This window comes from Panthera uncia (assembly GCF_023721935.1).
Source record: "Panthera uncia isolate 11264 chromosome A3 unlocalized genomic scaffold, Puncia_PCG_1.0 HiC_scaffold_11, whole genome shotgun sequence".
Classification (NCBI taxonomy): Eukaryota; Metazoa; Chordata; class Mammalia; order Carnivora; family Felidae; genus Panthera; species Panthera uncia.
In genome coordinates, this window is record NW_026057578.1 from 33,028,812 (window position 1) to 33,100,900 (window position 72,089).

The 72,089-nt window shown below is 38.7% G+C and overlaps 1 protein-coding gene across 1 annotated transcript; it reads right to left on the bottom strand.

Moving 5' to 3' along the window:
- Positions 1-5,751: 5,751 nt before the first annotated feature.
- Positions 5,752-55,396, bottom strand: HAO1 (hydroxyacid oxidase 1). Its single transcript, XM_049651125.1, has 8 exons — positions 55,178-55,396; positions 47,367-47,518; positions 30,218-30,473; positions 22,871-23,046; positions 16,799-16,890; positions 10,614-10,772; positions 10,433-10,502; positions 5,752-8,574 (listed from the first exon to the last, which is right to left on the bottom strand). The coding sequence occupies exons 1-8, from the start codon at positions 55,312-55,314 to the stop codon at positions 8,504-8,506; spliced, it is 1,113 nt and encodes a 370-aa protein (XP_049507082.1). The 5' UTR covers positions 55,315-55,396; the 3' UTR covers positions 5,752-8,503.
- Between the last annotated feature and the right edge of the window lie 16,693 nt (positions 55,397-72,089).

Consider the following 72,089-nt stretch of genomic DNA (forward strand, 5'->3'; position numbering starts at 1 on the left):
TATACACTGCCTTGCCATAATCACGGATATTTAATAATCACATAAATTAAAACTTTTCTTCTCTTTTGCAGATTAACAGTTTACTAATGCCTGAATCTTCTAATATTTTCTTGGTTTATAAGATTGTTGCCTTTGTGTGTGTGTGTGTGTGTGTGTGTGTGTGTACGTGTGTGTGTGTGGTTGGAGTGCTGGAAATAGTGAATGTTAACCTTACTCAGTTAGACTATTGAAGAATATCTTAAAAGAGTTTCTTCCTGACTGCTTTTTTAGTGCATTTAAAAAAATTACTCTTTAGGGCACCTGGGTGGCTCAGTTGGTTCAGCATCTGACTTCAGCTCAGGTCATGATCTAACAGTCCATGGGTTTGAGCCCTGAATCGGGCTCTGCGCCGACAGCTCAGCCTGGAGGCTGTTTCGGATTCTGTGTCTCCCTCTCTCTGTGCCTCCGTCGCTTGTGCTGTCTCTCTCAAAATAAATAAACATTAAAAAAATAATAAATAAAAAATAGAAAAATAAAAAAATCACTACTTAAAACAGGAATGTTCACATTATAACACATATTAAATTATTGTTATTTAGAAATTCTCAAAAATTTAAGTCATTGCTTATTAATATTTAAAGTAAGAAGCATTGCTATAATGTTAATTAATATTGAAACCAAAACCATATTCTTGAATATGTTAAACCTATCGTCTACTATTATTCAGAAATTTTCCAAAAATCTGAGAGGTTTGCTCATTAATATTAAAACCAGATAATCTGGTATCAACAACAATAAAGGAAAATCAGAACCAAAGTGTGTTCTTGACTTTGGCAATGCTACTTGTTCATATGGCAAAGAAATTTGTGCTCCTGGATCAAGAAGATGCCAAATTTGCTTAGAGAAAGACTCCTTATTAATGCCAGTTGGCTATTTAGGATACTGGATTTTGTCTACTCTACAGGACACACTTCACTATGTCTAACAAACTTTGTTCATTCCTTTCAGATTTCCAAGACATCAGTCATTACACTACAAGGCATATATTCTTATTACTGTTATTTTTATAATAGCTTACACATATATATATCATTCCTTACAGTTTAAAAGGGAGTCACTATTCATTACTACATCTTATTGACTAGTAATATTACTATTCCACCTACAGTATGAAAATTAACATTCAAGATTATTTTCTCAAGATATGCTCACTAGTGGCTGGGTTGAGCCATAAATTCAAGACTTTAAAGCAAAATTCTTAGGATCTTCCCAGAAACCACAACTGAAAGATTAATAAGAAAAACAAAACACAAAGCTGCTTCAGATCAAAAGAGTATTTTCCTTTAAAATAATTTAAAAACAATATTACATTTATTATTACAATTGATGCCCCTGCCATATAGGTAAGAGCTACTTTAACAGTTTATTATTTAATTGGGAAAGCTGCATTGAAAAGTCCTTATATCACTTGCCCAGGGTAACAAGGTAGCAAGTTTGGTCCTGAGTCTATTAGATAAAGTTTCTTTGATGCTTCAGGTTGTTCTGAATGTCTAGATGTATTCAATCCAGTATGGAACCAATAGGCCACATGTGAATACTTAAATTTAAATTAATCAAAATTAAAGAAAGTTGAAGCATTTAATATTGGGTATATTTCAAGTGCCCAATAGCCAGCCATATGTAGCTAATGGCTATTATGTTAGACAACACATATATAAAACTTTTTCATCCTCATTGAACATTCATGGAGTAGCCCTGGACTGGATAATAAGAATCTTTAAATAACTTTGTTTTAATGGAACAAATATCCAAAAATTTATAATAACCACTGATATTACTATTGTTATACCATTATTGGTCAAGCTAACATAAAAATAGAGGGCTGTGCTGTAAAAATATGTTAATAGTTGATATTGGTTGAGTTGGCTTTTTCACATTTAAATTAAAAATAAAACAGCATTCTAGGCATAGTTCTATTTTATTTTGTTTTGTTTTAAAGACAGAGAGAGAGAGAGAGAGAGAGAGAGAGAGAGAGAGAATGGGAGAGGAGCAAAGGGAGAGGAAGAGAGAGAATCCTAAACTGGCTCCACACTAAGCAGTGTGGAGCCTGATGCAAGGCTTGATTCCACAACCCTGAGATCATCACCTGAGCCAAAATGAAGAGTCAGATGCTCAACTGACTGAGGCACTCAGGTGTCCTGGCATAGTTCTCTTTTTAAACTGAGTCATGTGATATTTCACATTACCTCACCTGAAACTATTAAAATTCATAGATAAGGAAATAGTTTTTCAGACACCAGGCTCTGTTCTGTTCTGTTTTGTTTTGTTTTGGGAGGAGGACACAGTAAACAGCAAGGGGAAGAAAGCCAGCCCATGTCCATTTCTCCACATCAGATTCAATGCCAGGTGGCAATCCAAAATGTCTACAAAAAGCAAGTGTGATCCCAAAATATATTCATCTGTCATTCAAATGTAAAAGCATGCAGCAGAGTTTTAAGCACACACAAACTCAAGGTATATAGCTATTTTTGAAAATACAATTTCCAAAAAAAATGCAGGAAACCAAGAACACATGAATCAAAGTCAAGAACCAGGGAATGTGGAAGCTCTGAATATTGTAGTAAGTATTAAACCCATTTCAATGAAAATTGATACATTCAAAGAAAGTTAAAGGATGTTTTCCAGGCTCCTGAATACCCTCTCCACAGGGTTCATGCCAAAGGAGTTTCATTCACCCTGCAGCATGAGTCTGGCTGCCATTCATTCAATGCCTTTTCTTCCTGGGCACTACCAGCTGTGAAACTGGTAACCTATTGATAAATATGTTATTTTTTTTCCAGCTGCACCTGTACTCAATTCAACAATTTTGGAAATTATTATTACATAGGAAGATGTTTTCTATTTTGATGGTATAAGACTAATAATATATTAAGAAAATTGAGAGGCAAGGGAGAGAAAAAGAGGATAGTAGGTATAAGAGGATAATTTCTTCATTTTTTATAGCAACAAGTTGACTGATACTGTCTACAAATGAAACATGTGTGTGCCAGAACAAAAAATTACTCCAACCTGTTAAGTTTTTCATAATTTAAAAAATATGATGAACAGGCACTTTTATGCTGCATTTATTTTTTGAAAGAAGCATTTACCTTAATTTTAAGAATTCCTTTCAATTTCACTTTCTCTTCTACTAAATTCAGGTACAACTAGATTGAATATTTTACTTAAATGTAAAATGTATTGTGTTGTCCCATTCTATAGAAGCTGTTTCTATCTATCCAACTGCTATTCATTATATGGGTACAGCAATATCTGAAATAGTACTCACCTAACATAAGTAACAATTACCTCTACATGGTAAAATATATGATTCTTACTTCTACTCTGTTGAATTGTTTGAAATCCTTAAAGATTTTTCACCAAAAAAATGTTAATTTTCCAAAATAAATAATATAAAAACAAAATACATATCAGAATTTGTTACCTTATGTCTTCTGTTAATAATTATTATTAATAAGACTTGCAATGCCAATAATCCATGATCTGTTCTCACATAGTTCACCATGCTATGTCTTCATTTCACAGCTTTCATTCTGCTAGGTCACTCAGATCTTCAGGATCCTAATCCAGTGCTTTTGGGCAGGTTGGCCCTGACCATTTCGTGAGGTTAGTAATGAGTCTCTAGCATATAACCAGAAGCATATTACCATAAACAACTCGATCAATGAGAAGATCCCACTCTTAGAAACAGACTGAGGAGTTTGACTGTAATGGAAAACAAATCAGCTTTCAAGATGGATGATCTAACCAGAGAATAACAGCTGAGAAACCAAGTCAGAATCTCTGCCCCAGTGATGCTGAATCAAATGAACAAACAAAATCAAATTCACTGTTTGCTTGAATTCAGCCCTTGTTTTGACATTATTCAGGGAAACACAATTCTTGATTTGTAGAAGATCCTGGAAAATCTTCAGCTGAACCTATGCTCATTATCTAAAATGATATTCAGAAAAAAAATCAGTAGAGAAACAAAGATAAACTGGATAAAAATAAACATTTCTTATTCCCCCCAACCAACTATGGGCAACCACATTAGGGAAAAAAGAAGACAGCTATTGCTCAAGTTAGATTTGGATAAAGACAGGAAATTGCATCTTTTAAAATAGATAAGATTTCCCATCACATAAACATATAATAATAGCCTTCCATCATTTGGGTTAACATTTATATTACCTAAAATAAACTCTCATCATGATGTTGTTCTATTATTGGCATGTGACAGAGTGCGTGTTGAAGCAAATGTAAGTTCAGAAAGCATCCTCTATCTTTATGTTACAAGAAACCTTCAGATTTTCCTAAACAGACAAACTTTGTTTTGTTGCTATGCAACTGACATGTAATACAGTCCATCAGACAGTAAATAGATTATGAATTTTACAATGAAAAGTCTTTTCTCCCTGTTCGAGAACAAGCCACAACTTCCTTTCATGCTGTACTAATCCACCACAACCCTCTAAAGCTGTTTCACAAATGCTAATGTTTTGGCAAGATAAATAAATGAATGAATAACACAGCAATGACACAGAATGCACTTTGCAAACTGCACGCTAAGAAGCATCAATACCATTCAATTCATTCCTATAGGACCGTGAACCTGGGCTCCCCAAGCCTGGTGGAGCGAAGGAAGTTTATTTCACACCCACAATCTTCCAGGGAGCAGAATCTATGTAAGCTTAAACAAAAGAGATTCTGAGAAATTCTGCTGGCAGGCACCCATCAGCGTTACATGTCTCAGGCATGACTCTGTACAGGGGCATAAGAGGCATTTTAGCCATGAGGGAAACGTTTGTGAGGACAAGATGTTACAGGCGTTGAGAACCTGTGACTCGTGGGCCAGACATGGGCCGCAACCATGTTTAACATGACCTGCTCAATGTTCAAAATGTTAAATATTCACCAACATTTAAAATGTTTATGTAACAACATCGATGTCTAGCTCCTTTCTTGAAAAACCAGAAAATAATACTGTGCTTATATTCAGCTGGAATCGGCTTTCAGCAGAAAAACTGCAAATAACCCAACCAAGTAGCTCTAGGAGAATGGAGAGACAAATTGTGGTAGTTTCTACACTGGATGTACTACAGGGCAATAAATAGAACTAACAGCTGATATACTCAACAACACGAATGGATTCCACATACATGGTGCAAAAGAAACCAAAACAAAAAGCATACACTGTAAGGTTTCACTTATGCAAAGTTTAAGAACAGCCCACACTAATTTGTGGTGTTGGAAGTTAGCATAAGTCTACTTCTAGCAGAGCAGGTACTTTTGGGGATGATGGAAACATTCAGTATCTTGATCTGGGTGGTGGTGGTGGTAAGGGTGTATATGTAAAATACATTCACCTATGCACTTAGGTTTCAACCCTCTACACACCTCACTGGAAGTACTTTCTACCTCAATAAGGAATAAGATTCAACAAAAATAATCAATTGGCTAAGGAGAAGTTGCCCTTTATAGGTGGGGCGTGGTCCACAACCAACAACTGGCTCATTACATGATGTGCCTGGCAAATCTGATTTGATGCTTCCTTCTCAACTAGATGGGCGGTTCTCAAGGTGTGCTGCCCAGAAGAGCCGTATCAGCCTCACCTGGAAGCATGTTAGAAATGCAGATTTCCAGCCCCTCCCCACACCTGCTGCATCAGAATATATAGGCATGAGGCCTAGCACTCTGGTTTTTTTTTTTTAACGTTTATTTATTTTTGAGACAGAGAGAGACAGAGCATGAACAGGGGAGGAGCAGAGAGAGAGGGAGACACAGAATCTGAAACAGGTTCCAGGCTCTGAGCTGCCAGCACAGAGCCTGATGCGGGGCTCAAACTCACGGACCATGAGATCATGACCTGAGCCGAAGTCGGACGCTTAACCGACCAAGCCACCCAGGCACCCCCCCTAGCACTCTGTTTTAATCAGTCCTCTGGGTGACTGTGATACACTCTACAGTTTGAGAAATACTACTCTAGAGCACTATACACATTAAATTAGTGACATTCAAGGAAAGCAGGGTTGGTCTATATTCAACTATCCATTCCCTTTGACCCCTTCCCAACATATTTCAGAAAACTCAGAACAGAAATGTCATGTGGCTTCTTCAGAGAACTTCTATCAAGTTCATGAAACAAATTCTCAGCAGGAGACATGCAACCAACATGCTCCATTTCTGTCTCAGCCATCAGATAGCTTTAGTGTTAGTATTATTACACCTGGACTGGAGACACTCTCAAAGGAAAGTAAAAATGACTTTGTATCTTTCTGGTAATGGAAATAATATATACCATAAAGGCTTCAGTGATATTATACCTCTGTAGGAAAATTGAAAGTCTACATTCAAGTAGGTAGCATGGCTGAGGAGGTCATAAAAGTGTCCAGAAATTCAAAAATTAAGACCACGAATCCCCAGTCTCACATAAGTTGCATAAAATTTTCTTAGAATGCCATGTGTGGATCTCCATTTGCTGGGAAAGTTATCAACTTTTTATTTTCACCTCTCGGCCACATACTATGATGTAGTCAAAGTAGACATTCTTTGCCGACAGCAGAGGCATTTCAAAATCAGTTGTGGGAATCAAAGAGGTGCTTCTTATATGCCTATTAAGTAACATTAATCGTACAGGCATTAAACAGTTACATGATATGACAATGATATTCCTTCTCTGCATTTGGAGAAAATATTGAGGGGTAACTATTCCTTTCTATCAGATTAAACGATTTTTTATCAGACTAAGTCAATAATTTTAGAAAGAAAGAGCTATGACATTCCATCTTTCCAACTATGACATTCCATAGTATTTGGGAATGGCCCAGCATTTAAAGGGAGAAAAGAGGGAGGGAGAGAGAGAGAGATTCGAGAATAATAAAACAAAGTGATAAAACGTAACATAAAAATCGTATTTTTAGTTAGTGATTCTATCCATTGTTTCATTTACTATTTCACAGGGGTTGAACAACCAGGGAGATGGCAAAAAATTAAATTTCAAAGTTACTTTGGCTACCAAGTTTACCACTAATCTGCCAATGCCAGGTTTCAGGAACAAATTTAAAAGTCACATGACCAGGGCTTCTAGAGCGCAAGGCCAGTACAGCTACACAGTACCTCCACACTCAGAAGGGGGCCTCACACTGGGGTTTAATGCTCTGTGGTTGTTGGATTCAAATTCTTAATAATTTTACCTTTGAGTTTGTGTCTTATAAGTAAAAGTCATTGGGACAATGAAACGTGTTAAGGGCTTGGAGCCTAGAATCACACAATGTCCCATCTCCTGCCATCTGCCCACCTCCCCTAAATGAGTCCTTGGCAGCTGGCTCACACACCTGTCAGTGACAGTGCCACTGTCCACCTCTGGCTGAGTCCTGGGAACAGGCATCGGAGAGTCAGAACATATCACAGAGCAGTGTTCAGGCACCTGTGAGGGTCTACACTTGCTCTGTAAGTAACCTCGTACCCAAGGAAACAGGACATTAAATAGCAAATAAAGGATACCACGACAGGTTAAGAGAAAAACTGTGGAAGGAAAGAAAGGACATTTTCCTGCTTTTTGAGCAAGGGCATCACATTTTCATCTGGCATAATCCTCATAAATTATGCAACTGGCCCTGCTTACAACTCTAAGTGGAAAAGAAGCAAAAGAATAAAGAAGAGCTAGAAGGTATAAGAGAATTAGTGGGGGAACAGGGCAGTTACTAGGGTTCAGAGATTAAATGGTTGAATTTCATCTTGTTATGAATAGACCAGATACACTCTTTTCAAAAATGCTTTATTTTTTTCTGATTAAGAAGATATATAGATATAGATATAGATATAGATATAGATATAGATATAGATATATATGTCATAAAATATTCAGATACCTGCAGGCACTAAAGATGTGAACAGAAATCTACGTTCAAAGAAGTAGCATAAGTCAGGGTGTTAAAAAGTATCCAGAAAGTCACATATTCCCACCAGCTCGACCCAATTCTATCAAGGGCTACCTCCTCCGTGTTGGGAATCTAAATCTCCTGTTTCTCCTGGCATGGTCCAACCTTTTGAACCTGAGCTTACAACTTAAGAACCTGGCTTAAGGATATCTAAACACAATGCAAATTAATAAACAGTGAGATCATTATCTTTTTACCTCAGTGGTAGCTACCTCCAATTTTACCAAAGGATATCTTTTGTTTTTCAGCACTTTAGCCTGCCAGGGGATGACGTTGTCTAAGCACATTTTCAATGTTTTCTTTTTAACAGTTAATATATTTCCAGGATGCAAGTCCATTTCTTTCTAAAAGGTTCCTAGGACACCCATTGAAAAGTCAAAAGCAATGAGCTCAAAGGGATTGCTATTTTGTTGGAGAAGAACGACACCCTTTGTATTGAAGTGGGGATTGCAGACTGTGGTCACCCTCTGCACAGTGTCTCTTTGTCAAGTAATACATGCCGGAAAAAAAAAATAATACAGATGGGAAAATATTGTGCACTGTCAGATCTTGGAAACGGCCAAAGGATTTTTCCTCACCAATGTCTTGTCGATGACTTTCACGTTCTGGCACCCTGAGAAAATAATGCATACATTTAATATGACATGAATGCAATAATAATCAGGCAGGTAATCGTTTTCCCAAGGAATGTAAAACTTGACAAATGTAAGGTTTATGATTCAAGGTAGGCTTGCCAAATCTTATGTGGCACGAGACCATTTTTATTACCTAAACAGTCCTTAACACAAAATGACTGGCACATATTTTTATTAACACAAAGAGTATATTCTTTCTGCCACATTTAATAGAGAGTCAGTGGCTGAAAGCTCTCTTTTAGGATATGTCTGCAGCAAATTAAAATGCAGAGTGAGGATTCACAGAATGGCATGCTGCTCACTGAGGCTGTGTCCACACAGGCTCAGCACAGTAGGAGTAGACCATTGATCTCAGGAATTCTATCCATGAGGACAATCTGGGTGACATGGATCACAGAAAAGGAAACTCTCATTACCTTTGGAAGTTGATCATTGGACTCAATGTCATTCTTTGCATTTCAAGGTCCATTCTGAGTCAGATTCAAAACAGCCACTAGTAATAAGGTGATTTTTTTTTAATTTTTTTTACTTATTTCTTCAGCAAATATTATTTAAGTGCCAGGAGCTGCTCTAAACACTGGGGATGCTGAATTGAATACAACAAAGATCCCTGTCTCATTCTTCTTGTATTCTACAGAGCTAAAGATAATACATGATGCAAATAATTTAAAAAGTAAATGAAACGATAGATGGTTTATAGAAGGTGATAGGTGCTGTGGGAGAAGAATGAAATAGTAACAGGGAAAGAAAACTGGAAGCTGAGCAGGTGGGTGGAGGATGGACTGCCATTTTACATAGGGTGGTCAGGATGTTGAGAAAAGGTGATCTAAGTTATGACTTGAAGGACGTGAGGCAGTTAGCCATGTAGACAACCGGGAACAGCATCTGGAAAGATGGAATGGTCACTGCAAAGGCCTTAAGGCTGAAACATGTCTGACATAGGGAACAGCGGGAGGTAAATGTGGCCTGGGCAGAATAAGCAAAGGTGACAGCAGGAGATGAGGTCAGAGGGGTGACAGAGGTCAAGCTACATAAAGGTCTTGTAGACCATTGTAAGGACTTTGGCATTTACACTGAGTAAATAAACCAAGAGCCATTGGAGGGTCCTTAGCAGAACAGTGGCATGATCTGAATTAACGTGTAAAGAGATCATTCTGACTGCTGTGATCAGGGTGGGAGGGTGAGGTAGGCAAGGACAGACAGACAGACAGACCTGCAATATCAAGGGGACAGAGGGACTGATTAGAAAGAAACACAGAGAAACTCTTGTAATAGCAAGTGAGGTTAGGTTCTGACAACATTTTGCACATAGAGGTCCTGTGGATGTGAGGGTGTGAGGGAAATGAGGAGTCAAAAATAACTCAAGGTTTTTGAAACAATGGTATTAACATAAACTGAGATCGGAGAGTCTGCAGGTTGAGTAGTTTCAATAGGAAAAGTTTGTAGTTTCATTTGGGATGGGTAGAGTTTGAGATGCCACTTAGACATCCCAGTGAAGGTGTTGACTAGCCAGTTAGATTTTTTGTTCACGTGTTATGAGATAAGGAAGAGTATAGTGTAGGCTTCACCCTTCAGGTACTCACACTCGCCAACATATCCCTGGTGAGACTGTCAAAGGTAGAGGCTTAGCGACTGTTGCTGGCTGTGTACACTGAGCACTTCCTCTGTTCAGAGGATTCTGCACTAGAGATGTAAACATGGAACCAACTTCAAATTTAATTACAGCCCAAATGAGTCCATCTTCTTCCCCCTCAAGTTTACTTCTCTCCACCAAGGAGCCTGGCCTAAAGCCCATAAGAAGAAAAGAAAGTTGAAAAGGAGAATGGCCAGTCTTACCACTCAGAGCCATTGCCAATCGGAATTCTTCCTTTAGGATCTCAAGGATGTCTTGAACACCTTTCTCTCCCTAAGCAAGTAAAAAGATACAGATCTTTCAGGTAAGTCAGTCTGACTTAATTCATGCATTTATGTCACTGTAGTTCTGTTTTATATATTTATTTCTTCATCCTCCAATTACCTGGGACGCCAAGCCCCAAATGATTGGCCTCCCCACAAACACAGCCTTGGCTCCCAGGGCTAGAGCTTTCAGGACATCGGTGCCTTTCCGAACACCCCCATCCAGGAAGACTTCCACCTTCCCTTCCACAGCCTCCACGATTTCTGGCAAGGCATCAATCTGTAGGGAGAAGTGGTCAATAATGTGACGGTATGCATGTTAAATTGTTACCCAACTCAATCTCCACAGCCATTGACCATCTGACAGGATTTAGCGTTAAGGAAGCTAAGCAGGTTTGGAATCAACACTAAAATTTTTCCCTCCTGAAAGAGTAGGGTGCAAATGTTAGTAAGTAAAAACCAACTAAATTTTCAGTTGAGTGGCTTATTTTTATTTCAAAATTGAACTTTTTTCAAATTTTTTTCAAATTTAAAGACCATGATTTAATAAAATATAAGCATAATTTTAATACATGTAATGACCTTTTATAGCTATGCTTTATAAAATGTATAAAAACAAATGAAATACTAGCTCATGTAAATTATTCTGTATATTATTTACCTGTTGAAAAGCAATTGTTAAAATTAATACTTAATTGTCCATGGAAGCAGTGGTACATAAAAATGCAAGCAGGGCTACTAATGAAAAACCTAGTCTCTGATTTCCTCATCCAATATATTTTGCATCTACCCATCTATTAGGGAACTCTCCATGAAAATATTTTTCTTGCTTTATTTTTTGTTTGTTTGTTTGTTTATTAATTTATTTTATTATTATTTTTTAATGCTAATTTACTTTTGAGAGAGAAAGAGAGATAGAATGCAAGTGGGGGAGGGGCACAGAGAGAGGGAGACAGAATCCCAAGCAGGCTCCAGGCTCCGAGCTGTCAGCACAGAGCCCAACACGGGGCTCGAACTCATGAACCGTGAGATCATGACCTGAGCCGAAGTCGGACACTTAACCAACTGAGCCACCCAGTGCCCTTCTTTGCTTTAAAAGGACCAAGACCACATGCACCTTGAAGGTCCTCATCTGGATTGGCAATTGATGACGGACTTATATCAGCACCAAAGAACACAAGAGACTCATAGAGGTTGATCTGGTAGATGGCAATATTGTTCCTGATCCTTCACATCACTCTGAAACCACTCCATTTCCAAGGTAACTTTGCAGTGTTTCCTTCTAAAGGAAACAGAGTGCACTTGCCTGCTCCTTGACATTGGCCTTGGCCTTGCAACTTACTTTGGCCAATAACATGTGAGCAGAGGTGGCAGAGTGCCATTCCTGGACATAGACCTTAAACGACCTCATACATTTCAACTTTCTCTGGCACATGTGCCACTTGCCATGAGAGGAGAACCTCCTGGGCAATGCTTTCCCTTTCCTGGGGCCCCAGAATAGATATTCAGGAAATCAGGAAGCAAAGCTAGCCCAGCTAAGCCCAGCTGGACATGAAATTTGGAGCACAGCCACCTAACCAGTACCAAGTCCAGATCAACAGCCTGCCCCCGCCCCCTTCCAGTTGACACAAAGTTTCATGGGAATAAATGACTGCAGATTTAAGTCGCTGAGTCTGGAATCTGTTGTCTCATAGTATTATGTGGTAATAGCTAATGCAGTTGGCTAATAGCCAATACAGTTAGTAGCTAATAGCTGATACAGTTGTCTATTTTTATGTAAATCTTTGCACTTGAGAATGCAAACAATTCACAAGGTGACCTGTAGGCCAAAATCTGTAGAAATAACCCACATTCATTCCAAAATATTTAAGTATAAAATTAAGTCCAATCCACATCTAAAATGTATGCTGAAGAAGCTACCATATGTTCGAGTGCAGTTTTCCTAGACATAATTGTACTGAAATCACTCAAAGGCTTTCCCACTTTTCCCCTGAAATTTTAGAGGCTAAACTTAAATAGAGTTTTATGTAAAGGGCTGAAGACCAAACCCGGCTACACATTTGGAGGAAGTGAAGGCAACTTTTGGCATGCGGCCCCTACGTGTTTGGCAGGTAATGTGATTTTCCCCTTTTCCTTTTGGCTTTTCTGCCTTGCCAAACATGCTTTGGATCCATTTACATGTGCCCCTTTACCTATACATAGTCCTCCTTTTACAGTCAGGCAAGTTACATCAACATATAAATGCTACAATTTCCAAGAGATGATGCAAGCTATAATTAAGCGTATTTCCCCATTTGAAACCAAAACCAAAGAAAAATATTAGCTAGCTTGGGTTCAATACACATTTTCAAAGTCACGCAAATCAAGTCTGTTTATGTTATTTCCAATGCCCAACCTGGCCTAAAAGGAAACTAATAAGGATACTTAAAATGTGAATTCTGGGCTGTATAACAGAACCCAGATTGGTGTTTTGTGTGTCTGTGGACAAGGATGTTCTATCCACTGCTGAGTTTTTCTGTCTTCCCCCTTTTTTCTTTCAGTAGCTACAGTTCTGCTGGGTATATATTTCAGAGAATAATTCTGATCAGAGGAGATTAAATAAATAAATACAGTAGACAAATCCACTATTTTATGACTGTTATGTTTCCTTTTTTCAGCTTATTACACATCTCAGAGACCATTCATTTTGGCTTTTCTTTCCTTAGTGGTTCTTTAGACAACTAATTGTGGGCTCACCTCTGGTGGGGTTAATCTAAGGGAAAATGTGGTAAAATCCCAATATACTTGCTAACTCATCCATCCATTCACTGGCTTACTAAACACTTTATTGAGGACCTGCTTTATTCAAACCAGTATGCAGACGGTCTAAGGGAGCCAAAAAGAATCCCACAGGGTTGTGACTCGCAATGAAACTTTTTCCCATTCTTGCCGACGTCACACTTTTCCAGGATGTTCCCTGTCCCACAAAACTTCTACTCACAGGGAGCTCTCACCTTTCTATCTTCCCACAGCATCCATCAATATACTTCTGATGGCTGACGTTTGGGGCATGGAACCCTTTAAAGGTCTCAAACCAAAGCAATTGAACACAGACAAAGCATATAAAATCAGAGCTGATTTAGTTAAAAGCAAAAGAGCCAGAGTTCACATTACTGTCTGGAAATATTCCTCTGACCCTTTACCCACTCCACTCATCATACATCATACCAGGATGCCCTGGGTGGGGTTTCTACTAAGCGTGTTTAGGAAATCACTGGTTCCTATAGGCTTAACTATTTACTATCGCAAGAATGCCTGCAATTATTTTCCTCCCTAACTTCATTTCCTTGCAATGTGACATTTCTACTCCTCCCATCATGAGGAGGGGGGCAGTGGGCATGGGGATAGGAGAGTCTATTTTCCCATCCCTTGCGTCTGAACTACCCTTGTGACCTACTTTTATCGATGGAATGTAGAGAGAATAGAATGGAGAGAAGCTACAATGTGCCTATTCTAAGCTTCAGTCTGAAGAGGCCTTACATGTCTGCAATTACCCTCTAGGAAACCTGCCATCTTGTGAGAACCAACCTACCTAATGTGAGACAATGCAGAGCTGTCCCTACTGAGGCCACCCCACCCCAGCCTGTCCTAGTCAACCCAGCAGCTGACCACGTGCATATGAGTGAGCCCAGCCGAGACCAGAAAAACCTCCTAGCCAATCTCAGCCCAAATTTCCAACTCACAAAATTGTGACATGAAGGAACAGCTATTGAATTTTGGCCAGTAACTTTCCAAGTGGTTTGTTACACGGCAAAGGCTAACTGATACATCAGCGTATCTCAAAGGTAGAATTACATGGATCCCTTTTTAAAAAAAAATATATATCTTGGATCTCATAGAACGTGCTCAAGGACTCAATTTTGGAAACACTTGACTTAACAACCCAAATATTATTTTATGAAAATTTTTTGTAGACGAACATTTTCACAAAAAAAGAGTGTCATATATATATATATATATATATATATATATATATATATATATGTATGTATGCGGAGCCCAACTCAGGGATTGATCTCCCAGCTGTGAGATCAAGACCTGAGCTGAAATCAAGTGTTGGAGCAATCTTTTTTTTTCTTTCTTTTCTTTTTTCTTTTTTTTTTTTTTTTTTGAGTGAGCTCTACAGCCAATGTATGGCTTGAATTAATGACCGCAAGATCAAGAGTCACATTGTCTATCAACTGAGCCAGCCAGGTGCCCCTCTTCAAGAGTGATATTGGCCACATTATTACCTTGAGTGTAAGGACATTGGCCTAAACTTAATTTGTAACTATTTGCTCTTCATCTCAAAACCTACACACTGAGGGAAAAACATCTTCAGTGTAAGCTGAATCTAATCTCACATTTCTCTCACCACGATGGGCCTTAAATTTGCTCTAAAGTATGAGGCAAAAGTCAAGCAAGCATCTCCTCTCTTGCACACAGCATGTGAAGGGGAGTGTCATTGTTTTTTTTAAAAGTCTCAGAGACCACAGCTCAAAAAGCCCTTTTAGATAAGTTTCCATATCCCCTCAGCCAGAGGGAAATAAACCACACCATTTAGATATTTTCCCCTTAAAATCTAGTTAGATTTGATTTCAGTAGATTTAGATTTTATTTTTAGAAAACAAACTTAATTTGGCCTGCACACTAAGTCTATGTCTTCATACACAAGAGAGGCATAAATCTGCAAAAGAGCCTTGAGCTGTGACCAGGTTCTCCTCCCTGCCCAGAGGGGGTCTTCATTCTCCACCTCCCTTTCCCTGCAGGCAACATTTAAGAAGACTGGTCTCTATAAGTAAAGCTGAATTAGAAAGGACTGAAAACTTCCAGTTTTGTGATTTGATTCTTGACTCTGTGATCCTACAGTGTGCAAAGATGAGTTCATTCCTACCATTGATGCTTTAGGAAAAATGGAGTACAAACATGGACGACATCCAGTATTCCCCTGTCATCATTTAGTCTGTCCCAAGACCCACACAACTAGTCTATGGACTTATCTAAATCTCCCTGATAGTTCAGTGAAGAGTAATCCATTACTACTTAACTAAATTATTTCTCCTACTGTACTTCCAGTTGTTTGAGTAAATTCACTGGTCATCCTAATTAAAGCCATCCATATAATAACCATGACTGAGTGATTCTGATAACAGGGGTCAAATGCTTTTGGCCCTCTTGGGACTAACTGCTCTCCTTCACAGTTTTAACTCAGTCCCACAGCTTTCAAGCCAATTTGGTTTACTTTATTTATTTATTTATTTATTTATTTATTTATTTATTTGAGAAAGAGGGCACAAGTGAGTAAGGGGCAGAGAAAGAGGGAGAGAGAATCCCATGAGGGACAGAGAGAGATAGAGGGAGAGAGAGAAGTGGGGCTCACCCAAAGCGGGGCTCGTGTTCACCCAAACAGGGTTCGTGTTCATCTGAAGTGGGGTTCAAACTCAGGAATCCGTGAGATCATGACCTGAGCCGAAGTCAGATGCTTAACAACTGAACCACCCCAGGGTCCCTGGTTTACTTTATGTCTACATTCTGGATTCTGATTTGCCTGGCACAGTTTGTACAGTGTATTAAAAAAATCATAGATGCATACTGGAATCTCGTGGGTAGCTTTAAAAAATACTGGTGCCTATGCCCCCTGTCCCCAGATATTCTGATAAATTGATGTATTATGCAGCTTGTGCATCAGGAGTCTTTGAAGTTCCCCAGGTGATTCTAATATGCAGCCAAGGTCATGCACAGCTCAAGCAAAGTAGCCCATTTGCAGCTGACCTCTCACCTGGGCTGTAGAATTTCTATTCCTTTCCCCACCCACCCAACCTCTCTCTGTAGCTGTTCAACTCCCACAGTCACAGGAAATTTCAGTCTTTCCTTCCTCCTGACCTCTTATACCAATGATGTCAAACTCCACCCAAGTCTTTTATAATTACAATGAGTCTGTTAGCTCCTCTTAACTCTCAGGACATAACCATTTCTCTTATACTCTAATTTACGTTATACCTCTCAGTGTACCTATGAATACAAGGATAATCCCTGCCCACAAATGACTTATTTTTTAATGATGACTTTTAAAAGTTTACAAATAACTGTACTGGACTAATTAATGATCAAATTTAGGTAGTTATATGCCACTACATTTAAAATCAAAGATCTCATATATTCACACATATTTTACCTTGAGTATTCACACACACACAATACACAGGGTAGAGGTAAATACAGAGATACCCCAAACTGTGATAGAAATGAAACCTCCAAAGGGAAATCTCAGCATTTGCTGAAACTCACGGTGGCTGGTACCCCATCAAGTTGTCGAGCCCCATGATTCGACACCAAGATCCCATCCAAACCATGTTTAACTGCCTCCCTGGCATCATCACCTAGAAAGAGAAAGACAGCCATTGTATATGAAAAGGCAATTTAACAGAAGACATGGGTTTAGAAATTGAAAGGTCCCAGTCAAAGGGAGGCTGACCTCATACCTTGCTCAGAATCTTTAGCATAGGAATACACCAAGGGTTAGGTCTAGAATAGTAGTGATAGTTTCCTTGACCAAAGTGTTAGCATTGACAACAATTTAATGATGGCATAAAATTTTCAGTAGATATCAAATTGATATGCAGTTAAAATTTATTTAGTCTCACAAGGAAGTACTCCTACTAGCATTTTTATTATTATTAATGAGATAATACCATTTAGTGTTTAGCAGAATTACCCCTTTGCAATTTGCATAGCATAAAAGAATACATCAGTGGAAAGCACCTTAAGTGTAACAGAAAAGGGACAAATCTATTCCAAAAACATTGTTTAATACAAAGTTATGTCTTCAATAATTATCTTAAGTTGTATTGTTCTATAATTAAATGTATTTCACCCATTGAAGTATATGAAAATGTACAAAAATTAAAATTATATGCTGTCTCTAATCATGCTTCAAAATATATCAACTTCTGAAAATACAGTTTTAAAATAGATTAACATTCTCTCAAATTAATTCCCAGCACACTTTTTATATTTTATATTTCAAACTATTGTTTTCAGCATGCTCCCAATAAAAACACATTTGCTAACAGAATCAGGCAAATGACACTAATACTCAAATTTAACACTCAGAAATAGTTGGCCTAAGATTGTAGTGAAAAGCATATTTAGGAAATGTAACCAAATGGATACTAAACATTGTATACATTCATAAATCCAGCAATGGAGATCAAGGGCAGACCTGACCAAGAATAATGAAAAAAGATTCATAAGAGAATCTGTAATTCTGACCTTTTTTAAACTGTATGCTAAACCATCATTTTCGAACCTGTGTTTTATTGAGTGCTAGGTTTTAAGTATATCCATTTAAATAAATGATGCTAGTATTATCTCTCTTCTAAAACTATATGTACATGAAAATGTTAAACTCATGGTTCATGGACTGAATGTTTGAATCCCTCCAAAGTCTGTATGTTGAAACCTTAACCTCCAATGTGATAGTATCTAGAGATGGTGCTTTTGGAAAGTGATTAAAGTTAGATGAGTTCATGAGAGTGGGGCTTTCATGAGGGTATTGGTGCCCTTATAAGAAAAGATCAGAGAACTTACTTGCCCACCCAATCTCCACTCATAACAATGAACACGTCATGTGAGCACACAGTGGAACTTTACTGTTAACTAGGGGCTACTGGACTGTGAGCTCCTTAAGTGTCAGAGCCGAGAACAGCATCATGTCATATTGTCAATGTTTTCCACCCATAGGTTGTCCCAGCCGTTCATTCATTTCTTTAGAAAGGATGGAGCTACCATGTGAAGTGGCCCATTGTTGCACAAGCGATGAGGGAGGACAGGATGGCTGGCTTCTGTAAGAGCTTCACAAGCAGAACTCTCATGAATCTCCTGGCTTTCTTCTCCACTTCTCATCTTCCATCTCTGTCACACTTGCAGACTAGACCCTGGGTGCCTCTCAGACAATCATTACAGAATCTCCTGTCTCCTCCAGGGCTTCCTCTGGGCCTATCATGAGGGGGAGTTTTCTTTGCATTTCCTCCTATAAACACGTTCCCTTACATTTTGTGTCTCTCATAAATCTCTTGAAGTTTCTCTGTTGTGTGTGTCCCTTATCTTTCATTCCTCTGTTGTCATAAGACTTATGCAGTTTTGTATGTCTCTACTTTATTTTCAGTGGCTTAATGGGTTTGATGAGAGGGTACATATCTACTCAGTCCATTATTTGGAATCAGAAACCCAATATATTATCATTTAAACTCTGTTTGGGTAAATGGTTCTTTAAAAATATGGCCTTAATACAATGTAAAGTGTATGTGGGATTGGGGAGGTTTGCTTTGGTTATCTAATTGTGTGCATGATACCAAACATCAAAAGTAAAAAAAAAAAAAAAAATCAAAATACATGTAGTTACAACCTATGTTCTCAGAAACTGAATATTATCAGTAAACCGATCCTATACAATATGAAAAAAAAATGATTAACTGCTTAGGGTTAGTAGTTAGACCATCTGAATTTGAATTTGGATCTGCTACTTGCCTGCTACATAAGTGGCAAGCTTCTTAACCTCTCTGTGCATCAGGGTTCCTAAGTCATAAAATAGGGATAGTAATTCACATAAGATTGGCTTGTGAATTAAAGTAGTTGAATGAGTGTTTAGAAAGTGCCTGACACATGTTGAGGACTCAAATATTAACTGTTACTATTAATTTCATCTGATGGTGCAGGAAGTATAAACTCAGATGAGTAAGTGGAGGAAAATTCGTTTGCTGGATGCCTTTGGCAAGTCTGAGTTTTGTTTATAACAATAAATTTTCATCCTGGTCAGGATTATGATTATAAAGAGCCTTTCATTTGAAGTAAGCACTGCTTAAGTAACAGTTTGTTATCTCTTATCATTTCAAGTGGTTTTCCAGGTTCTTCTAGGCAGTGCTGGGAATGTAGGGGGAAATGATAGAATGGTTTACTCAGAAGATAAGATCCTGAGTATCTGGAGAAGCAAAGTAAGAATAATTTATGACCAGATATGAACCCCTTTCATTAACTGCTTATGAAGCCTTGTCCAAAGTTTCACATTTTATTTTAATCCAGAGAGAAAAACAATGTTGCCTTAATAGGAGGGTGAAAATGTTCTGGCTTTGCAAAAAGTTCATGAATTTTTGGTATTTTCATTAATCCTTAACGTTTACTGCTATGGCATTCCACATATGTTAATTTGCCAGTTAATACATTAATTGATTGACAAATGCAATAGTCAATGGGGAATAGCACTGTTTGCTATCTTCTTGATATATTATTTTTATATTTAATTAAGTACTCAAGATTTACCCTCAAGCCCATGGAGTTTTTGACTCAGGACTCTGCTATCTCATAGGAATTTAGTAACTAAATCCTAGTTGCATGGCAGCAGTTTTGAGCACAATCTAGAAACTCTGAATAGCTTTGAGAGTGTTGCAAAAAAAAATGTGTATAGGAAAAGAGCTAGTTACAGTTTTGAGAAACAAAAAAGCCACTATGGAAATATCACAGAAAAGTTTAATTTTTTTTTTATTTTAAAACAACTCTGAAAAGCATTATGCCTTTGCTCATAAAGCCATTTGTTTATTAGCATGAGTTTTGGTGAAGACCAAATCCTGTCTCAAATACATGTTTAGAGTTTGTATTGAAGTTTTCCAAGGGCAGAGTTTAACCACAGCAAGAGATTACATCTTGCACTTCAATTTGCGTTCATTAAGATGCAATTCTTAAAATGGTGGTAAGGGGGGAATTTTCACTGAGATCTTTCCACCATATGTGAATTCATGCTCCCGCAAACATCATCGATACCTTTTTCATCAAAAGAAAACGAAAGAGGATGGGTGATGCTCAGTCTATCCATGTGACTTCTGGAAGAAGATCCGTGAAACAGAATTGGATTTCCCAGAACTGCCCCCCTCACCCGCCCCCATCAAGATTGAGCTTTTGCACTACTTGATGCAGTTGTTGTCATGGAGACAATTCTTGTTTGTTAAATAAATGAAACAAATAGTCACAGAGAAACTAGACAATGTAAACTGTACATTTGTAAATAAGCTATTTCCTTTCAAATGCCAAATGCTCCATCTCTCTCTTGCTTTTTGAGGTCTCTCTAATTATATAGACTCATAGTTTTCACTGAGGATTTTAGTCAATAAACATTTGGGCTATCTACTATGTGTAAAACATTATGAAATATGTGGAAACAAATTATATGATTCACATGGATGAGAATAAAAGAGAAGTGACGGTGAGGGTAGTGGTCCTAGGTAAGATGACCACAGAAGGAAGTTCTAGAAGCCAGAGTATTTTTCAACATAACACATGATAGTAAAGTCTAATTAAATAGACATACATCATATCCTAGAGGACAGAGTTGGAGAAAATGATATATATTGGGAATCCTAAATTGAAAAGCTTGTTTAAAATGTAAATAACCTCATTCTTATATATGTTCTCTATTAGACAAATATGGGACTATACTAAGACTTCATTCTTCTTTGTGTTTTAAGCCCTTTGCCCTGAGCCACACTTGTGATGAGAATGAATTAAATACTTGGAACTACATTAATTTTCTAATTCAATTCCACCTTCTCAGTTTCCTGAGGTCAGCCACAATCATCTCTTGCCCAGGCAACAAGTTTCTTAAGTGTCTCCCTCACCACAATTTTGCCACCTCCATCCATCAGGTCCATGATACAATGCTGGATTTTTCTAAGATACTAATCTGATGAGGTTGCTTCCCTGATTAAGAATCTCAGTGGTTCTCAAATATGTTTTATAAATTGTTACTCAGAACTGCTTTATTTTGCTATTCTTTCAGTCTGAGTCTTTTGATATTGTGGCAAAACTCAAACATTATCTGTCATTCTAAAATGAAACTCCCTAACCTGCTTTTATAAGTGTCCATGCCCTATTTGAAACCCCACCCTAATACCGCATAGATTTCTATCTCAGCACTTGTAACATCTTATTGCCCCCAAATTCTTGTTTTTATGTCTGTCTCCTACAAGAATGGGCTCTCCTCTTGGCCAAAGACCTCAAATTACTATCATTTTTAACTTCAGCACACAATAATCATGATGCATATTTACAAAATGAATGCCTTCGTGAGTAACTGAATAGATGCATGAATGAATGGGGCAGAACCTTTGGGTTAATATTCTATAGTATCTACAGTTGAATGTAGGTATAGGAAGTAGTGCTAACAACTATCATGGATGACAACATGTATGCCAGTTAAGTAAGTGAAACTGTTGTTTAAAGATGTCTATAACACTAGGAACTATTCTTTGAAGTGGAATCCACAGAAATTTTGAACTAGTACAATGATCAACAGGAAAGAATGTAACAATATTTTTGAAAAGCACAAATGAAGATAGGTCTGGATTCAAATGTATTTCCACTATTTTAAAGCTTTGCTGGACCCATTCTTTTACTTTTATTAACTTTATTTCTGCACACTTAAGATTATATAGATAAAGCCAAGGGCAAGTCTACAGCTTTATAAATAGGGGCCATGTGACTCACATATTCAAGTAAATATGATGAAAATGTTTTGATTAGAAGTTGTTGAAAAAAAAAAAAAAGAAGTTGTTGTTGACCCTGAGATAAGTTAATAGAATATCTCATCTCAGAGCCACTTACTTAAACATTCACATTTAAATAATAAGGTCTTGGCAGTTTTCTATATAATTAACTAAAAAAAATGTTTTCAAAGGCAGGAAAACATTTCTGTGGGAGAATACATTTATACTTATACTCCAAATTATCCAAGTCATTGGTACTTCCCTGTGGGATTTGAATACATGTGGATACTGGAGAAGCAGTCAGTTTTCTTAATAATCATGGCTTGATATTTGAGGATTTTAATGTTGTAGTCAACCATTCTTCATGTGGGATTCACCACACTCAAAAATCAGTCCTAGTCATTGGTACTTGCAAGGAACAGGAGAAAAATAGAAAAGGCTCTTAAAACAGGTCTGGCTGTCATAATATCATCTTTGGGTTTCTTCTTGGTCTAGAAGCAGCTTGTTGTAGCTTTTAGCCAAAACAATGAACTCAAGACATTTTGCCTAGACCTTGTCAAGCTCCATGATTTAGTGATGGCTCCAAGATAAGGCAACGGAAACCCAACACTTTAAAAAAGGTTAACTTCTTACTTCATGAGAGACAAGGTCTTCAGTGTATTACCTAAGAATGAGGAAATATTTACTCACAAACAACAATATGGAGAATTGAGAGATGGAATGTCTCCTTAGATTTCCACATTAATTTTTCCTGGTTATTTTCTCTTAAAAATATCATGATCATATCTACAAAGAATCATGAGAACAGTATGAGAAAAACACAAACCTCTCAAAATGCCTTTTGCAACGATTGGCAGTGATGTCAGCCCCCTCAGCCATTTAATATCCTCCCAGCTGATGGATGGGTCTATTGCTTTAGTTACGTATGTAGCAAGTCCACTGTTGTCTCCAAAATTTTCCTTTGGAGAAAATGCTAAATCATTGGTTTCAAAATTTTTCATTCTGAAATAAAGATACATAAAATGAGAATTTCCCAGAGTTAGAGATAATTTTACAAAGACTCATTCAATGAAAAATGAAATGTCAGCCTTTCAAATCAATTAGATGTTCTTCAACCATCTATAGGTTGCTTGCATGCATATTTCCCATGTTTTGAGGTAAGATTCCAGACTAAGTGTGACAAACATTATAGACTCTTTCTCCTGCCCTCCTATTATGTTGTTGGTGGTGATGGTGGACACAGGGAGTGGTGGGAAGTGTTTCCCAGCATGTGGGTTCTCAGCTCTTGCCTTTTCCTCCTCCATTTAGTTGTTTCCTCTGAGGCTGTCTGCCTACTGACTCAAACTTACCAATCTTTCAGACAATCCTGACAGGGCATGAGCTTTCCAATTACCAAGATCTTCATTTCTTTGCCTGTGGTACGACCACTAATTTATGTGCCAATTTGATTGGGCTAAAGGATACCTAGATAGCTGGTAAAATGTTATTTCTGGGTGTGTCTGTGTGGATGTTTCTGGGTGAAATTAGTACTTAAATCAGTAGACTGAGCAAAGATGATAACTCTCATCTCATCGATGTGGGTGGGCATCATCCAATCTGTTCAGGTCCTGAATACAACAAAAAAAGTGGAAGAAGGACAAATGTGTTCTCTGTGCTTGAGCTGGAACATCCATCATCTCCTACCCTTGGACGTTGAAACATCTGGTTGTCAAGCCTTCAGATTTGGACCAGAACTTACACTATCATCCCCTGATTCTTGGGCCTTTAGATTCACATTGGGACTTACACCTTTGGCTCCCCTGGTTCTCAGGTCTTCTGGTTTGGACTGGAAGTATACCAGTCTATGAGCCTCCAGCTCATAGACAGCAGATTGTGGGACTTTTCAGACTCCATAATAATGTGAGTGGATCCCTCATAATGTGTGTGTGTGTGTGTGTGTGTGTGTGTGTGTGTGTCCGTCCTACTGATTCTGCTTCTCTGGAGAATCTAATACATGTGACTTTCTTCTGCTCCTGAAGCCCTAGTAACCACACACACAGGAGATCTGAAGTGTCAGGAATGTTGGCATATAAATACCCCAGCTCCTTCACCCCTAAGCAGGCTAAACCTGAGATAGGTTCTACATATCCCAGAATTTCCAATCAGGATTGAGCTTCAGTTGCCTGCAGTTGGAGTTGTCTTGGTAACAGGCCCTTTGTTCATTGCCTCCTTTCCCTGACACCACTTCCCCACTCAGTATTCACTTCATCTTCCAAAGAAACTATTTGCATTTAAATCACTGGCTCACAGTCTCCCCCTAGGGGAACCCAAATTGACACACAACCTCACTGAGTTGCTGCTTCTCCCTGTGTCTAATTTTATTGAACCAATTTAGACCAGGATTTCTCTGACATACTTGTAAGACTCTGCTACTGGCTCATTCTATACCTGAAGTCTTTTCTCTTGGCTTAATATCCTGATATCCTCACTACAGTTTGGCAGTTCCCTAAACCAGGGACAAAGTTTTTTCTGCCTGTACCTTTGATCACTAACTGGGTAGATGACCATCTGGATATACAATGGCATCACCCCCTGTGACTTAGCTGCCTACAGACCCAAATCCAATTGTAAACTTCATCTCTCCGAAAGGGTATCTTTGAATGATGACAGTGACCTGGATTCACCTTGCTTTTCTGCACATTATAAATTACCTTGCTAGTCAATCTCCAATTTGGATAAAATACAGCTGTATATTATTCTCTGGCTTAGTCATAACACTTTCTTTCTTTCTACTAGTTCTGCCATTGAACATATAAAGGATTTTGAAGCAATGACTCTAACAATTTTTATATAAACCTAAAAGTACATAGGCACACTATTTTTAATTTTTTCAAAAGAATCATAAGACTTCTTTTAATACAAACTAGGCTTAATGTTTTTAGTATACTTTCAGCTAAAATAGCTCCTTGTGTGGCTCGAGTGGCATACATTCTCATAAGGACATGAACATTCATATCCCACCTAACTCTATTCAAGCCATTGGCAACATTTTCTCAATAAGGATTGAACAGCTTGTCCTATAGACCATTGACTCAGTTGACCATTAAGGATCATAGAAAATTCCAACTTCATGAGAGTCTTACTGGTACCCATCTATTTGTTGAGATTTGGTTTGGATTTTAGCTGAAATACCTAGCTAGGCATTTCTTTTTATCAAACCATTTAGGGTTGTACATTTTATCACAGCCTTTGGTATTCTGTGCTCATCTTCATTTGAATTAAGCTAAGCTTTTGGTCTATAAACATACCCTTATTATGAAGACCTATTCCAGAATATTACCTAGAAATGGTATTAAGTGATATTAAATTCCGAACTTTTAAATAATATTGTTAATAAGAAAAAGGTTAGGTCTGTCTGTTCCACAGCAAGACCAGGGGGGAAAAGAAGAAAAACATCTGTATGTATATATACTCTGCATAGCACCCCACCCCCATCCCAAACAAGCTACAGTGTTTCAGCAGAGGCGGGGTGGAAGGGTGAAATGGATAGGAAAAAACAGAAACATGGATAAAATTATATAAATAACTGTTGTTATTCTTGGATGGTGAAATGCAGATCAACACTTGAATGAATGTTGCCTTACAGAAAATTCAGTGCACAATGAAGCCTTGTTGTTACTCTAAAACGTTGTTCAAAGCCAGAAGCCAAGAAAAAGTTTTCAGATATCTTGACAGAGACCCACGATGGAGTGTTTTACCAGTGCTTCTGAAGGAAACCTCCGTGAATACTATTTTTATTTGAATTATGACATATACACAAGAAACACTTAAAGTGGCTGCTGATAACCAAAGTGTTCCATTTCTCAAGGAAGGAGAGGAGCAACGTCAAAGTAATAACACAATTACTTGGGACTTAATTCTCCAAATCCCACCCTGTTTAATGACCCAAAAGCAAAGGAAAGAACTGGCTTTGTAAGAAACTCATTGTGCCTTGAATGCCTGAGAATATTATTTACTGTAAGTACTGATGGTGTGACATGAAAGACAAAGCTTTGTGTCTCCATGGTGGGAAACAAAATATAAAACAATAACGAGTAGAGCCCATGATATCTACACAATATGAAAAGGAGAGAGATTCATAATACATATAGAAATTTGTACATGGGCCACTAACTTTTAATGCTGGTTAGGAAAACATTTATATCAAGAACATAACCCTGCTAATTTCTTCCTCATTGTTCTGGGCACTTAGAAGAAATGTTCAGGGCATGGTTTTTAAGTTTGAGCTCAAATTCTTGTTCAATGTCTTAGTAGTCATGTTTCATTGGGTAAATCTCATGTAATCTAGTACATTTTCATTGATGGATTCAACATTACTTACTGAGCACCTGCTATATGTTTTAGATGTTTAGGAGATACCAGTAAGTAAGACAATCAAAAATACCTGGCCACGTAGGGTTGACATTCTAGCAAGGGGAGACAGAAAACAAACAACAAACATAATCGATAAGTAATTTACGGAGTATGTTAGAACATAAGTGCTATGTAAAATTAAAAAAAAAAAAGTAAAGCAGAATAAGAGGGATGTGAGCTGGTAGAGGTTTAACTGAAAGTTTAGATATCATAATCAGACTTGGCCTTGCTGAGAAGGTACCTGGTAGAGGAAATCAGCAGAGCATTGTTATTGTATTTGTTTCCTGTTGCCGCTATAGCAAATGACTGCAAACCTTTAAAATGACACAGATGAGGATTTTAAAATAACACAGACTTATTATACTACATTTATGGAGGTCAGAAGTCCAAAATGTATCTCACTGGACTAAACTCAAGGTGTTGATAAGGCTGTTTTCCTTCCAGAGGCCCTAGAGAAAAATCTTTTCCTTTCCTTTTCCAGCTTGTAGACACCTACATGCCCTGACTTCTGATGATACCCTTCCAATTTCTGCTTCTATCATCATATCTCCTCTGACTTTTGACACTCCTGCTTCCCTAAGGACACTTTTAATTACATTAAGCCTACTGGAATAATCTAGGATAATCTTCCCATCTCAAGGTCCTTAACTTAATCACAAGTGCAAAATCCATTTTGCCATGTAACTTAACATATTCACAGGTTCCAGGGATTAGGACATGAATGTCTTTGGGAGGTTATTATTTTGTTTAACACAGTTACATTTTGAATATTTTCCTAACCAAAGAATTTAGAGGCTGTTGGCCCTGTATCAAGTTCTCCTTTGCAAATCTTTCTCTCCCCTCAACCCCACCCAGGATTCCCAAACTGACTGTATCTCAATTCTGATTTCTACTGTTTGTTTTTATTTGGGTTTTCCACTAGAAAGACATGTAGATCCATCCTTGATGTCAAAGTATAAAAGAAGTGAGGAAGTTAGTTGTGCATGGATTTGAGGAAAGACATATAAGGTGGAGAGAGGAGTCATTTCTGAGGCTGTAAGGCACCAACCAGCAAGCCTGGCATGTTGAAAGAACAGTAGGCAAGCCCATACAGCTGGGAAGAGTGAATGGAGGTGAGGGTGCCAGGTGATAAGGGAAAAGAGATAACGGGGTCCTGCTCCTGGGAAGCCCTGCAGGCCACTTTTATCATGACAGACCTGGGAAGATAATGGCAATCTGATCTTCTTCCCTGTGATGTGTTCTGGCTGGTGTGATTAATAAGTCCTTTTAGGGCTATCGGGCTATAATCAAATCACCAAAAGAATAGGTGTCATGATTTACCTTGATCTTAGTCAATGGCTGGAAATTTCTTTTTTTTTCTTTCAACTGCCTTGGTGCTGCACTAAAGAGCCAAATCTTTACTCAGGGTAAATGAACCATCTCCAGGGGGTAGAGAGAGGAGAAGGCCCCTGCCTCAAAGCCTGAGCAATCAATCTAGTGAACTGGCCCCATTCTTTGTTTCTTCCAAGAGCAGATGAGACTTCCCCTTATTCTCCCTCAGTTTCAGGAAGCTCCATGCCATTCATAATACACACATACATGTGTTTTGCATATAGACCAAGCAGAAACTACCAAACTCCTGAACTCTGGCTGGTCTCACATGCCAAGAGTCGGGATCCTCCCCCACCCTGTTTACCCTTCCCCCTCTCCTCCCCAGCAGAGGAAGTAGCTAGGGCTGGAAGGAGCCACTGCTTTACAGACTCATTCTTCTCTGGATTTCCTGCCTCCCCCGCCTGCCAAACCTCACTTCTGAAAAGCCCGGCTTCACCTTCTATGAGTCAGGTCAGTTGCGGAAAAAAACCTGATTTCATATCAGGCTGTAACAGATGAGCTTTTTGGTTGTATGTGGCCTCAGGCGGAAGCCTGGGCCTCCCATTAGTGCACTCTGCCTTCGACTGCTGAATGTGAGCTGCTGAGGAGCGGACCAGAGAGCGCTGGCCTGCCCCAAAGCCCAGGAGAACAAACAAGGCCAGTGTGCACTCCAGGGGTCCGGGGCACCAGGCTGTGGGGTGTTTCCTGTGTTCCCTGTAACCTGGATGTGTTGCTCATTATTTGATCATCTTCAGATGGGAGATGTGACAAGCCGGGGAGTCGTGGCCACTCCTGAGCACATGGACAGCTGAAAAGGGCCTTTGTCTCTTGGTCCTTCTAGTCATCTGGGCAGGAGCCCAGGAGCAAAGGACAAGGGGGAGAAAGCAAATCAACCCTCCTGCTCCTGACAGAGTGGCCCTGGCACCAAAGAAGCAAGCGATATCAGCCAGAATTAATTAACAAGTGTATACAGTAGGGTGTATAACACCCTAATGTATTATTTATTATTGTTGTCAGTAGTAGTCATTGTGAGGGGAGGAGAAAAAGGAATACCAAATTCTCTTTCAAATGGCCAAAGGGAAAATAACGTAGAATGTTTCCTGTCAGAAGCCTGAATAGCGGGAAACTAATTATTTTAGAAAGTCTAATAAATAAGGTAATCAAAATAGAGAAGTAAGGTGAATACAGATTTCATATTAGGGAAATTTGAAGCCGTCTACTTCTGATGGATTTGGCAAGAAGTGGGAATATGTCAGGACTTTTGTTTTTGTTTCTGTTCTCTTAGAAAGACAGAGTGTTTGGGTAACCCAGTGTCTGGGATACACGGAACAGGTTTATTGACAGCTCTGTCAAGGAGAGTACTTTCTCTTTCTGTCATTGGGTTATTGAAGGTACCACATACACAAACAATATCCTAAATCTGCCTAGAAGTATCACAGAGATAGCACCACACAGTTAATTTACATATCGTTCAATGATGGCAAAATTTTATGCATGGTAGTTTATACTCAAATAGATATAGACACAGCAGAGCTATATAATAGTTCTGTGACACTCAGATAAGACTATACATGGACTTACGTGGTGGTTGAGATACATGTTACTCTATACCATATATGGAATTCCTACCTTTTAACAATCTTCTTGTCCTTATATGGAATGCTGATTTGATTTAGAATCTTTTGGATTTGGATCTTTTAGAAGTGTTCACTTCATATACAGAGTAAGCAATGGCCCATTGTAAAATGAGGTCTAGGATCCTAGGAAGGATCCTTTATCTTTTCACATACTCTGATGGATGGATGTCTTGAAATCCCATCATCAAAATGTCCTCCATTAAAATGAATATTTTGATTCCTTTTCAGATAGCTTTATCCCTAAAAGCTATCAGTCACATATTGATATGAAAAACCTAAGAGCAGATTTTGGCGGGAACTAGGGTAAGGAAAAAACAAAGGGGGAAACAAGGCCTCCAGGTTAAAGAGACGAGGGTTCTTTCTCAATAAACTCCAGGAGTTCCTAGCTTTGACACAATATAAGTCTAGTCCTAAAATATTACAGGGAAAAGGACAATTCCTTGCTAACAGACAGGCTAAATGACCTGATAAAACCACCACAGTTTAATTTTAGATTACTAGATAAATTGGTTTTGCCTAGATGAGTGAGTGAGTGAATGAATGAATGAATCTTGACCCATTGATAAACCACAATGAAAGAGGAACATTGCTGAATAGAGTAGGAGATAGGGAATCAAACATGTGGTTTCTTTTGTCTCCATTCTTTTAGCTATTTAGTCTTAATAGACACTGGAAAAAGCTTTCTTTTTATCTTAATAGACGTGGGAAAAAACCTTTGGAGCTGGTACATGACAAAAATGAAGAGAATTAGAAGATCAGTTCAGGAGCCGAGGTGATGAGAGACCCATGGTTACCTGAGTTGAGGTGGCAGCTTGAACCTATTACGCACATCGTCAAAGCGGTTCCCGAGGTAAGGAGTGTCCACTGTCAGAAATATGGCCTTGTAGCCCCTTTGTTCTGCCCGCTGCACTAGCTGCTTGGTGACCTCACGGTCCTTGTAGATGTACAGTTGCAGCCAGCGGAGTGCCTCGGGACTGGCCTCTGCCACTTCTTCAATTGAGGAAGTGGACCAGGAACTCAGCATCATCCCGGTTCCCAGTGACCTGCAGGCTGAGGAAGAAAGAAGATAAAGGCAAGCCCAGCATTCTTCCTCACTCCAAAGCCTTCAGGCTGTGGCTCAAGGGGGTGGAAACATCTATAAGAGCAATTTGGCAATAAGAAGTCAATTCTTTAAATAATTAGAAATATGCTTTCCTTTCTACACTCCGAATTGATCTTGAAGAGAAAAATGAGTCAAATAGCCAAAGATGTACTATGGGTAGGGATGAAAAAATTTGGAACAACCTGAATCTCCAACCTTAGGGGATTGGATACACTGCAGTACATATATAAAATGAAAGGTACACACCCATTAAAGGCAATATGTTTGTGGTGTTTAATTTTGTGTGTCAACTTGGCTAAGTGATGGTTTCCAGGATTTGCTCAAATACATCTGGTTGTTGCTGTGAAGGTATGTTTTAAGGAGACTAACGTTCAAATAGGTAGATTTTAAGTAAGGTAGATTACTCTCCATAAGGTGAATAGGGATCATCCAATCAATTGAAGGCTTTCCCTGAGGATTCTGTTAGCAGACTGCCTTCAGACCCAAACTGCAACATGAACTCTTCTCTAGGTCTCCAACCTGACAGCTTACCCTTTAGGTTTTAGACTTGCCAGGGTCCACAAATAAATCCCCCTACCTTTGCCTCTCTTTCTATGTACATATTCTGTTTCTATTACAGTTATTAAAGAATAATATTATTTGTGGATACAGAAAGAATTTCAAGATATATTTTTGAAAGTCTACAAAATGACACATATAATTCCACATTTGTACCAGTGTGATTATTGGTTTATAAACCTAAACAAACTAATTGTTAATGAGAGGTGGAGAGTTTAATTTTTTTCTTTGTTTTTAACTTTTTAACTTTTATCTTCAAACATTTTGTTAAGGGTGCATTCTCCCGTTTATGTTGTACTTTTTAATATTATAAAATATGTATGCTAGACATCCCAAGTACATAGCAGCTCCCTCACAACCTTTTGAGCAAGATATCAAGAAATGAGCACAGTGAAAGTGAAAAATAAGTAATAAATTAGATAGATTCACCAAACCAATAGTCTTAGAGAACTGGGAAGAACATGGGGGATAAGCTTTTCAACGAAAAAAGGGTAAAAGGCAGTAGAATTGGGGTCATCTTTAGTGGAGGAGAAACTGATACAATGTTTGTACGCCAAATACCAAACATGGCAAGAGACAATATGTCTCTAACCATATGTAAACTAATCATATGGCCCTGGGTCATTCAACTTATCTGTGTGCCTGACATATATCAAATGGCAGTAAAAGTAGTTGTCCAAGTGACACTCCTTGGGTGATGTTGAGATCAAGTGATGTGCTGTTTAAGATACGACTTTGAGAAGCTAAAATGCTTCCGTGCATTTTCAAATCTCCCTTCAGTGTTTGTGAAAACATAGTGTGCAAACATTCCCCCAGAATTTCTAGTTCAGTAGGTCTGAGATGGGGCCTGAGAATTTGCCTTTCCAACCAGTTCCCAAAGGTGCTGATGCTGCCAGTCCCCTGTACCACACTTTGAAATTTAAGTAGTAGCATTATCATTTGGTAGTAAAATTCTAAATTCACACGGTAATAAAATGGATTTTGTTCTGGACAAATGTTACTTTTCCTATGGTAGGTGCTGCATTCCTGTGGTTCAGGTGACAGTTCAGATAAAGAAGACCTAAACTGGAGATTATCTTGTCTGTGGGCAGCTAATTTGTTCCCTCCAAGTGTGCCTTGAGAATTGCTCTCAAGAGGCTCATGAGTTGCAAAATATTGTCACAACCCACATCTTATTAAGTAATAACACATATGCACATCTAGACCATTGTCTGATTTTCATTAAGATTTATAAATATGGAAAATAGCTCCAGGTCATCTACTGCTGTTTGGAAGGAACACCAGGGAACGCTGACTGGGTCAGAATCCCCTAACCATCAATTTATCATAGAGAAAATATGCCCTGAAGAGGATGTGCTCTAAGGTCGCACAGAAATGGAGAGCTGAGTGGGATGAGGACCCAGCATGTCTGACTACTTCTGCAGGGCAATGATCTTTCTAGATAGAATTCTTAGATGCCCAAAAGACTCTCTGGTATCAAGCATAGATAAATGCGTTCTCCCAATCCTTCAGAGCCATCATCCCCAAAGAGAGTAGGTTTGCCATATCCCTCAAGGATGCTACCATGCCAACAGCTCTGGGAAGGCATGGAAATGGAAACCAGGGTGTAGGGCCTGCCACATACTGCAGTACAGAGTGTGGCTATACAAAGGGGTTCAGCTAAGAGGACCATCAAATGATAGGACACCTATTTGTAGTGTATACAAAGGCATCATGTCGGTGAGCGGCTCCTCTGTCAATAAAGATCAAGAATCCTCAAAAAGATCTTGAATTCATAAGAAATATCTACAGACACTCCACAAAGACCATTAAAATTGTTAAGCTATCAAACTTGCAAGAGGTGTTGACCTTCATAAACCTTTTGTCTATTTGGGTGGGTATGTCCAGAGAAAAGCAAGGCTAGTTCATGTAATCTATTTCCTGAGTCTACTGCTTTGATACTAATGGTTCCTGAAGCTATTGGTGCTCAATGTTTATTTTTCAATGATTAAATCATATGGGGCTGAAATTTTGAGAATCAGGGACCTTTAAACTTCTAAGTTACCAATGTTTCAAGCTGTAGGCATTTAATAAATATTTGGTGATTTAACGAATTTACTTCAGGAGAAAATGCTGGATGCAGAGAGAATTTCAGAGACTGTGCTGACATACTACGAGTTGAGGCTATATATTACTCCCAGGAGAGAACAGGAGCAAAACTTAGAAGGCTTCATGCTCCTTGGAACATATATTACTGCCCACTGTGATCCCCATTCACCTGTAATCATATGCTGTGATAAAAAAAAGACAATTATGGATGAATTACATCTATGGTTTTCAACACAGTTTTATGTTGAATGAGATAGAGCACCCTGGGATTTTGCAAGGACCATTCAGAGAGACAATCACAACTTTTCCTGTTAAAATATTGAAACACTTCCATTCTAACTGGCAAATAACCATGGCTCTGAAGGAAATGACCCTCCTTCTTGAGTCCCTTCATTGTGGCATCATTCTCTTCTCTCCTCAAGGAATCCCTGGACCCCCACCCCTACAACCCACAAATTCAAATGTTAATGCCTGGCAGGGCTGCTGGGCATCCAGAATGCTGTTAGAGCACTAGAAACCAGCATCTGAGCATCTCTTCTAATTGGTTAAAGTCTTTCGTTGTACTGGTTGCTAAATGTTTCAAATGTCATTTTTGCCTGATAAAGAAAATACCCTTCTAGCCCACATTGCTCTTTGAGGACAAAAACTACAAGCTTTTTAATTTTATAAATCACTTGGCATAGTCAGACTTTGTTATAAAATTCTAATTAGAGTTATCCTAGTCCAGTGCATAAATGTTTTTGAAGCCCGTTTTCACTCCATATTAATTTTCTGCAATGAAACTCTGACCTGCTCTCAAAAGCAACAACTGTTAGATTTCATTTTACAAGGGACAGTGGTTCACTTGCGTGGAGCTGTGTGTCCAGCTTGTGGTGTAGCAACAGAAGACTCCAGCGTATGTTGCATTTTCATAACTCCTAGCAAAATGGAGATCACATCTGAGGTGGTAAAGACAAGGCCTGGCCCTTGCCCAAGATGAAAGTCCCTAATGTTGATCCAAGTCTAAAAATCTTGGCTTTCATTATAGCCAGCATATCCTAGAGATACAATATCCAGGAGGATACACAATCAAGTAAACACTGATCCCATATGACATCCCACGACTCTGTTTCCTTACTTTCACTCACTCCCTCTTTTATCATCCCTAAGATATATTTTCAAGAATAAAAACCTAAAGCTTTAATGCTCTAGATGTATTCGTATTTTAATTTTTTCCTCTTCTTTATTTAGAGACAGCAGTAGTACATTATGCCATTGTTATAAAAAATGCATATGAGGGGCACCTGGGTGGCTCAGTCTGTTAAGCGGCCAACTTTGGCTCAGGTCATGATCTCGTGGTCTGTGAGTTCGAGCCCCGCGTCGGGCTCTGTGCTGACAGCTCAGAGCCTGGTGCCTGTTTCAGATTCTGTGTCTCCCTCTTTCTGACCCTCCCCTGTTCATGCTCTGTCTCTCTCTGTCTCAAAAATAAATAAACATTAAAAATTTTTTTTAAAAAATGCATATGAGATACACACACACATATCACTAAAAGAGACATTAGTAAGGTTGTAGACATTAAAGCATCAAAGATAGGGACACTTGAGTAGCTCAGTCGGTTAAGTGTCCAACTATGGATCAGGTCATGATCCCCCAGTTTGTGGGTTCGAGCCCCATGTCAGGCTCTGTGCTGACAGCATGGAACCTAGAGCCCACTTCAAGTTTTGGGTCTCCTCTGTCTCTCTGTCTCTTTGTCTCTCTGTCTCTGTCTCTCTCTCTCTCTGCCTCTTCCCCACTCATGCTCTGTCTCTCTCTTTCTCTCTCTCTCAAAATAAACATTTAAAAAATTATAAAGCATTGAAGATAAAGCCCTGGAAATGACCTAGGTAATAATATGTATTTCTTGAAAAAACAACAAGCTATAATGGGTTGAGAGTCAGAAAGCCTGGGCTACTGTCCCAGGCTGGCCATCCATGAGGCACCCTTCATCTGCAAAATATCTGTAACCACAGCTGCTATCTTGTCTGCTTCATAACACTGCTAGACAGTCAACACTGAGGCAAGGTTTGTGAACATTTTCTGTGTAAACTCTGAAGCCATGCGATTTTAAAGGGTTAAGTGAGAGAATGCCTAACACTACATGGGAAAAGAAGTCCTAGATAGCCTTATAAACTCAGACTTTTGACAAGGACCTGGATTTCTTATCATTACTCATCATCTTCTCTATACCCAGCTTTTCCCAGCATTGGTTTTGATGATCAAGACACCCATTCCTCTTTGCAAAGAGAGTGTCAAATGCTCACTCCCTTAAACAAGAAAGCTCTCAAAGGAGAGAGGAATCTTTTCCAGGCCAAGGAACTCCATGATAGGGCTGATATAAGAAAAGAATATCAAAGCAGATACTTCCTACATTCCCAGGGTGTACATTCCTTTGAAAAGCCAGGGACAAGACAACAGAAAATAATATGAGAGATGCAACAAAAACATGCCTTTCCCCATTCCCCACCTCTATCCCTTATCTGTCTACAGATTTCTGAGGAGAGTCTGCAGAGTAGATCTGAGAGGCTGTCAGCATTTCCTTAGTAAGACAACAACAGCAATACCTGGAAGAAATTCTCACTATATTTTTTTCTTTGCTTTATTTGAAATAAAACCATAAGTATAATAATATGGAAATAAATGCATTTAATATCATTGTTTACTGTCACCCACAATCCTGTCCCTCCCACACTGGCTATGGGCCAGTGAAAAACATTTGTGCGTTCTGGTTAACAGAATAAAAGTTATCCTGGAACCCACCCACAACAAATTTCTTATTAGAGTGAAATCACATGCCCTAGTCTGGGGAAATGCTACAAGGGTCTTCAATAATCTGGTATAAGATTTGACCTTAGTCAAATGTAGTTCTGCCTCCCCAAACTGCCATTCAGTAGATCTAACTCAATTTCCTACACTATGGAACCTATAATCAACCACTGAGGTTTATTTACATCAACTCATCTTAGATATCAATGCAACCACTTCTGGAGTTGATACAAACCCTAAGCTCCAGTGTACAGTGATTTAATTGGGCTAGAACAAGTAAGTAGCTTTGCAAAGTGGCATGAACTGGCAGAATCCCCTGTATGGCTAAGAAATGCAATTGAGCTTGTACATCTTGGCAGTGTTTTGCTTTCCATCAAGCAAGCCTTAATAAAAATGTTCATTTCTTATCTAGGAAATCTGGATGTAGAGGAGAGAAGACAGGAAGCCTACTGTGGACTTAAATTTTAGGGGACACTAAGCCTACCTGTCCAAATTCTTTAATCAAAAACCACTTTGTACACATTCCTCTCCTTGGTTTCGAGTCACCCTGATATCAACAGGCTTTCAAAAGATCTTATAGGGTCTTCAGGTGGGAATGATATTCATGCTACATCCAACACTGTTTCATCTTTGAGGATTTAAACTACATGATTGGCTGGGAGCCACCAAAGACTTTCATTCTAGCCTCTGTCCGGTGCTTCTCAAGTTCAGATATACATAGAAATCATGTGATGATGTTGATAAAATTCAGATTCTGGCTTAGTAGTTCTGGCGTGGGATGTGAAATCTAACATTTCTAACAAGCTCCTGAGTGATGCTAATGCTTTTGTTTTGTGGACTATACTTTTAGAACAATGAGGTGGATGTTTTCTTTCTCAAGGACTCATTCAAGTTAGTTGGATATAACTGATGGCATAAGTAAAGCTAGGACTTACAGCAAACTGACCAGTGGTGGTAGGGTGGGTAGTGTCTGGCTCCCAGCTTGCCAGTTGCCAGAAACACCTTGCCAATGAATCTGTCTGTCTTCTACATTGTTGTCCCTTTGAGGAGGGCACAGGTAAATCTGCCACATTTTCTTATTTCTTATACATTCATCCCTTACTAGTTTTTTTTTTTAATTTTTTTTAACGTTTATTTATTTTTGAGACAGAGAGAGACAGAGCATGAACGGGGGAGGGTCAGAGAGAGGGAGACACAGAATCTGAAACAGGCTCCAGGCTCTGAGCTGTCAGCACAGAGCCCGACGCGGGGCTTGAACTCACGAACCATGAGATCATGACCTGAGCCGAAGTCGGCCGTTTAACCGACTGAGCCACCCAGGCACCCCATCCCTTACTAGTTTTAAAGTCAAGGAATAAATTGCATTATACTAACAGCCTCTTGGCACATTTAACCATTACTATATATATATATATATATATATATATATATATATATATACACACACACACACACACACAAACACACACACCGTATATACACCATATATATCAAACACCATATATGTATGTATGTATATACACCATGGTGGTATACCATATATATATATATATATATGGTAATGGTTAAATGTGCCAAGAGACTCATATATATACATAATATATACATATATATACATAATGTGCCAAGAGACTCATATATACACATATATAAACACATATATATGTATATATATACACACATATATATGTATATACATACATATATACACGTATATATATACACATACGTATATGTATATATATATATAGATATATATACATATACTTATGTGTCTATATCTATATATACACATATACCTAGAGAGAGAGAGAGAGAGAGAGAGAGCATGTGAGGGAGAGCACTCAAGCAGAGGAGAGGTGCAGGGGGAGGGAGGGAGAGAGAGAGAGGGAGAGAGAGAGAGAGAGAGAGAGAGAGAGAGAGAGAGAATCTTAAGCAGGCTCCATGCTCAGCATGAAGTCCAACTAGGGGCTCCATCCCATGACCCTGGGATCATGACCTGAGCCAGAATCAAGAGTTGATACTCAACCAGCTGAGCCACCAGGTGCCCCATCATCAGACGTATCTTAGAACCTTGCTTATCTAGGACTTGCCCAGCTTCCTAGATTTGGGGTTAGAAACAAATATTAACAACAAAATAAAAATAAAATTGCAGAAGATAAGAGAGAGGGAAGTTACTGAAAGATGAGATAGTTCACCAATTATAAAATAGCTTCCAAATGTTTAATGTCTTGTCCAACAATCTTACACATATAGATAAGATGCTGCATCTCCAAGTAAAACTAAAGCTTATCATGCTAGGCTTGACAGGGAGGGGAATTATAATACATTTGAGGATGATGTTCATCCACAGCTACCACCACCACCACCACAGAGGAAATTGTAAACTAGTAGTTACCAGTGGCAGTAAACGTCCATTATTTGAAACATTAATTCATGTGGGTCAATCATATTTCCAGATTAGAGCAGAATGGTTAAGCAATGTGCTACTTTGGGTCCAAATTATTTCTTTGAAAATAGCTCTCTTTTATGGGAAAGGTGTGTTATGTTTCCAAAATTGTGTTTTTAAAGGAAAAAAGGATAACATGATTAAAGTGACTAAAGTTATTTTTAGGTGCATTTGATTAAAAAGCTCCTGCAAAACTTAGTCACCAAGACAGCTGTGCTGAAAATGTTGAGAAAATGCATTCTGTCCTCTGCACAGGAAGTCATTGTGCAATGGGGAAAATATGCAATGACAGAGTACCAAGCAGTTGTGTGGTTCAAAACTCAGCGTCTGACACACTAAGGTGTTTGCATAAATGTGCACCCTAACATCCACTGGGTGTGCCCACCTTTCTTCACACAGGAACTGCCATTTACAGAGTTGTTAAAGATGGAGTAAAAATTATTTATTGTCTGCACGTCTAAAATTACAATTTGAGATTACTTAGAAAAATAATGTTTTGAAACTTCCACTATAATTATCTGTGAAATACTTAGAAGTGGTCAAACAAATCTTAATTTATGATTTAGGGAACTTAAGCAATTTCAACACTGCCAAGAAAGGCCAGAAAACCAGATTTCACCTTTCCAGGGCTTTCAAGATGGTCCATTGTCTAAATCCGGAGCAGTTTAACCTTGAGTGATCACACTGTCACTAACTTTGAGAGCTCTTTTTGTCTGCATCGAAAGATTTCCAAGAAATAACTAGTCCCAATGACATCTGTGCCCTCCCTTTCTTGCTTCCACTGTGTCTCTGGGGTAGAACTCTGCATTAGACTAAAACATTAACTTTACTGTAATGATCCCCAGGTTATTATTCTGTCATTTTATTAAGTTGTCAGGTCCTGGCATATAACTGACAGATCACATGGAGACCACACCGTAGTGAGATGCCTTGTATGATGGTTTCAAGGCAGATCAAGCCTGCACTTGACCTCAATTAACCTCCCTCAGTATAACAACCTCGGTGTTGAAACACATACGTGAGCCTCTGACTTCTGGATTATCATGCTTTAATGTCATCAGGCACACTTATAATTTGAGAAGAAGCAATCTCATGTTCTCAAGAAAGCTGCCCAATAGCTTAAATTCTGGTGCGAGATACTAAAAATCATACCACTTGATGTTGGTCTTTAATGTAGTGGGAGGCTAATTTTTTACTAGCTGTTTTTGATTGAAGTTTGTCCTACTGCAAAGTGGTTTCAACCCCGAATCTACCACTTCTTGGAAAATTTTTAGATATAAAATTTTGATATATCTATGCACATATATACATTTTATATATTTTTGTATACCTATGTATATATATAAAAAAGGTCCATAATCTTTTAATATGTGTGAATGTATATATATGTATATGTGTATATATGTGTGTGTGTCTATGCTTATGTGTTGTGTGTGAGTTGTGTGTGCGGAATAGGCATGTCCACTGAATTTTGATTGTGGGAAAAGAATGTCCAAAACATAAAATTGAGCTGAAATAGGTTGAAAATAAAGGTGAGAATTGGTTGATTTTTACTACAATGAAGCAAAGAGGTATTCTCTTCCAAATGTTTAATGATATAATTTGGACAAAGTTTTAGTGAACTGCCCTTTCTTCTTATTCCTCCTTAGTTTTGTTAATGGATTAAGACAAATAACTGGATCAGACTCTAGAGGGCAGATTGCTGTTCAAGCCCCATCTTGATCATGGGCCAGCCCTAGACTTTGGTCAAGGGCGTCCTTCTCCTCCACTGTCAAATGAGGGGAATGATAAATGATAATTACATCACAGGTCTATTGTGAGGATTAATGATGGGGCTGTAAAGTCCAGTATCTGGTGCATAAAAGGCACTCACTCACTTCAGGGGAAAAAAAAAAGCTCCATAAAGATATCTCACGCTTTCCTGTATTTAGGTAAAATTAAGAATAATGGGATATTTTCCTCATAGGTATGCTGAAATGTATATCTGCTTGGTCACCTAGTACAACACATAAATATATAAATCAATAAAGCTTTCAAAAATATATCATTTGGGTCTGGAGCAAAGGAAATGACAATTTTTCTTGCTGAATGGTCTTTCACTCAATGTCAAAATCGATCACTTAATCTCGGAAAATCCAGAAAATCCAACAGCTAAAGCTCTCACCTATGTCCTAATTCAGTTCTTTGGGGTCTGTATGGCTCTTTGTGCTACTCTGCCATCTCTTCCGCCTGCGTCTTAATAGGTGGTCAAGTCATAGCCAAGTCCCAAAACTTCACTTTGGAATGTTCTAGCCTTTTAGGCTCAAAAAGAAAGTGTTTAGATTTAATGGTTTTATGGCCTATCAAATCCTGTGTGGTAGCCTCTAATTGCATCCAGGGGCAGGAATTTCTTTTAAAATCTTTTTTTCTTTTTTTCTTTTTTTTTTTTTTTTTTTGACACTTTACTAAGAATTTGTAATATACTGAGCATTCCTAGAACGCCTTAGGTGATTTCAATTTCTCTCTATTTGAGGTCCTGGCACTCCCTCATGTGGCGCGTGGACATATAACAGTCAGAAGCAAAGGGATGAATTAGTAACTCAATCTCCTCCTTCCTCTTATTTCTCATGTTTAAATGAAGCAAAGGAGCTAATGTAGTTCCATGGAGGCTGAAATAAAATTTCATTACAGCCACTGTGCATAAAACCAGAGAGATTTCTATGATAATGTCCTAAAAGCCTCTGTGGCATAGTAAGCATTTTGTTAATTTGCTCTGTGAGAAGTCAGAGATGTTTTACTTCTCTTGCAAGATGGAAATTTCACCTAATGAGACTACCTGTTTTATATTACACTAGCATTTATATTTATCATTGATATTTCCTTCACTACTTTAAGTATTTGTAAAAATGATTCTGTAATCATCCCTGAAGCTCATAAGAGGAATAAAACGTAAATCAAAAACCAATCTAATAGGGTTTTAGATGGATGCGCTGTTTATGAGTAGAGGTGTTTATATGGCTCCTTAAATATTATAACAATTGTCAATTATTAAAATGTTAACTAAATCATCTACTGCAATAAATCCCTTATTCATAACACAATGCATGACAAACTGCTCTCCACTCAGTGTTTCTTGGTTAGTTTCCTTCCATCTTAAAAGATTTTTAGGAGTTTTAATTTTTGCTTAAAATTCAAGCCCCTTTATTTATGCTCCTGAGTTTTGCTCAAGGCTCATATTTCCTAATAAGTTTCATATTCGGTGGCTTAGTCCATCCTCTCAAAATCAAAGGGATAAAACTATAAAAACATAGAATGCAGTTAATATTTGCATAATTAACATATTTGCAAAACATAATTGCAGTTAATATTCTGAGACTATAACATAGAGTTTGCCTTAGGCTTCTTGCTGTAGTTAATGATACTTGGAAATATCAGTCACTGATCAGGATCTTATACACAGCATTGAGAAAGTGATTAATATCCCTGAACAAGGTATTTAACCTCTGCAAGCCTCAGTGTCCACAACCACAGGAATTGGAAAAAGATCCTTAGAGTTTTGGGACTCCTGGATGGCTCAGTCAGTTAAGTGTCTGACTCTTGATTTCAGCTCTGGTCATGATCTTGTGGTCGGTGAGTTTGAGTCCCAAATCGGTCTCTGTGCTGACGGTGTGGAGCCTACTTGGGTTCTGCCCTGTCTCTCTGCCCCTCCCCTGCTCACACTCTTTTTCTTTCTCTCAAAATAAATAAATAAACATTTAAAAAAGAAGATCTTTAGAGTTTTACACTCATGTTTTAGGATGGGTAAGACATAGATAAGTTAATAAATGCAAATTGCCTGACATACATGAATTGCCAAATAAATGTTGGCTATCATCATTTTTCACAACAGTTAATTTCTGTGGCATTTATTAAACATCTATTTGTGTTTTCAGCAAGAGCTGGAAATATATATGTCTACTTGCTTTCCTCTATCCCAAGAATGCAGCTATGAGAAATGAAAAGCAATCACATATAAATGCTCACTCCACCGTCTACACTCTCCAGAGCTGGCACAGGAGGAAGAAGGTAGAGGATAAGGGTGGGATTTCAGAAGGACAGTTCTCTACCTTGAATGGTTTCTCTAGTTCATGAAATCTTAAAGAAGGACAGAACCATTCATTTCTAATCTGAAAAAAAAATGGTAAAATCATCTTCCTGTTAGGAATTTTCTGGTTTGGGTTTTTGAGTTTTCTCATTGTAGAGATTTTGTCTGCATTCTTGCCTTCACAGCAGAACTCTTTTTTTTAACTGTCTTTTTGAACCCCAACATGCAACACAAGTAGCTCTGTGGTTGGTGACACACCTCACTTCCCCAAGACTCTTGGGAACAATCCCAACCTCTTTGGGACATGATAAGCAAACCACTGATCTTGCTTGAGCAGCTGACTTTATCAGTGAGGAAACGTAATCCTCCTAGAGAGTGAAAATGGCCTGCTACAGAAGTGAAACTAGTTAGTGGTGAATTCCACATAAATCAGATGTCCCAGACTGACAGCCCAGGGGACAGTTGTAGCCCGCAAAAGTATTTGCTTTGGCCCACACATTACTGCCCCAAACAGTGTTTTAGAGAATTTTTGATTTATTTGCCAACATTTAAAAACCAGGAGATTACACATAAAAATCAAGGGTTTTGGCTTCTCTTAAAGTTTTTGGAGATTTGGCAGCCCAACATCCTCAATCCCTTGGGACAGTAGTTAGCTAGCACTAAAATGTGGCTGCCCCCCCTCTATGGAACCTGCAATCTCAGGTTTGCTGCAGTCTCCACCATCAAGCCTGCATTGTTGTTTTCCTAACTTCATCCCTCTCTGGGTATTTATGTTACCAATCTGACCCTTAAAGTCATTTTTGAGGTCCCTGCATAAAGCTTAAATTAAAAATATCTTTAGCAAAGTAAAAAGAGCAACTTTCATTCCCACTAAAGTGTAAATGGAGTATACTTTTATTTAAGTTTTTTTTTTTAATTTTTATTTATTTTGAGAGAGAGAGAGCAAGCTTGGGAGGCACAGAGAGAGAGGGAGACAGAATCCCAACCAGGCTCCACGCTGTCAGCACAGAGTCCGACGTGGGGCTCAAACTCAAAAATCCTGAGATCATGGCCTGAGCCCAAATGAGGGGTTGGACACTTAACTGACTGAGCCACCCAGGCACCCCGGGAGTATACTTTTCTGAAAGTAAGTTTTTTAATATTTGGAAGACATTTTTGGGACTCTGAGGGGCAAATAAAAAGTGCACCCCATTTTGGGAAGCTTTTCCTAGCATTATTCTCAGGTAATTTTCAAAGGACCCCTAGAAGTAAGAGCTCTTATTCAACTAAGGTTGTCAGATACAGCAAATAAACATATAGGATGACCCAGTTACAAATGACTTGCTGTTTATCTGAAATTCAAATGCAACTGGTTCCCTGCATTTTATTTGGTAACTTTATATTCACTGCCATTTTGAAAACAAAGAAAGAGTAGCTCCATTGGTCACTCTACAACCACAAAGCTGTATAAGAAAATAGAGCTCCATTCTCAGGCCCAGTTATACTGGGGATGTGCTCCACAGTGGTGAAAAGAAAGCCCAAAAGACCCTTTAAGCAAGGTGCTGTGAAGTCTAGAGAGCCAATTGAGAAGGCAAGATTGTGGTACTGTGGCAGCTTTGAGAACTTTCTGGATGTCCATTCTAATTATTCAAGCCTGATCATTCCCTGGGGATTTGAATGGTCCTCACCTTGATTTGCATTCTTCCAGGAGCCAACAATGAGGCAAAGATATGAGTGCAAGTCTTTTATTTGGGAATAATCACAAGGTGAGTTGAAGAATAGGAAAGTGAAAGAAGGAAGGGAAGGCAGTCAAGGAAGGGTGTGTTAATGGGAAGGTAACCCCCAACCCACCCATCTATCAGCTCCTGTTGCCAGAGAAAATACAGGCAAAAAGTTGCAAGTTCTTATAGAAATGATAAGTAACAAGGGGATATAACCTGAACACCAACAGCATCTGCTCCAGGTACATATACTTTCTTTCCTTCCAAGTAACCTATCCATCTCACAACCCAAACATACCAACCAAGGAGTACTCTTGGTTATGGGGGGATCACCATCGTCTTTCAGGGTTAATTTAAGGATACATTTTTATTTTTAATTTTTTACACTTTTTTAAAGTTTATTTGCATATTTCTGAGAAAGAGAGAGCACAAGCAGGGGAGGAGCAGAGAGAGAGAGAGGAAGACACAGAATCCGAAACAGGCTCCAGTCTCTGAGCTGTCAGCGCAGAACCCTACACTGGGCTCAAACTTACCAACCGTGAGATCATGACCTAAGCCATAGGTGGACACTTAACAGACTGAGCTACCTAGGCACCCCCAGGGTTAATTTAAATATTAAATAAATCATCAATCCATAGATGGTAATTGGACCATAGAAAAAAACCTTAGGAATGTCAAAATCCTTACAGGAGATTTCTACTACAAATCTAGATCTAAACTGTGATATCACTGCCCTCACAGCAACCTGATCCAGGGTCTTAGATTCTCAAGGGCATTGTGTGTAACATGTCATTGCCAGTTCCTCTGTGTCCTCAGTGTCACAACATCCTCTTCGTTCTTACTGTTCCACCCTGTCCCAATGTTTATCATGTATCTCACTCCCCGGGGCGGGGGGGGGGGGGGGGTGCTGCTTTGCATGTGCATAACATGATAAATCAGTTATTTTTAGGGAATTGTAACTGACAGATAAATGGGCTTCTTCTCATGACATTTTATGGGATTTTCTGGAAATTAAAAGCAGTACAGGGAGGTAAGGAGCCACGACTCTTCAGCCAAGCTGTCTAGGTCTGAATCCTGTTTCTACCATTTATGAGTTGTGTGATTCTGGGCAAGTTATTCATCTGCTGCATGCCTCAGTTTCCCAGGTGTAAAATGGGCTTAATATAGTACTATTCTTTGGGCTGCTCTGAGGATGGATTCTTTAATATTTGTTCATCTGTTTTGTTTCTAAAATTCCACATATGAGTGAAATCATATATTTATCTTTCTGACTATTGTTTGTAACTGCTTTTTAAAAAACATGCCACAACATTTTTCCATACCACCATACTCTTTCTCTCATATCACTAAAAAAATTGATTTCATTTTTAATGCACCCTATTTTGTTTTACAACCAATCTCCAAATATGGGGACATTTGGGTTTTTCTTTTTTCTAACTTTTCTCCTATTAAAAATAACAAAGGCAGGAGAATCCATGCAGAGATGTTATTCTTCAAAGTCATAATTATTTCCTTGCAATGCCTAGAAGAGGACTTACAGCATCACATGGAATTCATACTTTAAAATTTTGATAAACAATTGTCAAACAATTTTCTAGAAATATGATTCCACCTTACACTCTTCTTATCAATATTTGAAAACAACCGCATCACACTGTATATCGTGAAAATGGTAATTTGATATTCAGAAAATAAAACATATAGTTATAATTTATATGCATTTGATAATTGGGGAAATTGAATACTTTTCATATGTTTATTGGCCATTTTTATGTGTGTCCATTTATGAATCTCCTATTTGTCCTTTTCCACTTATATCTCTTCATCTATTTGGGGTTAGATGTTATTTCATTATTCAAGTATAGGGGCTTTTCACACAGAAAGGTCATTAACGCTTTGCAGCCTCATAATTTCAATTTGTTTTGTTTGCCACTTGTTTTATCAATTTTTGTAGAACTTTGACAGCATAGAAGTTTCTGGATTCTTGTGTTGATTTGTTGGCTTTTGTTTTAATGGTTGTTGTCTATGGCCTTTGAAAGCCATAAGAAAGGAAAGGCCTTTCTTATTCCAACTGTAAATAGACAGATACTGGTTTTCTTCTCCTCCTCCCTTCTCCTTCTCCCTGCCCATATTTCAGGTTTCTCATAGACAAATGGCTGGGTCCTAAGGCCACTTCTCTGTGTGTGGTCCTAGAATTAAAAAAAAAAAAGTTCTAGACTCTAACCTAAGTCTGTCCAGCAAAATCTCACTCTGTCATGCTGATGTCCCTAGCAGAATTCTATGGTAGACATTTCAAGAAGGGAAGTAAATCCATAAGATCGGTAATACTTAGAACTGAAATGCTTTAAAATAGTATTTAGTTCCCGCTCCTTGGGCCTGAATTTCCTGACCTGCTTAGTATCAAAAGAAGTCAGATAGGAGTTTTATAGGAGGTTTTGAAGTTGGGGGGGGGGGGTGGGTAGATTTATCACTGTACATACCTTTTCAAATGTTCATGGTTGCTAGGGGACTGAAAGTTAATAAATTAGCCCTAAGAAGGAATTTCTTTACATCATATTTGAATTTCTCATCTCTCTCCTATAAGGCAGTTAGAAATGCTCTATTGGGAATCTAACCCATTCGTAAAACAGAATCATGGTCCAAAGCCATGGCAGAAAATGCAACCAACCAGGTCACTGCATTTGCTGTTTCCCTGTGAGATTCACATGGTTTGGGGAAGCAGGAAGGGCTTTGAAATAAGGTAGCCATGAGGTTGAATCCCATCTCTGCCACTATGTTGCTGTATGACCATGGGTGAGCCAAGTCAATTTCTCAGACCTCCATTTTCTGAAATACGGGTATTAATACACATAATATAACTAAAAGCTATTGAACCACCACTCTGTGCAAGGCACTATTTTAAGTGCTTTGTTTGTGCAAATTCATTTAATCCTGACAGTAACTTGAGGAGGTGGGTACTATTTTTAGTACCTACTATTTTGCAGCTGATAAAACTGAGGCACAAGTATCTTGCCCAGAGTCATACAGCTAGAAAATAGAGGAGCAGAAGGTGCAAAAACAGGTATATTAATGGCAGAGTCAATGAGCTTAGTTTTTGTGAGTATAAACATATCTAGGGAAGTGCTTGCTTGATGCATACACAGAAAAGAGTCACTAAATGTTAGTGCTCTTCTGTCCTTTTGAATGAGGACTTTCTTCCTACCTCGCACAGTTGCAAGCTCCCCGTCCACGTGAGCCATGCACTGCATGGCAGTAGCCCCAACGCATATTGGCATGCTGACCCTCTGTCCCAAAACAGAAGTCGACAGGTCTATTTCAGCAACATTCCGGAGCATCCGCGGATACAGCTTCCATCTAGAATTTTTAAAAAAGAGTTTCAGAATTTTAAAATCATAACCAAAGCTTTGACATTACATTTTAGTTTAAAAAGAGAAAATATTCTTGTATTTTTCCCACCCAGCAAATAACAAAATTGAAGGAAAAGGGGCAATTTCAATGCTTGTTAAGATAGCATGTTAGCAATAAGATAATAATGAATTTCACAAGCTATCCTTCTTAGTGAGGTGTAGTTAATATATGTAGGATTCACCCACGTGAGTGTCCAGTTTGGGAAGGTTTGTCAAATGCATGCAGTCGTATAAGTGCCAAGACAATCAAGAACAGTTCACCATCTTTAAAAATTTCCCCATTTCCCTTAACAGTGAAACTCTGTCTCCCACCAACCTCCTCACAACCACCGATATTTTTTCTGTCCATATAGTTTTACTTCGCAAGAACATATAAATGGAATCATAAAGTATGTAGCCTCTTGAGTCTGCCTTCTTTCACTTAGCACAGTGCATTTGAGATTCATCCATGTTGCCATGTGCATCTATAATTTGTTCCTTTTGGTTGATGAACAGTATTCTTCTGTACAGAAGTACCACAGTCTGTTTGCCCATTCCCCAGCTAAGAAATATTGGGAACATTTCCAGTTTGAAGCAATTTTATTTTTTTTTTCTTTTATTTTTTTTTCAATATATGAAATTTATTGCCAAATTGGTTTCCATACAACACCCAGTGCTCATCCCAAAAGGTGCCCTCCTCAATACCCATCACCCACCCTCCCCTCCCTCCCACCCCACATCAACCCTCAGTTTGTTCTCAGTTTTTAACAGTCTCATGCTTTAGCTCTCTCCCACTCTAACCTCTTTTTTTTTTCCTTCCCCTCCCCCATGGGTTTCTGTTAAGTTTCTCAGGATCCACATAAGAGTGAAAACATATGGTATCTGTCTTTCTCTGTATGGCTTATTTCACTTAGCATCACACTCTCCAGTTCCATCCATGTTGCTACAAAAGGCCATATTTCATTCTTTCTCATTGCCACGTAGTATTCCATTGTGTATATAAACCACAATTTCTTTATCCATTCATCAGTTGATGGACATTTAGGCTCTTTCCATAATTTGGCTATTGTTGAGAGTGCTGCTATAAACATTGGGGTACAAGTGCCCCTATGCATCAGTACTCCTGTATCCCTTGGGTAAATTCCTAGCAGTGCTATTGCTGGGTCATAGGGTAGGTCTATTTTTAATTTTCTGAGGAACCTCCACACTGCTTTCCAGAGCGGCTGCACCAATTTGCATTCCCACCAACAGTGCAAGAGGGTTCCTGTTTCTCCACATCCTCTCCAGCATCTATAGTCTCCTGATTTGTTCATTTTGGCCACTCTGACTGGCGTGAGGTGATATCTGAGTGTGGTTTTGATTTGTATTTCCCTGATAAGGAGCAACGTTGAACATCTTTTCATGTGCCTGTTGGCCATCCGGATGTCTTCTTTAGAGAAGTGTCTATTCATGTTTTCTGCCCATTTCTTCACTGGATTATTTGCTTTTCGGGTGTGGAGTTTGGTGAGCTCTTTATAGATTTTGGATACTAGCCCTTTGTCCGATATGTCATTTGCAAATATCAGTTTGAAGCAATTTTAAATAAAGCTGCTGTAAACATTTATGTAAATGTTTTTGTGTGAACATAGCTTTCATTTCACTTCCTCCAGGTCATTTTGAAGATGGTATACAAAAACATGGGTTAGATTATAATTTAAGAAGTGGCTCAGTTGGTTGAGGATCTGACTTTTGATTTTGGCTCAGGTCATGATCCCAAGGTTGTGGGATTGAGCCCTGAGTCAGGCTCCTCACTGAGAGTGGAACCTGCTTAGGATTCACACACACACACACACACACACACACACACACACACTCTCTCTCTCTCTCTCTCTCTCCCTCTCTCTCTCCCTCCCCTGCTGCCTCTCCCCAACTTGTGCACTTGCTCTCTCTCAAAAAAAATTAAAAATTAAAAAAAAGATATATTATGTACAGTTTGTCCTTTTTGTTTTTTGTTTTTCTTTTCAAATTACAGACAGTAACTTCAGGTAATTACTTTTAAAATTTTCATGTGGTGCAGTGCCTGGGTGCCTCAGAGTGTTAAGCATCTGATGCCGGCTCAGGTCATGATCTCATGGTTGGTGAGTTTGAGACCCAGGTCAGGCTCTGTGCTGACAGCTCAGAGCCTGGAGCCTGCTTTGGATTCTGTGTCTCCTTCTCTATCTGCCCCTCCCCCACTCACACTGTCTCTCTTTATCTCTCTCTCTCCAAATTAAATAAACATTAAAAAAACTTAAAAAATAAAATTATAATGTGGTTTCCTCAAAATTCTTAAATGGAAGTCAGTATCCACTGAAGTATGGTGATGAGGGAAGATAATTCTTTTTAGTTTAATTGTACATTTTCTTCTAAAAGGGTATTTGGCAGAAACTGGACTTTTGGCTTGAAGAATTTTTGACTCCTGAACACGATCTTAAATGACTTTTCCTGCAATTCTTTTGTGTTGTAATGAAAACTATCAATAAACCAAGAACCACAAACTTTACTAGTAAAATTTACAGGAGAACAAGTTCTCTTTCCTCTCAGCGAAATTTATATGTCCTATTTGTTCAGGATTATTTTTCTCATTAGTAACTCATTAGAACTGAAGAAAATACAGCCGTCTTTCTAATGAGCACTAAGAAACAAAAATGTGTGTAACACATACATACATACCTAACCAGCCCTCACCTTTTATTACCTAGATTTTACTTTGCTTCCAGAGAGAACAAGATTTTTAGTTAATATACTGAAGTGTGATTTAGAAATGTAGTAACCAAAATAAATTGAACCTCCAAGGTCTTAACTGGAGCCTACTTCCTGTAGTGGAAGAAGAAATTCTGCCTTCATGTTGCTTTGGGTCTGTAATCTAACCCTTCCCCACATAATAAAGTAAAAACATCCAGCCCTTGAAAAGCATAATAAAGAAGTTTTACTGTGTGATTTCTCTGCAATTCCTTTGAACATCATAATTGTCATTATTTTCTGTCACACCACATGCTTTGCTGCTGGAAGTCTTTTCTTTTGGACTGACCCTCACAGCATGCTTCTTTGATCTCCATTTTGAAGGGGGAAAGGCAGAAGCCTTGAAGAGAGTTTTTATTACCAATCATCTCTAAGTGTATTATGAGAATGAGAGAAAACGATTTTAATAGCAGCTGTTGGCCTTGGAAGGCATTAATATTTACTTAGAGCTGAGGAAACAATGAAAGCTTTTATGAAGAGCACACACAGAGCTGCTGGGCATCGTGTGTGTGTGTGTGTGTGTGTGTGTGTGTGTGTGTGTCAGAAAGGACATTGTTAAATGTTAATTCCTATGTAGAAGGCAAGGCTCAACCCTTCTATCTCCAGACAGTAGCTTTATTTATGCTTGTCCACGTGGTGGCGCAGTCCCTTTAATAACTGTGTTCTTGGCTTTCCCACACACATTATTTTCTGTTCTGACGGTGACATTACGGAGACTCACCAACCAATGCACAAAATGCAAGTTTCAGGCAAAATTATATAAGATCAATGGAGTGGGAAGTGTATGTTCTCTAAAAAGTTTTCCATTTTTTGATATTTTCCAAAGAACAATTACAACTAACCTTGTCAAGTAGTTCCAATAGCTTTCCGAGTCCCACCTGACTCCACCCCCAATAGAAGTGATTTTTTTTTTCACAGTCTTACATCAAATAGTAGCTGAATATAACCTTGGACTGTGCTCTTGTGAGACCTCCACTTTGGAAAAAGGATATGAAGATGGACAAAACAATTGAACCAATCAAATAATAAACCTCTTTCGAAGGATGGAAAATAAGATGACCGAGTAAAGGAAGTAGGGGGTAAAGGTGGGGATCTTTTCACAGAACTTTTGACCCACACTTCACATCCAACAAAAGCCTCACATTTAATTTACAAAAAAATCTGATGATATACACACTCCCCAAGATGGGATACTGTATTTGAAGGAAGACACTTACCACCCAGCTGTAAAGCCAAGTGCTGTTACTGAATCCCATCAACTGAACACAGTGAATTAATGTTTCATAAGTCCTGTAAGATGATTATACTGCAGTCCAATTTCTTCACATTAATTGTTTACTCTAAACTATTTAAAGCAAATAAAATGTATGTAAATACGTATACAAAACAGCACAATTTTTGTAATCTTATTTTTAAAACATTTTTTAAGTTTTTTATAGAGAGACAGAGAGAGAGGGAGAGCAGGGGAGGGGCAAAGAGAGAGGATCCCTAGCAGGCTCTTCACAGTCGGCACAGAGCCCAACTTGGGGCTCAAACTCTCGAACATTGAGATCATGACCCAAGCCGAAATTGAGAGTCCGACGCTTATCCAACTGAGCCACCCTGGCGCCCCTGTAATCTTATTTTTTACCCTTAATTCTTAATATTGTGACATCTTTAAAACATTTAATTGGATCACTATCAACCTGTGAGGCACTGCAATAAAGGAATAATGACATCACTTTATCACCTGTTATCTAAAAGAAAATCACCCCATTTTCAGTGTCAGTAAGTGACACAACAGAAAAGAAAGGAGCTTCATTTTCTAACTTCATCAGGACTTCTAGACACCCAAATTATAGAATTAAGTTTCCACTAGTGATGATTTCACCAGAAGCCACAAAGTGCAGACCATGGTTGAGAAGGATACACTGAGTTAATGTGTAAGAGAAACAACATACTGTGTGTGTGTGTGTGTGTGTGTGTGTGTGTGTGTGTGTGTGTTTAAGTTAACTCCAATCAGGTCATGATGATTCCAATCATGCAAAATGTTGCAAGCTAACACCTACTGTTCTCGAAATGTTTACAATAGGTAACTTTGTTCTTCAGTATGGTTCCATCTATTTGACTTCATGTGTCTTTTTGTATTTTATTTTATTTTATCAGTTTTTAGCCATGATAACATTAGAGTCACAAGTCTTACCCCAGAAACATTTACAAGCAACTGCTAGGTCACATAAGTGAGCCATATCCCCAAAACTCCAAAATGTGATTGTCAGAGCTGAGCACAGAGAGATAACAGCTGTCACTGTGAATGACCTTTTGTTGTGCTTGTGGGAGGGAAAGTGTACACATTTCATAAATGTCTTTAAAATGCCCTGACACTGTGTCACAACAGGTTATCTGAGGTTTGGTTGTTTTTCAGTCTTCATTTGAATCAGAATGAGAGAGTTCAGATTGATTTCCTTCATCCCGTCAACCCAAAGCCACCACAACTCTGGCAGAAAATCTATTCTTAGTTCCATGTGATCAGCTCAATGATACAAGGTGAGGAATGAAGGGTCACCCAGAAAGTTACACAAGAAAAGAGGAATTGAGGTGTTAGATAAGCAATGGCCGCTAACGTTTGTTGCAATATAAAAACTCTTCAAATGGTTGATCATAAAATAGCATCAGCCAACCTCCAGAGAAAGTTGATTAATCCATGTTTTTTTCCTTTTCAAGCTGAACAAAAAGGAAAGATCAAGGTTCATGGAAAGGATTGCATTGCAAACACTTTCTCATTATCTGTGCTCTGTCCTGAAGTTACTGAGTACATGCACAGGGTGGGAATACTTACTGGAGTACCATGAAACCCACACAAGCATGAGGCACTCTTCCAGTCCACAACTTGGAAGTCAACAATGCCTTCTATGTCTGACAAAGTTTCCAGAATTTCTAGGGTTGCAGAGGTGCCTGTATGTGCTGCACCCCTTTGCTCTCTCTTTAAGGCCTCTACTTGGCCAGTTGTTCGGGGTACATTTTGCATCAATTCAACCCACCAGCATTATGGAAGTCAAAGGTCAATGTGCATCCATTGGAATGTAAGCACCTATGAACAGGAGCTTTGTCTGGCTCATTGCTCTATCCTCAGCATGTAGTATAGAACCTAGCCTATAGAGATTCCTAATAAGCATGAGTCCATTAATTAAGTAGCATGAGCGGAAGGGTGTTAAAGGGGGTTTGAGGAAATAGATGGTCACCTGAGCATTATGACATAAGAAATGCAAGGAGACACCAACTCCATACACCTGTCAAGGGCCTGAAATTTCCTTGGTTAAAATAACCTTTTTGGGTTAAAGTGTTGTTTTCAGGAAATTACAAGGAGGTAAGCCGTATTACCCGGTGAACGGAGCTGCTATTGGGCCCAGGAAGGGACATCTTCCAGGAACAGAAAAGTTTGGAGAGACCCAGAATGTTAAATGATTGAAAAAGATCATACAGAATTTTAAGCCCCTCCACTCTTAGCCAAATTTTCCCTTTCTGTGGCTCTTCTAGCATTGGTGGAGCTCATGTGGGTTCCAGGGAAGGACTGAGACAAAGTCAAGGCTTAGAGAAGTTTGGGGGAGGCCCCATCCTTCACCTCATTCTCAGACTCCTGAGAGTACATCAGTGCTGTTTGCCAGGGACCACCTTGGTTAGAATCATCTCATTTTTCCTAATTTACACATAGAAAAGTGATTTTTGAGAGATTTTCCTCTAGACAGAAGAAGCCAAGCAGGAAAGCAGATTCTTTCTTCTGGATATTTTCTACCCTTTTTCTTTAATTTATCACCATCAATGAACACCCACAATATTCACTAGCTTTACTAAAGGCTATAATGTAAGATGGATGAGCCTGAGAGAGTATAGTGTATGGGGGGTTCTCCTCCCCTACTCCAGCAAATAAACCGTTTTGTAACTGCTGAGAGAAAAACACTCCTTTAAAGTTATTTTGTTTATTGTTTTTATTTTTTATTTTTTTTTTTAATTTTTTTTTTCAACGTTTTTATTTATTTTTGGGACAGAGAGAGACAGAGCATGAACGGGGGAGGGGCAGAGAGAGAGGGAGACACAGAATCGGAAACAGGCTCCAGGCTCCGAGCCATCAGCCCAGAGCCTGACGCGGGGCTCGAACTCACGGACCGCGAGATCGTGACCTGGCTGAAGTCGGACGCTTAACCGACTGCGCCACCCAGGCGCCCCTTGTTTATTGTTTTTATTACAAACAGAAAACATAAACCGTGACACCTACCATCTTGTGCTTTGAAATATGAAAGGCAAGGGAAAACTAATTTGGAAACAGAGGTAGGTGAAGCACTTTGGATGATGGATGAAACAGCAACGTTGAAAGATTAATGTTATATAGACAAATTGAAATCTAAAGTGAAAGTTGAGACAACAATAATCAAAATGAATGATAAGGGAAAGCCAGCAGGATGGGAACATTTGAGGCAAAATCCGATCTGGTTTGACCAGATAAGATGGCTATCTTGAACCTAGTGCTAACCACTTCCTACACCATGCTCATAGACCCTCACTGTCCAACTCAGAGAAAAAGAAAATAGAGTCTTTAGAATGCATCACTATTTCTATACGTAGTCAAATTAATTATCCACATAATTCCATGTGAGGACAATTAGCGTTGGCTTTTTCAGTCAATGGTTTGAGATTCCCAGGCTTGGGATATTTTTAAACAGTTTGATAGCCCAAAATTTCTCACAGGCCCAAGAATTGTTCCCTCTCTACTAAGCATCTATCTAGACAGATAATTTCACATCATCAACATTAAAACCTGAGGTCTTATTTTGGTAGAATGTCTTCGTGTAATTACAAAAAACATGATTTAAAAATAAATAAATTTTCTTACCTGGAAAATGCTGCAACATTATCAGCCAATGTTTCTTGATCATTTGCCCCAGACCTGTAATAGTCATATACAGACTTCTGAAGTACTGATTTAGCATGTTGTTCATAATCACTGATACAAACTAACCGGGTAAACATTTTCACAGTTTATTCCAAACCCAAGATTTGGGATTTTTTTTCCTGCATAGCATTCTATATCTTGATAATTTCACTATCTGTTAATTATTAATAGACTTTTTCCAAAGTTCAGATTTATTTCTCTGTTGCTTACATTAAGTGAGCAAATATGTGCTTAGATTTTGCAATTTCATGTAACAGCTGTCTGCCAAAGAACAGCCACATCTAAGCCATGAGGAGGGCGTGGGGAGGAGCAGAAGGGGATTAACTGTTATATCAAAACTGAAGGATCTAGAGAAATACTTGCATGACCCCTCTTGGCTCAGTTCTAACTAAGGCTGCTTCTTTCACACAATATGTATGTTTGCACTTTGCTTAGAACCTAGAATGGGCTGCTGGCTCAGTTTTCTTCCACATTTGGACCATGAACATATCATGTGACAAAGAGCTTATAGAATGGAGGATCTGTAAAAATAGGGTCTCTATGTAATACGATTTCAGCTGATTACAAAAATTTGGTTTTAGCAAGGAACAGTAAGCCCACATTTAACAGCTGATTCTTTAATGTTTATTTATTTCTTTTGAGAGAGAAAGAGTATGCACGTGTGAGTGGGGGAGGGGCAGAGAGAGAGAGAGAGAGAGAGAGAGAGGGGGAGGGAGAGAGAGAATCCCAAACAGGCTCCACACTGTCAGCACAGAGCCCAACAGGGGGCTCCATCCCATGAACGTTGAGATCACCCTTGAGATTACAACCGAGCTGAAATCAAAAGCTGGATGCTCAATAAACTGAGCCACCAGGCACTCCTACAGCTAATTTTAAAGAGTCTTGTCTCACTCTGGGGAATATGTAGAGAGGTGCCATTCCAAAGACCTTGTGGTCTCCATCTAAAATTTCACTCAATCATGGAATACTTGGGGGAAGATTTGAATTAGAAAAAATGGCTTTGACATCAGTCAGACCTGGGTTTCAGTCCAGGAGTCTCCACTTTAAGCTGCTCACCAGCCATTCAGCAGCTGCATTCCAACTGCCTGTCTCTGCACAAGAATGTTCTCTTCGACTTGGACCCTACTTTTCTATCCACTTGTCATACCACAGTGCTATGGAGTCAATGCTCCAAGGGACAGCCCTCCACCAAGTCTTCAATCAAAGACTCAAGGGAGCTGGTACATAAATACCCATAAATATCCCTCCTTGGTGTGTATTCTCTGTTGCAGCCTTCAGTTGCCCACAGTATGAGTTGGTTGCTAAACCACCCTGTGGGCTCACTTTCCTACCCCTTAATTTAATTAAAAGCTTTAAGCTGTCAGGATTGGGCATTGAATTGAACATAGGTTCATTCCCAAAGTACTTTTTGCATCAGCGTGGCAATAGGTAAAATGACATTAAAATTGTTATTGGAACGGGATGCCTGGGTGGCTCAGTTGGTTAAGCATCTGTCTTTGGCCTAGGTCATGATCTTGCTGTTCCCAAATTGGAACCTTGCGTTGGGCTCTGTGCTGACAGCTCAGAGCCTGGAGCCTGTTTCAGATTCTGTGTTTCCCTCTCTCTCTCTATCCCTCCCCTCTTATGCTCTGTCTCTCTCTCTCAAAAATAAACATTAAAAAAATTTTTAATTGCTATTGGAATGTAAACATCTGTTAATATGATAAGAGAGTCCTACAAAACATAACTCAATTTTATAGTTACTGAAGTTACTGAGAAAGTTGACTAAGGAATCTTAATTCTGCTAAGAATTAATTCAAAATTTGCAGATTAAAACACATTTTCATTACAATTTTAATAATTGTTAAAACTGTAAGCACCTTGCTTTTTTTTTTTTTTTTATCTTGCACACCTAGGAAACTGATTTGAGGATTAACACAACAATCTGCACAACCTGAACCATAGAACTCGGCAGGTATGCAGTGGGGAGAGGTGAACTGGGGGAAAGAGAAGCCACAGAGGGCAGGGAGCTGTTTTTGCTTGCAGAAAGAGAACAGAGACAGGGTGGGGGGTGGGGGAGAGTATGGGAAAAGCAACCTCCAACCCAAAGCAGCTGGAGAGAAAGTGGAAAAGTGGAAACAGCTACAAGGACTGAACAAAAAAAGGGAGAAAAGAGAAAGTGGAGGGTTTAAATTCCATTAAGACTCTATAAACAGGGGGAGTGCAGAGCCTGAAAGTCCATAGCTCATACCTGGTGGTGTTCTGGTGGGAAGGGTGAATCCACAGGAGGAGAGAATGAGGTCCAACTGGTCCTTGGGCCATATGGGGAGAGGCAGTTCCCCTGCTGGGAGGACATTTGGTAGAGGCTGTGTGGCCACCCCACAATCATAGGTTCCAGCACACCCCAGGAAACAACCATATTCGCTGGTGTTGGAACAAGGATGTCAAGGGTGATAGGTGGCACCAGATGTGTGCTGTGATTTTCCATAAACCCTGAAACACTGCTTGGTAGCTGGGTAATGCCATTTTCACCCCTCCGGAGCATGCGCATACTTGCCTACAAGTGCCCCAGCAATCCACCCCAGTAAGCTAAGCAGCACCATCTAGTGGAGAATGGAACCATTGCACTAAACCCCACCCAACGGCCTACAATGCTCTTGACAAAGTCTCTCCACCTGCTTAGTTTATGGACTATAAAGTGCTTCATAGCTTGACATCTATGGGAAAACAGATGTAATTTCAATCGTACTTCATTCTGTTCACTGGTCCTTTTATTCAATTTTTTTTCTTTTTCTTTTCTTATTCTTGAATACAGAAAGTGAAAAATCTATTATCTTCCATTTTTATTAAAAAGATTTTTCCTTAATTTTGTTCTACTACATTTTTTACTTTATTGTAAATTTTTAAAATTATATTTTACTTTCATCATTTCATTTTATTCTATTTTTTCAAATTTTCAAACATTTTCCTTTTTTCCCTTTTTTCTTTTATCTTTTATTTCCTTTCTTATCTTTCCCTTTTTTCTCTAATCTATCAAGCTTCTTTCAACAACCAGACCAAAACACACCTAGGATCTGGTACCCTTTATTTGATTTCTTTGTGTTGTTTTTAATTTTTTTACCTTATTAATTCCTTTTATTCCTCCAAAATGATGAAATGAAAGAATTCACCTCAAAAGAAAGAACAGGAGGAAATGACAGCCAGGGATGTAATCAACACAGATATAAGCAGATGTCTGAACTGGAATTTAGAATCACTATAAAAAGAATACTAGCTGGGATTGAAAATATATTAAAATCCCTTTCTGCACAGATGAAAGAAGTAAAAGCTAGTCAGGATGAAATAAAAATTGCTATAACTGAGCTGCAATCTCAAATGCATGCCACAGTGGCAAGGATGGATAAGGCACAGCAGCAAAACAGCAATATAGAGGACAAACTTATGGAGAATAATGAAGCAGAAAAGAAGAGGGAGACTAAGGCAAAGAGATGAAATAAAAATTAGAGCACTCAGTGACTCATTAAAAAGGAACAACATCAGAATCATAGGGGTCCCAGAAGATGAAGAGAGAGAAAAAATGGTAGAAAATTTATGTGACCAAATCATAGTAGAAAACTTTCCTAATCTGGGGAAACACACAGACATCAAAATCCAGGCAGCACAAATGATTCCCATTAGATTCAACTAAAACTGACCATTAATAAGGCATATCATAGTCAAAATCACAAAATACTCAGGCAAGGAAAGAATCATGAATGCAGCAAGGGAAAAGAAGTCCTTAACCTACAAGGGAAGATAAATCAGGTTTGAAGTAGACTTATCCACAGAAACTTGGCAGGTCAGAAAGGAATGGCAGGATATATTCAATGTGTTGAATCAGAAAAATATGCTGCCCAGAATTCTTTATCCAGCAAAGCTGTTATTTAAAATGGAAGGAGAGATAAAGTTTCCCAGACAAACAAAAATTAAAGGAGTTTGTGACCACTAAACCAGTCCTGCAAGAAATTTTAAGAGGGACTCTCTGAGGGGAGAAAAGATGAAAAAAAAAACAAAAACAAAAACCAAAAAAACCCCCCAAACCCCCCAAAACCCCCAAAATCCAAAAGCATCAAAGACTAGAAAGGACGAAAAAACACTACCAGAAACTCCAATTCTACAGGTGACATAATGGCAATATATTCATAACTTTCAGTATCCACTCTAAATATCAATGGGCTGAACACTCCAATAAAAAGACATAGGGTAACAGAATGGATAAGAAAACAAGATGCCTCTATATGCTGTTTACAAGAGACCCATTTTAGACCTGAAGTCACCTTCAGATTGAAAATAATGGGATGGAGAACCATCTATCATGTTAATAGTCACAAAAGAAAGCCAGAGTAGCCATATTTATATCAGACAATCTAGATTTTAAAATAAAGACTGTAACAAGAGATGAAGAAGGGCATTATATCATAATTAAGGGGTCTATCCACCAAGAAGACCTAACAATTGTAAACATTTATGCTCTAAACATGAAAGCACCCAAATATATAAATTAATTAACCACAAACATAAAGAAACTCATTGATAATAATACCATAATAGTAGGGGATTTCAACACCCCACTTACAACAATGGACAGATCATCTATACAGAAAATCAACAAGGAAACAACGGTGTTGAATGACACACTGGACTGGAGGTACTTAACAGATATATTCATAACATTTCATCCTAAATCAGCAGAATACACATTCTTCTCCAGTGCACATGGAACGTTCTCCAGAATAGATCACATACTGGGACACAAATCAGCCCTCAACAAGTACAAAAAGATCGTGATCATACTGTGCATATTTTGAGACCACAACGCTATGAAACTCGAAATCAACCACAAGAAAAAATTTGGAAAGATAACAAATACTTGGAGACTAAAGAACATCCTACTAAAGAATGAATAGGCTAACCAAGAAATTAAAGAGGAAAATTAAAAAGTACATGAAAGCCAATGAAAATGATAACACCACAGCCCAAAATCTGTGGGATGCAGCAAAGGCGGTCATAAGAGGAAAGTATATAGCAATCCAGGCCTTCCTAAAAAAGGAAGAAATGTCTCAGATACACAACCTAACCTTATACCTCAAAGAGCGGGAAAAAGAACAGCAAATAAAACCCCATACAAGCAGAAGATAGGAAATAATAAAGATTAGAGCAGAAATCAATGCTATCGAAACCAAAAAAAACAGTAGAACACATCAATGAATCCAGGAGCTGGTCCTTTGAAAGAATTAACAAAATTGATAAACCCCTAGCCAAGTTGATCAAAAAGAAAAAGGTAAGGACCCAAATAAATAAAATCAAGAATGAAAGAGGAGAGATCACAACCAACACAGCAGAAATACAAACAATAATACGAGAATATTATGAGCAATTATATACCGATAAAATGGGCAATCTGGAAGAAATGGACAAATTCCTAGAAACATATAAACTACCAAAACTGAAACAGGAAGAAATAGAAAATTTGAACAGACCCATAACCAGTAAGGAAATAGAATTAGTAATCAAAAATCTACCAAAAAACAAGAGTCGAGGGCTGGATGGCTTTCCAGGGGAATTCTACCAAACATTTAAGGAAGAGTTAACACCTATTTTCTTGAAGTTGTTCCAAAAAATAGAAATGGAAGGAAAACTACCAAACTCTTTCTATGAAGCCAGCATTACCTTGGTTCCAAAACCAGACAAAGACTCCACTAAAAAGGAGAACTATAGACCAATTTCCCTGATGAACATGGTTGCAAAAATCCTCAACAAGGTACTAGCCAAGTGGATCCAACAATACATTAAAAGAATTATTCACCACAACCAAGTGGGATTTATACCTGGGATGCAGGGCTAATTCAATGTCCGCAAAACAATTAATGTGATACATCACATCAATAAAAGAAAGGACAAGAACCACGTGATCCTCTCAAAAGATGCAGAGAAAGCATTTGACAAAATATAGCATCCTTTATTGATAAAAACCCTCAAGAAAGTAGGAATAGAAGGATCATACCTCAAGATCGTAAAAGCCACATATGAAAGACCCACTGCTAATATCATCCTCAATGGGAAAAAAACTTTCCCCCTAAGGTCAGAAACATGACAGAGATGTCAACTCTCACCACTGTTATTCAACATAGTATTGGAAGTCTTAGCCTCAGCAATCAGACAACACAAAGGAATAAAAGGCATCCAAATCAGCCAGGAGGAAGTCAAATTTTCAGTCTTTGCAGATGACATGATGCTCAGAAAACCCAAAAGATTCCACAAAAAAACTGCTAGAACTGATCCATGAATTCAGCAAAGTTGCAGGATACAAAATCAATGCACAGACATTGGTTGCATTCCTATACAGCAATAACGAAGCAACAGAAAGAAAAATCAGGGAATCGATCCCATTTATAACTGCACCAAAAACCTTAAAATACCTAGGAATAAATATAACCAAAGAGGTGAAAAATATATACAATGAAATCTATAGAAAACTTATGAAAGAAATAGAAGAAGACACAAAAAAATGGAAAAATATTCCATGCTCCTGGATTTGAAGAATAAACATTGCTAAATGTCAATACTACCCAAAGCAATCTACATATGCAATGCAATCCCTATAAAAATAACACCAGCATTCTTCACAGAGTAGAACAAACAAATCTAAAATGTGTTTGGAACCAGAAAAGACCCTGAATAGCCAAAGCAATCTTGAAAAAGAAAACCAAAGCTGGAGGCATCACACTCCCAGACTTCAAGACATCTCACAAAGCTGTAATCATCAAGACAGTATGGTACTGGCACAAAAACAGACACTCAGATCAATGGAACAGAATAGAGAAATTAGAAATGGACCCACAAATGTACAGCCAACTAATCTTTGACAAAGCAGGAAAGAATATCCAATGGAATAAAGACAGTCTCTTCAGCAAATGGTGCTGGGAAAACTGGACAGAAACATGCAGAAAAATGAATCTGGACCAATTTCTTACACCATACACAAAAATAAACTCAAAATGGATGAAAGACCTAAATGTAAGACAGGAAGCCATCAAAATCCTCGAGGAGAAAGCAGGCAAATACCCCTTTGACCTTAGCTGCAGCAACTTCTTACTCAACATGTCTCCAGAGGCAAGGGAAACAAAAGCAAAAATAAACTATTTGGACCTCATCAAAATAAAAACTTCTGCACAGCGAAGGAAACAATCAGCAAATCTAAAAGGCAACTGATGGAATGGGAGAAGATATTTGCAAACGACATATCAGATAAAGGGTTAGTATCCAAAATCTATAAAGAACTTATCAAACTCAACAACCAAAAAACAAATAATCTAGTGAATAAATGGGCAAAAGACATGAATAGACACTTCTCCAAAGAAGACATCCAGATGGACAACCAACACATGAAAAAATGCTCAACATCACTCATCATTAGGGAAATAAAAATCAAAACAACAATGAAATACCACCTCACAGCTTCCAGGATGGCTAAAATGAACAACTCAGGCAACAACAGATGTTGGTGAGGATGTGGAGAAAGAGGATCTCTTTTGCATTGCTTGTGGGAATGCAAATTGGTGCAGCCTTCTGGAAAACAGTATGGAGGTTCCTCAAAAAATTAAAAATAGACCTACACTATGACCCAACAATTACATCACCAGGTATTTATCAAAGGGATACAAGTGTGCTGTTTTGATAGGGCACATGCACCCCGATGTTTATAGCAGCACTATCAACAATAACCAAAGGATGGAAAGAGCCCAAATGTCCATTGATGGATGAATGGATAATATGTTATATATATATATATATATATATATACACACACATACATATACACACACAATGGAGTATACTCAGCAATCAAAAAGATTGCATCTTGCCATTTACAACTATGCGGATCGAACTAGAGGGTACTATGCTAAGCGAAATTAGTCAGAGAAAGACAAATATCATATGACTTCACTCACATGAGGAATTTAAGATACAAAACAGATGAACATAAGGGAAAGGAAGCAAAAATAATATAAAAACAGGGAGGGGAACAAAACATAAAAGACTCTTAAACATAGAGAACACCTTATGAAGATAAAAAGTTTCTGCACAGCAAAGGAAACAACCAACAAAACTAAAAGGCAACCAACGGAATGGGAAAAGATATTTGCAAATGACATATTGGACAAAGGGCTAGTATCCAAAATCTATAAAGAGCTCACCAAACTCCACACCCAAAAAACAAATAACCCAGTGAAGAAATGGGCAGAAAACATGAATAGACACTTCTTTAAAGAAGACATCCAGATGGCCAACAGGCACATGAAAAGATGCTCAATGTCGCTCCTCATCAGGGAAATACAAATCAAAACCACACTCAGATATCACCTCACGCCAGTCAGAGTGGCCAAAATGAACAAATCAGGAGACTATAGATGCTGGTGTGGATGTGGAGAAACAGGAACCCTCTTGCACTGTTGGTGGGAATGCAAATTGGTGCAGCCACTCTGGAAAACAGTGTGGAGGTTCCTCAAAAAATTAAAAATAGACCTACCCTATGACTTAGCAATAGCACTGCTAGGAATTTACCCAAGGGATACAAGAGTACTGATGCATAGGGGCACTTGTACCCCAATGTTTATAGCAGCACTCTCAACAATAGCCAAATTATGGAAAGAGCCTAAATGTCCATCAACTGATGAATGGATAAAGAAATTGTGGTTTATGTACACAATGGAGTACTACGTGGCAATGAGAAAGAATGAAATATGGCCTTTTGTAGCAACATGGATGGAACTGGAGAGTGTGATGCTAAGTGAAATAAGCCATACAGAGAAAGACAGATACCATATGTTTTCACTCTTATGTGGATCCTGAGAAACTTAACAGAAACCCATGGGGGAGGGGAAGGAAAAAAAAAAAAAAAGAGGTTAGAGTGGGAGAGAGCCAAAGCATAAGAGACTGTTAAAAACTGAGAACAAACTGAGGGTTGATGGGGGGTGGGAGGGAGGGGAGGGTGGTGATGGGTATTGAGGAGGGCACCTTTTGGGATGAGCACTGGGTGTTGTATGGAAACCAATTTGACAATAAACTTCATATATTGAAAAAAAACATAGAAAACAAACAGAGGGTTGCTGGAGGGGTTGTGGGAGGGAGGATGGTCTAAATGGGTAAGGGGTATTAAGGAATATACTCCTAAAATCATTGTTGCACCGTATGCTAACTAACTTGGATGTAAATTAAACAATAAATAAATTAAAGAGTAAAACTGTAAGCACCTTGCAACTAATGTAATTTTGGCACATAGGCAACTTAATATTCTAGAGTGAACCTTAAGCAGACCAAGTTCTGGTGAAACTAAGGAAGAGAAGGCCTGGTCCTTCTCAAAGTGTAGCCCTGAACCAGCAGGACCAAGTTAGCCTCCCCCTGGGAACTTGTTAGAAATGCAAATTCTCAGAGTGCCTGCATGGCTCAGTCAGTCAGCTCAGTCAGCTTCTGACTCTCGGTTTTGGCTCAGGTCATGATCTCATGGTTGGTGGGATGGAGTCCCACATTTGGCTCTGTGCTGACAGTATGGAGCCTACTTGGCGTTCTCTCTCTCCCTCTCTCTCTCTCTGCCCCTCCCCTGCTTGCACTCTCTCTCTCCCTGTCTCTCAATAAATAAATACACAAACATAAAAAAAGAAATGCAAATTCTCAGGCCCCATTCCAGTCCTGCTGAATCAGAAATTCTATAGCTATTGTTCCTTAACAAGCCTTCCAAGTGATTCTTAGGAATAATATTGTTTGATAACCACCACTTTGGCAAGATGGAGAGTAAAGGAAGATTTTTTTTTTTAGGGTTGAAAAAAATCTACTCTCATCCTGTACAATTGCAGGCCAACAGCTCATTTTGGAGAACCATCTTCATGAATAAATTAAAATATAGTCCTCATGTTGCTTAATTAATCTCTTGGGGGAAAGAAGCAGTTGGAGCTTAGAAAGCTTTTCTTAATTTGTGATAATTGCATTGTTTAAATACCTCACATTCTTTTGGAGACACGCACTCCTCTCTAGGCCTCTGTGCAGTGAGATGCTGAGAGTGGAAGGTGACCAAACAAGTTCAGGCCTTGTTCAAGCTTCTACAGGCTGCACTTGCCCACATGACACCTCCCTCCTCAGCCCCCAGTCTGGGATCAGAACTGTAAATTGCAGCTTGATGGCACCTGCTGGATTTGAGCACTCTCCTTCACAGTGGCCAAAGAATAGAGATTTTTTTTCTTATACTATACTAGACTCAATGAAATCTTAATTCACTTCCAGCCCTTCCTAATGCTCCAATAAAATGTTCAGCAGAATAATGCCTCGCCATCTCCACAACACTTAGATACTTTCCGACCCATGGGGAACTGTTCTGTCTTCATCTCAAGGACAGTTCGAGCCTGAACTGGTAGAGAACTCCATATCCTTACCTTGGTCTTCACTCTCATTTGCCTTAAGGTGTCATTTACACTATTGCTTGGAAAATATCTTATTTCCTGTTTTTATCCCTTTTAGAGGCTTTTCATCTTCAATGAGGTGTAGGGTTGGTGGAATCTCAGTCTCTCCCCTTTCTCTAGGCACTAGGAGGGGCTGTGTTTACAGTGTCCTAGGCACCAATGCCAGCAAGACGCCAACCTATCAAGGCAGCTGGAGAGAGTGCTTCTCACAAGGGTAAAAGTTATTTCATGGTGGTGGTACTTTGCATTCTCCTGCTTACTAATGAGTTTGATAATATTTTATGAGCTCATTTATTGACCTTTTATTTTCCCACTTTGTGAAATGCTTGCTTGTGTCTTTGGCAATTTTTTATATTAGATTTGTTATTGTGACCGAGTGACAGAATTTCTTTATAAAATTTGGAGACAGATCCTTTGTAAGTATACATATAGAAGTACATTGTTACTAAGCTCTTGACTTTTTTCACACAGGAAAAATGCTAATGTCAGCCTCAAAGCTGTGTGATAGCATGTGGTTAGATATTCTCCATTCCTTTTCTTTTTCTTCTTTACTCTCTCTCCACACCTTTCCTCTCTTCTCTTTCTCTGTGTCACCTTTTACTTAGTTTCCTTTGTCATTGTCTCCTTTCTCCTCCTCCTCCCCTCCCCCCTTCCTCTCCCTCCCATTCTCCCTCTCCTCTTTCTCTTCCTCCTCTTCTTCCTCCTTCTCCTCCTTCTCTTATTATCCGTCTTTATTTTTCCCGCCTTGTTTAATTAGAGCCAAGTCCTAGACAGGCAAGTTGCCTTGAGCTAGGTGGATTTTTTTTTTCTGGTTCACCCACTAAATGTGTTGCCCTTTGAGGTCCTGGCTTTAAGCTGGGATGAAAGGGTATGCAATCATTACAAACTTCTGGAAAGGTTCCCTCTTTCATGCTGTGCAGTAGGGCTGACTTTGTAAGCAGTCACCTACGGGTGTTCTGAAAATGGAGATGAGGGGTGTGAAGAGTTTACTTGCATTTCTCCCCTGCCCCATCCACATTTAAAGCGGTATGGCTTGTCCTCTGTTTCCCAGTGTCCATGAGGCCCTTAAAATAGAGATCCAATACTGGGATCAACACATACCCTTGGGGGACAAGTCTCTATGCTTTCTTCTCTGGGCTCTTGCTCTCACCCAATTTTTAGTCAGTTTATTCCTTACTATTTTATGAACATTTTAATGCATTTAGAAATATGTGTTATATTTAAAATGGCTATAAATTATCTTCAGCAGGATAATTGTATTGACATGTTTTAGATCACTCAGTACGAATGTGGGTGACAACTCACTTGACTACTAACTGATAGTCATGAATTATTAATTTCAGTTTTGTTTTTCCTAATTTCCCAGGTCTAGGATGTGTAAACAGATCATTTTCCTCTGGGTCTCTCCTTGCAGGAAGGGATGTCGCCCATACTCATGCCCATCACCGCTACCTTCACTGAGGGGGTGGCCTGTTTAGTTCCTTTCTTCATACAGGAATCTCCATGGCTTTGTCTCCTCACCCCACACACGCAGACTCTCAGTGGACAGGGTTTCACAGATGTCCTTTGGACAACCCTCAGGTTCAGTGTCATTTACCAGTCTGTTGGGCTTTTGCTTAGCTTTAAGTTTTTTATTTTGTGTTTTTTTGGATATGTTTATTCATTTACTTATTTGGCGTCTCGAGAATATACGTTACCTTTTTGCCATTTCAGCAACACATTGTAAAATATGCTTTCAATATTTTTTTCACATCTGTAGGTGTTTTGTGAAAGACTTTTTTTAGTAAACCTAATGCACAGTATTTTCAAAAAGCTGGAGTCTGTGTTTTTTTTCTTTAATTATGAATCTTTTATTGCACAAAAATTTAAATTTTATAATGTAATCAAATTTTTCATTAGTTGTGGGCTCTTTTGTCTTATTTAGAAAGCTCTCTAAGGGTCATAAAAGCATTTTCCTGTATTTTCTTCCATCTGGAACTGATCTTTGTGCACTGAAGCTGTCATTACTACTCTTTGGCAAATAGGTCTCTTTGTCTCCTAAGCCCATCTTGGGATTGCATGTCCTGAATTGCTTGTGGTACAGTTGGGCCATAAGATCTGTTCTGGCCAGGGAATCACAGGTGGAAGTATAGTTTGTCAACTGAGAATTTAATTGCCAACTGAGACCATCTGGGGCTACCTTTTCCTCTGCCACAATAACTACTAATATTCCAAATAGTGGCTGTTTCATCAGACTGAGTTTCCAAATGTGAATATCATAGAACATAACCTCTAGCCAGACCAAAATGGCTATGTAGTGTGAGCAAGAATGAACTTCTGTTGTTTTAAGACCCTGAAATTTTGAATTTTTATTGTTGCAGTAGAATCCAACACACTCTGACAAACTTAAAACATAGTATTAGAAAAGGAGTAACAAAAAAAGGAAAAATGTTAAGTACTTGGTTAGGGGATATGTGATAGGATAACTGTTGAGGGGAAAAAAGGTAAAAATGCATGTCATGCAGTGGCAAAACCATTATTATTCATGTCATTTGCAATAACTTGGAGATAGACTATGTACTTAATGAACATGTATCATTAAGGGAAGGAATTGGGAAGAAAAATATACGTCATGAGTTGGCTGCTATTGACTTCATTGGGTGAATTATTACAAGAAAAATAAATCAGCTCACAAAGTCTTGGCCAGGTTCTCCAATGGAGAAACGCAAAAGATTCTTCAAAGAAAGAGTTCAGAGATGTTGGGATTTGAAAAGCTTGAAGAGGCTAGTGGTTCCCAAACCCTGTCAATAAAATATAAAATTTAAAAGATGTATGAGTGATAAAGGCCATTTCAAATTTGGTTTTGTGCAAGGATCAAATCTAGGACACAGTTCTCACACTCCTTGTTAACACAACTGAGTAAGTGATGCCATTTCAAAGCAAGACCCAAATAAGAATATGATGCTTAATAAATCCTTTTAAAGGAACAAGACAGCTTGGGGAAAAGAATAAAAACATGCGGCTAATATACCCAAGATATACTGTTCCAAATAGCCAATGCTGCATGACAAACTATTCCAAATTATGACATAAAGCAAGATCCATTTTGTTATGCTCATGTATTCTGAGTGTAAGGAATTTGGACAAAGCAAGCAAGGATGGCTTTACTCTGTTCTGTGATGTGGGGCCTCAGATGGTATGACATGAATGGATAGAGGCTAGAATCATCAAAAGGCTGATCACTCACATATCTAGCACCGTGGCTGGTATGTTTCAAAGGCTAGGATCAGCTGAGACTGTCATCTAGAACATCTACTACATGAAGCTTCTTCAGGTTGCTAGAACTTCCTCAACATGATGATAGCCTAGGGTGCTTGAACTTCTTACATGACAATGGCTTAGCACTCCAAGAGTGAATGTTCTAGCAAACAATGCATAAGCTACATAGCTTTTTATCAGCCGGCATCAGAAGTCCTCTTTTGGTCAAAGCAGTCTCAAGTCCACCCAGATCAAAGGGAAGGAGACAGAAACCCCGACTCTTAATGAATTGTGTGTCTAAGAACTGGTAGTCACATTTTAAAACCAACATATTCCCAGTGAGGTCAAAAGAGAGACAGAACAGCACAGGGGAAGAAAGTAAAGAAATACTTCCCCTTAACTATTTAGGAATCCATTCTTGAAAATCAGAAATTCTACATGAAAATAAAAATTGGAAACCTACTTCATTATATAAATGGAGAAAATATAATACATTAAATGCCAACATTCAATCCTCAACCAATGTCCTAAAAACAGAGACAAAATAAAGTAGAACATCTACGTGAAAGTCTAAACTACATGTCAGGATATAAAATGCTTACTTAAAACATCATTTCCTGATGGTGGTGCCTGGATGGCTCAGTCGGTTAAGCGTCCCACTCTTGCTTTTGGCTCAGGTCATGATCTCCCTGTTCGTTGGTTCGAGCCCCCCATGTAGGGGTCCACACTGACAGCATACAGCCTGCTTGGGATTGTCTCCCTCTCCCTCTTTCTCTGCTCCTTCTCCACTTGTGTTTGTGCGTGCGCACTCTCTCTCTGTCTCAAAACAAAACAAAAGACACATCATTTTCTAATGATCAATTTAAAACGTGGTTAACATAATTACTTTGTACTCGCTAACAAGGTCACATCCCTGAAGACCCTCAGCACACTTTTCAAAACATCTGCATGTGTTTCTGCCCTTTTACAAATTGTAATCAGAACGTAATGCAAGACTTTTACCCACATAATTTTGTTTAAAATGTTCAGTTGCATTTGGGGGACATAAATATACATTTTGACTTCTAAAATTGTCCAAATAATTGAAATTATATGTGTGTTTTAATTGTGAATCTTAAGAACCAAAATGCGTTTTATTAAAAAGCAAGAGAGGACTTCAGAATTGCCATAGACAAATGCCCACTGAAGTCTCTCATTCTTTCGCCTTTATTGTGGTTATTCTATTCCTGTTTTATAGCTGTGCACCATATAGGACAGTGCTTAGCAACCTTTTATCAGGATCACCTGGGGATTAAGCATAAGCAACTAGGCTCACCTCTAGCATTTCTAATTTAGCAGGTCTGGGGTGGGGTCTGAGAATTTACATTTCAAATATTTGATCATGCTGGCCCACAATTGAAGAATTCTTCTATAGAAGTTAGGAAACATTTTTTTTTTTTTTTTAGGTCATAAGTCTCCAGATAAAGAGAAGCCACATTCCAACCCAGTGCAGATTCCTACACCTCAACTCTGATGTCAGAACTCCCACCCATCACAGGTTGGAGAGCCTGGACTCTGAGCTGAATGCCATTATTAAGTGATATTTTCTGTTCCTCTTTAATGGGGAGGAAATGAGTTCATTTTACTTGAAGGAGGCACAGTGGCCCAAATATCTGATTTAACAAATATATCCAGTTCCTGCCTTCAAGGCACATGATGATAGTGCATGTTTTGATTCCATTGTGGATGAGGCCCTGCTAGTTCTGGGCCATGCAATTGGTTCCAGTCAATGAATTGTTCATGGAAGTGATGATTTTCAATTTGGGGTTGGAACACTGAATCACCAGTAAGACCCTTCTTACCTCTTCCTCGTCACAGCAGCCAGCTATGTTCTAACGGTGGTTGCCTGGTCAACCTGGCTCATGGACTGAAGGCAGTGAAGAGTCCCAGGCCGCACATACTGGGAACATAATGTGATCACAAATTATACCTTTGTTGTTTTTGGTCACTTACTGCATCCCAATCTCACTGATATATACATACATATATATATGAATTTATTTTTCAAATAACTACCCAATAGTCTCACTGTCACTTACTAAATATCTCATCTTTCCCCACTCACTTAATAATATTCTATAAGGCAGAATATGTCATACTATGTATATAACCACTAGAATCTAGAACTTGTTCTTTTGATTAACCAAAAACTAACTTTATGCCACAATTTTTCCTATGTAGCTATAAAGATATTCCCAAGGTTAATGATGAAACAAGATAGATAGTAAGTGTTAGAAATTATGTTTTCGGTAAGCAGTGTGGAGAAAAGGTAAGCCGGCAATCTCCAGAGAGCACTGTTCTTAAAATGTTCTTAAAACACAGCTGCATGTGCGGCCAGTGAGGGAGAGCCAACTGGCTAATAATGAGATGTTATGGTCTCTGATTTTATTTTATTTTTTAATTTTTTTAATGTTTATTTTTACTTTTTGAAAGACATAGAGAAGGAGAGAGAGAGAGAGAGAGAGAGAGAGAGAGAGAAAGCACACAAGTGGGGGAGGGACACAGAGAGAAGGAGAGACAGAATCCCAAGCAAGTTCCCCACCATCAGCACAGAGCTGTATGTGGGGCTTTATCTCACAAACTGTGAGATCATGACCTGAGCTGAGATCAAGAGTTGGCGGCTTAACCAACTGCACCACCCAGGTGCCTCTCACACTCTTTGATTTTAGAGATTAAGAATCAGAACTGAAATGACCTTCATCAGTGCAGTTTTGCTTAAGCTGTAGTCTCATTCTAAGAGGAAAAGCCCTGGATATTGAAAACAAGATGTAATTTCTTCAAGGAGATCATTGGAAACTAGCCAGGAAAGAAAACTCTACCTAAAAGCTGATGTTGAGAGGCAATTGCTGCACTCGGACGTGCATCCTGGCATAGATTCTCATGTGTAGGCACCTTAAAGGGGGAGACAGAGATGCATGCTATCTTGCTGCACATATTCAACTCTATGACTCCTAGGATGTTACAGATGAATATTAATTAAGCATGCTTCTTATAAATCATTCCCAATCACCAAAGGCCTAGTCACATATTCATGTACATGTCAAATGAAAAACTCCTGTTAGTATATTTGAAAACTGGAAAATTGTTGGGGCCAAAATCTCTTG

Bases quoted from the DNA above. Each gene is read 5' to 3' on its own strand.
- HAO1 (XM_049651125.1), bottom strand. From the start codon at position 55,314: ATGTTTACCCGGTTAGTTTGTATCAGTGATTATGAACAACATGCTAAA. The intron at 30,474-47,366 runs GTAGGAAGAAAG...TTTCTTCCTCAG, and splicing joins GGAGCTTGCAACTGTGCGAG to CCTGCAGGTCACTGGGAACC. The intron at 16,891-22,870 runs GTTTGTGTTTTT...TTCTCTTTCTAG, and splicing joins TGCAAAAGGCATTTTGAGAG to GTGATGATGCCAGGGAGGCA.